Here is a 72,089-nt window from a genome sequence, read left to right as displayed (position 1 = left end):
TAAGTATTCACACCCCTGAGTCAATACATGTTAGAATCACCTTTGGCAGCAATTACAGCTGTGAGTCTTTGAGGGTAAGTAAGAGCTTTGCACACCTGGATTGTACAATATTTGCACATTATTCTTTTAAAAAATCTTCAACTTCTGTCAAGTTGCTTGACAGCCATTTTCAAGTCTTGCCATAGATTTTCAAGACAATTTCATTCAAAACTGTAACTAGGCCACTCAAGAACATTCAATGTTGTCTTGGTAAGCAACTCCGGTGTATATTTGGCCTTGTGTTTTAGGTTATTGTCTTCTATCTTTACTTGTATTTGTATTCTTTACAGGATTCCTTCTTTTCACTCTGAATATTAGGGACACATTACCGGCATTTTTCTTCCTGAAATTCTGTTATCATTCGACAATATACTACTTAAGACTACCCCGACTACGAATCGGATTTCAAACCGAGGCTATGGGACTGTGCGACAGAGACACAGTGGGAGGCAAGCCAGGACTCCAGTGCGTTTCAGAAGGCGAGGGCTCCATGCCCATCTGCCCGGCCTTTTCCTCTCCAATGTGCGTTCACTCGCCAACAAAACCAACGAGCTACAACTTCTGATAAGGACAAAAAAGTATTTCTCTCTCACCTCTACTTTCCGTTTTATGGAGTCATGGTTACATGTTTCTATACCCGATGCCGCTGTGATCTAGCCGGCTTCCAGCTGTACCGGGCTGATCGCGCCCTGGAACAGTGGAATAAATCCAAATGAGGTGGTGTGTGAACCAAGGCCGGTGCAATGATGTCACTATTCTGTCTAAATCATGCTCTCCAGATCTGGAATCTACATTATATATACACAAAAGTATGTGGACACCCCTTCAAATTAATGGATTTGGCTATTTCAGCCACACCTGTTGCTGACAGATGTATAAAATCGAGCACACAACCATGTAATCTGCATAGACAAACATTGGCAGTAGAATGGCCTTATTGAAGAGCTCAGTGACTTTCAAAGTGGCACCGTCATAGGATGCCACCTTTCCAACAAGTCAGTTTGTCACATTTCTGCCCTGCTAGAGATTCCCCGGTAAACTGTAAGTGCTGTTATTGTGAAGTGGAAATGTATAGGAGCAACAACGGCTCAGCTGTGAAGTGGTAGGCCACACAAGCTCACAGAATGGGACTGCCTAGTGCTGAAGCGCGTAAAAATTGTCTGTCCTTGGTTGCAACACTCACTACTGAGTTCCAAACTGCCTCTGGAATCAACGACAGCACAAGAAGTTTGTCAGCAGCTTCATGAAATGGGTTTCCATGGCCAAGCAGCCCCACACAAGCCTAAGATCATCATGCGCAATGCCAAGTGTCGGCTAGAGTGGTTTAACCTCTACGGGATTGGTGGCCCGTATACAGGACGGTTGAGCTAAAGTGCACTCATGTGAGTAGCATGACTGTTGTAAGTAACAGCAAACTTTCCAGGACATAGACATAAATTCTTGTGTAATCTAACTGCACTGTCCAATTTACAGTAGCTATTACAGTGAATAAATACCATGCTATTGTTTGACAAAAAACTTATCACAGCAACTGTTTTGATACATTTACCTCTGAAGGTAAATAATGTACTTACATTCAGTAATCTTGCTCTGAGTTGTCATCCTAAGGGTCCCAGAGATAAAATGTAGCATAGTTTTGTTTGATAAAATCCATTTTATTCAAACGTAGGAACTGGGTTCTACAGTTTGAACCCCTGCTGTCTCTGGCTCCACACACACCCTGCCCGGCCATCTAGATGTGTGAAAGTTAGTGTATAAGCTAATGATCCATCATGTATGACATTCCTGGGAGTGTGTAAATTTACATTCTGTATTACCATATCAATGCTTCACTGGATCAATCTGAAACTCTTCACACACACACACACACACACTGCTGCCATCTAGTGGCCATAATCTAAATTGCGCCAAAACTGTAATATTAGATTGTGGCCTTTCTCTTGCATTTCAAAGATGATTGGAACAAAAAAAATAATAGAAAACACATTTTTTTGTTTGTATTATCTTTTACCAGATCTAATGTGTTATATTCTCCTACATTAATTTCAAATTTCCACAAACTTCAAAGTGTTTAGTTTCAAATGTTATCATGAATATGCATATCCTTGCTTCAGGTCTGGAGCTACAGGCAGTTAGATTTGATTATGTCATTTTAGGCGAAAATTGAAAAAAAGGGTCTGATCCTTAAGAGGTTAAAGCTCGCCACCATTAGACTCTGGAGCAGTGGAAACGCGTTCTCTGGAGTGATGAATCACGCTTCACCATCTGGCAGTATGACGGACGGATCTGGGTTCGCGGATGCCAGGAGAACGCTACCTGCTCCAATGCATAGTGCCAACTGTAAAGTTTGGTGGAGGAGGAATAATGGCCTGGGGCTGTTTTTCATGGTTCGGAATAGGCCCCTTAGTTCCAGTGAAGGGAAATCCTAACGCTACACTATACAATGACATTCTAGGCGATTCTGTGCTTCCAACTTTGTGGCAACAGTTTGGGGAAGGCCATTTCCTGTTTCAGCATGACAATGCCACCGTGCACAAAGCGAGGTCCATACAGAAATGGTTTGTCGAGATCGGTGTGGAAGAACTTGACTGGCCTGCACAGAGCCCTGACCTCAACCCCATCGAACACCTTTCAAATGAATTGGAACGCCAACTGCGAGCCAGGCGTAATCGCCCAACATCAGTGCCCGACCTCACTAATGCTCTTGTGGCTGAATGGAATCAAGTCCCCTCAGCAATATTCCAACGTCTAGTGGAAAGCCTTCCCAGAAGAGTGGAGGCTGTTATAGCAGCAAAGGGGGGAATGACTCCATATGAATACCCATGATTTTGGAATAAAATGTTTGATGAGCAGGTGTCCACATACATTTGGTCATGTAGTGTATTTTCATCCACTGCAAACCTTTTTATTTACCCACGTGAATTTGCCTCAGTCATTTTGGTCGGAGTCTACATCGCGCCGAGTGCCTATGCACACACAGCGCAACAGCTACTGGCTGATCAGATCACAGAGGTGGAAAGGAAATACCCAGATTCTACTTTGACCATCATGGGGGATTTTAACCACACCATCCTACAACAGGAACTTCCCAGATAAAAACAATTGGTGAAATGTTCAACAAGGCAACAAAAAACATCTGGACCATGATTAGAGCACTATTAAAGGGGCATACCATACCACGCTGTCCCCCACGCTCCCCTGGGGAACTCAGACCATGTGATGCTACACCTCATCCCCACATACAGACAGAAACTAAAAACCGCCAAGCCTGTCAAACATACGATGTGGAAATGGACTGATGAGGCCATTGAGGAGTTAAAGGACTGCCTAGAAACCACGGACTGGAACATATTCAATGACAACATACACAACTACACAGGCAGGGTCACATCCTACATCAGTGTACGTGAGGAGAACTGCATACCATCAGATATTCTATCATACAGCAATGAGAAGCCATGGTTCACTGGGGAGCTTAGGGCTCTCCACAGTGCCAAAGAGGAAGACCACAGGGGCAAGACCAGGATCCTCTATAGAAAGGCAAAGAAAAAGCTACATTCAGGAATTAAGGCAGCCAAGCAGCAGTACAAAGACAGGCTAGAGCAACAGTTCTCCAGCAACGACTGCTCGTCTGTCTGGAAAGGACTGAAACAAATTACCAACCTCAAACCTAAAGCTCCTCCGACAGCAGACAACCCCTCACTGCAGAATAAACTAAACCAGTTCTACTGCAGATTTGACTCACAAACGCCCCTCAATCCCCAGGGCAATACCCCCCTCCACCTTCCCCTCCTTGCCACTACTACTGAAATTCACTGCTCGACTGAGGAACCTTACAGATAATTGTATATGTGGGGTACAGAGTTTAGGTGGTCATTCAAAAATCATGTTAAACACTATTATTGCACACAGAGTGAGTCCATGCAACTTATTATGTGACTTGTTAAGCAAATATTTACTCCTGAACTTATTTAGGCTTGCCATAACAAAGCGGTTGAATACTTATTAATTTAAAACATTTCAGCTTTTCATATTTTTATTCATTTGTAAAAATAAAAACAAATTAAAAAAACACAATTCCACTTTGACATTATGGGGTGTTTTGTGTAGGCCAGTGACACAAAATCTCAGGCTGTAACACAGCAAAATGTGGAAAAAAATCAAGGGGTCTGAATACTGTCTGAATGCATTCATTTTGATTACAGTACCAGTTAAAAGTTTGGACACACCTACTCATTCAAGGCTTTTTCTTTATTTTTACTATTTTCTACATTGTAGAATAATAGTTAAGACATCAAAACTATGAAATAACACATGGAATAATGTAGTAACCAAAAAAGTGTTAAACAAATCAAAATATATTTTGTATTTGAGATTCTTCAAAGTAGCCACCCTTTGCTTTGATGACAGCTTTGAACACTCTTGGTATTCTCTCAACCACCTTCATGAGGTAGTCACCTTGAATGCATTTCAATGAACAGGTGTGCCTTGTTAAAAGTTAATTTGTGGAATTTCTTTCCTTCTTAATGCGTTTGAGCCAATCAGTTGTGTTGTGACAAGGTAGGGGTGGTATACAGAAGATAGCCCTATTTGGTAAAAGACCAAGTCCATATTATAGCAAGAACAGCTCAAATAAGCAAAGAGAAACGACAGTCCATCATTACTTTAAGACATGAAGGTCAGTCAATCTGGAAAATTTGTGCAGTGGCAAAAACCATCAAGCACTATGATGAAACTGGAAATTGACGAAAAAAGATTTTGAAAGCCGATAGAAGTCCTCCATCCCGTTTAATCTTTCAGTAAGCCCCGTAAATATGTATTTTTGTTCATCCACGTTTTTCTGGAGCTTTTCTCGTGCGATTTCTACCAGGGTTAACCCGGTTTTGGCGATCTCCACACATTTGCCCAGTTCAGTCATATCAGTTTATATTTTTTTGACATCATCTGATATTTTCTTCATCTGCTTAGACAGTTTCTCATTGCCAGGGCGAATTTCTGTTAGTAGTGTCTCTAAACTCACTTTAGTCGAGTCGTCAGCTACTTGGTCAATGGTCAAGTTATTTCGCTGTGTTTGTTTGTCTCTATTTCTAGATCTAGTATTTGCCATAACATGCAGTTGCCAAAATTTAATTTCCGTTATTTCTTGACTTTAGAATCAAGTTATTTTCTATTTAAGAGGCATATTTTTTGTAAAGAAAGGGAATGCCAAACGGATCCCCTTCACCTGACTACCTCACGGTCGCCATACCGGTATTGCTTACTTTTAGAATTGGAAAAATACATTTTAAATGCTGTCAGGGGGCTGATTAACATATTTCCCAGCATGCTGTTTTGCTGGGCCATTTTTCAAATTCTTTGTTTCCATGTCTGTGGTTTTGGATTGATTGTTATTTATATTATGCAGCACAAAGATAAATATACTTTTTTTTAAATCTACTCTAATCTGTTAGAGGTTGGATTTATTGCACCCATTATTGAGAAGGTGGTGCCAGTTCAAATGGGTTAGGTTGTCTTATCAACTGTATTCTCTCTACCTTGCAATCAATCTGAATGCAAAAGGTGGGTGATTAACTTTTCCAAATGTTGCCAATTTGGCTGGATTTCAATGAGAATTAAAGACCACCCTGAAGAGGAAAATGGCGGACTGAAGATGGCGGTGCAGAATGCCTCATGATAAAAACGTAATATTCAATCTTTAAAACAGACTAAATATTAGCACTTCACTCTGATTCAGTTATTCATACACAATAACCTTCAATCTGGATAACAACACCAAACAAATGATAAGGCTAGAGAACTTTATCAACAAATATTACCAACACAGTCAACGCCAAAACATGTCGGAGAATAACCAGGGTAAGTATGGAGAAACAATCCCCCCCAAAAAACAAGACTCCTCGACAAACGCAGACGATTCATGGTTTTCACCACCCGGTACGGTAAGAATGGAAACCAACCTGCTAAAGTCGATAAATTATAAATTAAATCTTGAATTAGTCAGTGAAGACATAAAGGAGTTGAATGCGAGCCTCAAGATGAGTGACGAGAAAGCCGTGACACTGGAGAAAGAAACTAAAAAGCTAAAAGGTACTGTCAATATTATTGAAATGGACCATAAGGAAATTAAAAAAGAGAGCAAGTTTCTAAGAGAAGCCTTACTTGATATACAGACTAGGTCTATGCAAGAAAATCTGGTGCTTATCCGGATTAAAGGGGATGAGGGTGAAGATCCAGAGAGCGTTGTGAAATAATTCCTGGTTAAAGCGCAACAAATCCCAGGCGATACAGTCGACAAAATCAAACGTGTACACCGTTTCAGACAGAGAGGACAGCGATACGAGCGCCTAATCATTGCCAAATTTGCATTCTTTAAAGATAAAATAATGGTTAAAAGCCTGGGCAAAACACTCGCCGGCATGAAAATAGGCTTGAACAATCAGTTCCTAAAGGAAATTGCAGGATGGCACAACTTCTGTAACCACTCTTCAAAGAGAATAGACTAAAAGGGAAACGCGTAACTCTCGTAGTCGATACGCTAGCTGTACATAGATAACCAACTGTTCCGAGACACCAATACTACTCCATGGCTATTCTAAATAATAGACAGTTCTCATAGAAGGGGAGAATAATGGAACACCCAACACTATCCATGGTAGGGATTGTAATAAATAAATAAATCGGTATTTAATCAAATAAAACAATTATTAAAGAAATCAACTATGAATAAACTATACTGTTCAAGTTAGGGAATGTTGAAAAATAATTCATATTAGATTTTCTATTTATAGTATTTATAACTAGATACAAGACAGCATTAGAAAAAAGTACAATTAATGAAATATTCAATCTTCAAATACAAGCAACTGGATCACAAAAGTACTCAAAAGACCGAAATTAAGCAGGAATCAACATGGTAGAGATAAAAACACTGCAAATAGAGGAGAAAGAAGGCAGAGTATGTGGGTATGAATGGGTGGATATGTGGGGGGAGTGTGGGTCTGTTGGAAGATGGGGTGCCTGTATTTTTGTGTGCTAGGAAAAGTGTGATGAGTTAAGTGAGTGAAAAAGTAAAATGGTTAAATGCCAGAGTGTGTGTCTGCAAGCAGGAGTTGTGACAGAGTGAGAGTCTTCAATTTGGCGTAGATATGGGATATACATTTTAAAAATAAATTACAAATATATAGTTTTTTTTTTTTTTCCTATCATGATGGAACGGTCCCCAACCCTATATTCCTGACACCCACCTGAGCGACCCACCCATTAAGGTGAAGTCTTAATCTGTTGTCTAGGCCTACTGCAAGTAGCCTACAGCCAAGACAGAAAGATAAACACGATCAGAGACCCAGTAAAGCAGCAACGCCCCCTCAAGAGTCTGAGCCTGCTTGGCAGGGTTGGTCCAACAAATATAATATAATAGGAATTTAGTATAATATACAAGGAATTTCTCAAAGCTGCTAATAACCTCGTACCTAGCCGGTGGGAATTCCGGTGGAGTACCCCCATGCAGGTAGTGGCAGTGCTGGCAACACTGGCTGCAGTAACTCATGAGGAGGGGGTTACACTCAGACAATTAGCACAAAATAATAAAATGGTCTGACTGCAGAGGTTCTTGGGAAGAATGATCACAACAGGGGACCAGCGTGTTTGTGTGTGTCAGGGGGAAGGGGGGTATCAGAGCTCCATCAGCTAGGACTAGACATGGGTTAATCAAATCTCCCCATTCCTGCTCAATTTGGCATGCCTTCTCAAACAGCTACAACTGTATACGCATTCACACATCAAGTCTTCTCTTGAGTTGGGCTCAGGGATGGAACAACTGTTGAACATCTGAGCTTGTGGTTGTGTGTGTGTGAGGGAGTGAGTGAGTATGTGTGTGTGGGGGGTTGGGGGGGTGTAGGTTGGTCTAATGGTGAAAGGGGAGAGATATGTTTGTGGGGAAGGGGTGGGGGTGGGGAGAGTACGTGTATGCATCCCACATCTGCTGCTATGGGATAATGATGAATGAATCACAATAATTGCTTCCCTAAATAATAATTGCATGCCAAATTGTAGATTTTGTACTGCCAGTCCTGGTTATAGGTAACAATCCTTTGTAATAAGTGCCTACATTATCATGCATATTGTTCGTCAATTGTGGAAATAATGTCAACGGGTGCTGAAGGTGGGTGTGGTGTATGAATCAGGCGCAGGACGCAGAGGCTCAGTCCAAAGGCTTTAGTGCAATATTCACAAAAGACATAAGCACAATAAGCCCGAAGGCGAATACACGGCGCACACAGGCGACAAAACAAACGGCGCACTAACATGTGCAAAAGAACCTCTCCAAAACACTGGAGGGAAAATAGTAGTTCCAACACGAAACAGTAGAGCAATCACACACAACGACAAGCACACACAACGAGAACTAAATAGGACACTAACGAGGACTAACAAGACACAGGTGTACAACATCCAGACAAAACCAAAACGAACATGAAACATAGATCGGTGGCAGCTAGTACTCGGGGGCAGCGACCGCCGAAGCCTGCCCGAACCAGGAGGAGGAGCAGCCTCGGCCGAAACGTGACAGTACCCCCCCTTGACGCGCGGCTCCAGCCGTGCGCCGACCCCGGCCTCGGGGACGACCAGGAGGACGCGGAGCAGGGCGCGCGGGATGGTCTCCGTGGAACTCCGACAGGAGAGATGGGTCTAGGATGTCCCTCCGCGGCACCCAGCACCGCTCCTCCGGGCCGTACCCCCTCCCACTCCACGAGATACTGGAGACCCCCATCCGGCGTCTAGAGTCCAAGATGGACCGAACGGTGTACGCCGGAGCCCTCGATGTCCAGTGGGGGCGGAGGAGTCTCCCCTATCTCATTGTCCTGGAGTGGACCAGCTACCACCGGCCTCGAGAAGAGACACATGGAACGAGGGGTTAATATTCTTATACTCAACAGGTAGATGTAACCTATAACACACCTCGTTCAATCTTCTCAGGACTTTAAAGGGGCACAAACCGCCGACCCAGCTTCCGGCAGGGCAGGCGGAGGGGTAGGTTTCTGTAGAGAGCCAGACTCGATCTCCCGGGTGCGTACACCGGCCCCTCACTGCGGTGGAGATCGGCGCTCGCCTTGTGACGAAGGGACGGCCCGCTGCAGGTGGACGTGGGCAGCGTTCCACGTCTCTTCCGAGCGCCTCATCCAGTCATCCACCGCAGGGGCCTCGATCTGGCTCTGCTGCCAAGGTGCCAGAACCGGCTGGTAACCTAACACACATTGGAAGGGGGTTAGGTTGGTAGAGGAGTGGCGGAGAGAGTTCTGGGCCATCTCGGCCCAGGGAATGACCGTGCCCACTCCTCCCGGCCGGTCCTGGCAATACGACCTCAGAAACCTACCCACATCCTGGTTGACACGTTCTACCTGCCTTACTCTCCGGGTGGTACCCTGAGGTAAGGCTAACCGAGACCCCAAACGCTCCATGAACGCTCTCCAAACACGGGAGGTAAACTGGGGGCCTCGATCAGACACTATATCCTCGGGTACCCCGTAATGCCGGAAGACGTGGGTAAATAGGGCCTCAGCGGTCTGTAGGGCAGTAGGAAGACCCGACATAGGAGAAGACGACAGGCCTTAGAGAACCGGTCTACAACGACCAGGATGGTGGTATTCCCCTGAGAGGGGAAGGTCTGTCACTAAAATCCACCGAGAGGTGGGACCATGGTCGTTGTGGGACGGGCAGGGGTTGTAACTTACCCCTGGGCAGATGTCGAGGCGCCTTACACTGGGCGCACACCGAGCAGGAGGAGACATAAACCCTCACATCCCTAGCCAAAGTGGGCCACCAGTATTTAGTGCTAAGGCAATGCACTGTCCGGCCGATACCCGGATGTCCAGAGGAGGGTGACGTGTGAGCCCAGTAAATGAGTCGATCCCGAATCTCGGCGGAACGTACTTCCGACCTCAGGACACTGTGGAGGGCTGGGGTCGGATCGCAACGCTCGCTCGATTTCGGCATCGACCTCCCACACCACCGGTGCCACAAGGCAAGACTCCGGTAGTATGGGAGTGGGCTCAACGGACCTCTCCTCCGTGTCATACCGTCGGGACAGCGCATCCGCCTTACCATTCTGGGACCCAGGGATGTACGTGATTTTAAATACGAACCTGGTGAGAAACATACTCCATCGAGCCTGGCGAGGGTTCAGTCTCCTCGCTGCCCGGATGTACCCAGGTTCCGATGGTCAGTCAAAATGAGGAAAGGGTGTTGGAGCCCCCTCAAGCCAATGCCTCCACACCTTAAGGGCTTGAACTACAGCTAACAGCTCCTGTCCCCAACGTCATAGTTACGCTCTGGGCTGAGCTTCTTTGAGTGAAAAGCACAGGGCGGAGTTTAGGTGGCGTGCGGACCGCTGAGAGAGAACGGCCCCTATACCAGCCTCAGACGCGTCTACCTCAACCTGAAAGGGTAATCGGATCCGGATGCCAGCACCGAGCCGACGTAAACAGGTCCTTCAGTCTCCCTAAAGGCCCTGTCCGCATCAGCCGACCACTGCAGGCGCACCGGACCCCCTTTCAGAAGGGGACGTGATGGGAGCTGCCACCTGTCCAAAACCCTGGATAAACCTCCGGTAGTAATTACGCAAAGCCCAAAAACTGCTGCACCTCTTTTACAGTAGTTGGGGTTTAAGCCAATTACGCGCATGACACCACGATCCACACTCCATTCTCACCCCTGACGCGGACAACCGATAACCCAAAAAGGAGACCGACTCCTGGAAAAACAGACATTTCTCTGCCTTGACATATAGATCGTGCTCCAACAGCCTCCTCAATACACGACGCACCAGGGTTATATGCGCTCCTGAGATCCAGTTTTGTGAAAAACCGCGCTCCATGCAATGACTCCGTCATGGTCGCAATCAGAGGGAGTGGATAACTGTATTTCACAGTAATCTGATTGAGACCACGGTAATCAATGAACGGGCGCAACCCTCCATCTTTCTTTTTCACAAAAAAGAAGCTCGAAGAGGCGGGAGAAGTGGAGGGCCGAATGTATCCCTGTCTCAAAGATTCGGCTATGTAAGTCTCCATAGCTTTTCTCTCCTCTTGAGACAAAGGATACACATGGCTCCGTAGGGAGCGCTGCTCCTGCCTGGAGATCGATCGCACAATCCCCCTGTCCATGAGGAGGCAACTGCGTCGCCTAGTTTTGCTAAACACGAGAGCTAAATCCCCATATTCAGGCGGAATGTGCAGTGCGGGCACTTGGTTTGGACTTTCCACCGAAGTCGCCTCCATGGAAACACCCAGACATCGCCCTGCACTGAGCAGACCACCCATCGAGAGCCCTCTGTTGCCACGAAATAGCAGGGTTATGCGGTGCTTAACCAGGGAATTCCCAGCACCACTGGGGTACGCAGGAGAGTCGATCAGATACAGCTGTATAGTCTCCTCATGACCCCCCTGCGCACACATCCGGGTGGCGCTGTGATCTCCCCCTGATCAACCCGACCCCAACGGGCGGCTATCTAAGGCATGAACGGGAAAAGGTTTGTCAACAGGTAGGAGAGGGATCCCTAACTCTAAACAAAACTTCCGATCAACAAAATTCCCAGCTGCGCCTGAATCTACTAGCGCCTTAGTGCTGGGAATGAGGTCGCAACCTGTGGAAAACAAACAGGTATACAAAAGTGTCGCAACAGAAAGCTCTGGGGTAAGTGGGGCGTCTACTCACCTGGGAGGCCCCACAGTGCGTGGCCTGTTGTCTTCTCCCCCGGAGAACCCTCCCCAGCACCTGGCCGCAGTGTGCCCTCCACGACCGCACTTGGTGCAGGAGACAGGCCCCCTCGGGCTCCTCCTCCTCCGTCCTCTAGCGCTGGGCACCCCCGAGCTCCAGGGCTCGGCTCGGAGGTGCCGGAGGTCGAATGGACGGACTCCCTCGGGACGCCCACGGGTGGCCAGCAGGGTGTCCAGACGGATGGACATATCGACCAACTGGTCGGAAGGTAAGATGGTATCCTGCAGGCCAACTCACGTTGAACGTCCTCTCGTAGGCTACATTGAAAATGGTGGATGAGAGCCCGTTCATTCCACCCTGCATCCGCCGCTAGAGTCCGGTACTCTAGAGCGAACGCCTGAGCGCTCCTCCTCCCCTGTCTCAAATGGACTAGACGCTCCCCCGCCGCTTTGCCCTCAGGTGGATAGTCGAACACGGCCTTGAAGCGGCGGGAGAACTCGGCGTAGGTGATGGTGTTGGCGTCCATCTTCCTCCACTCAGCGTTAGCCCACTCCAACGCCTTGCCCGTGAGACAGGAGATGAGAGTGGAAACGCTCTCGTGTCCCGAGGGCACCGGGTGTACAGTGGCCAGGTAGAGCTCCACCTGCAGGAGGAACCCCTGACACCCGGCAGCTGTTCCGTCATACGCCCTCGGGAGCGAGAGCCGAATCCCCCTGGGTTCCGAACCTGGGACTGGTGGACCGGCCGATGGGGGGGGCAGGGTAGGTGGAGGTGTGGGTACCCTGCTGGCCTCCCATCGGTGCAAGGTGTTGATTACGTCCTGTAGAGCGGTCTCCAGTTGTCTTATCTGGCCATCTTGCCCACGGATATGCTCCTCGAGCGACACTGCCGATCCTGCTGATTCCATTAAGGTGTGTGATTCTGTCAACGGGTGCTGAAGGTGGGTGTGGTGTATGAATCAGGCGCAGGACGCAGAGGCTCAGTCCAAAGGCTTTAGTGCAATATTCACAAAAGACATAAGCACAATAAGCCCGAAGGCGAATACACGGCGCACACAGGCGACAAAACAAACGGCGCACTAACATGTGCAAAAGAACCTCTCCAAAACACTGGAGGGAAAATAGTAGCTCCAACACGAAACAGTAGAGCAATCACACACAACGACAAGCACACACAACGAGAACTAAATAGGACACTAACGAGGACTAACAAGACACAGGTGTACAACATCCAGACAAAACCAAACGAACATGAAACATAGATCGGTGGCAGCTAGTACTCCGGGGACAACGACCGCCGAAGCCTGCCCGAACAAGGAGGAGGAGCAGCCTCGGCCGAAACCGTGACAAATAAATTAAGATATGCACGATTCTTTAAGATATACACTGTATATTTACAGCTGTGGAAAAAATTAAGAGACCACTGCACATTTTTCTTAAATCAGCATCTCTACATGCATGACAGCCATTCCATTCCAGTGTCTGTTGAATTCCAACACAGGCACACCTCATTCTACTGATTAGGTGATCACATGAACCAAATCTTATTTAACGAGGAAAAGTATAAAAACCACTGCTGTGGTCATCACTATCCTCTTGCAATATGACCAGCTGGATGGCAAAAACAGTGCTAATAGTACCTCAAAAGTAATATTAATCAAAAAATAACTATTGACCATACCAAAAGAGTTGAAAAGAAAAGTTCTGAGTGAGGAAAAGAAGGGGTCAATTCTGGCTTTACTGGCAGAGGGATACTGTGAGCGTCAGGTTGCTTCCATCCTTAAAATTTCAAAGACGGCGGTTCATAAGAACAAGGTCAAGCAGCAGACATTGGGGACAACAAAGCTACAGACCGGCAGAGGGCGAAAACGACTCTACTGACCGGGATGACCGCCAACTCATTCGAATGTAGGATGACATCAACAACCGTAGGATGACATCAAGTGACCTACAAAAACAATGGCAAACGGCAGCTGGAGTGAAGTGCATGGCGAGGACGGTTCGAAACAGGCTCCTAGGGGCAGAATGAAGTCGTGCAAAGCTAGAAAAAAGCCCTTCATCAATGAGAAGCAAAGAAGAGCCAGGCTGAGGTTTGCAAAAGACCATAAGGATTGGACCGTAGAGGACTGGAGTAAGGTCATCTTCTCTGATGAGTCCAATTTTCAGCTTTGCCCAACACCTGGTCGTCTAATGGTTAGACGGAGACCTGGAGAGGCCTACAAGCCACATTGTCTCGCACCCACTGTGAAATTTGGTGGAGGATCGGTGATGATCTGGGGGTGCTTCAGCAAGGCTGGAATCAAGCCACGTACAAGGTTGTCCTGGAAGAAAACTTGCTTCCTTTTGCTCTGACATTGTTCCCCAACTCTGAGGATTGGTTTTTCCAGCAGGACAATGCGCCATGCCACACAGCCAGGTCAATCAAGGTGTGGATGGAGGACCACCAGATCAAGACCCTTTCATGGCCATTCCAATCTCCAGACCTGAACCCCATTGAAACCTTCTGGAATGTGATCAAGAGGAAGATGCATGGTCACAAGCCATCAAACAAAGCCGAGCTGCTTGAATTTTTGCGCCAGGAGTGGCATAAAGTCACCCAACATCAATGTGAAAGACTGGTGGAGAGTATGCCAAGAAGCATGAAAGCTGTGATTGAAAATCAGGGTTACCCACCTATTGTGCATGTTCTCCCACTTAAAAAGATGAGAGAGGCCTGTAATTTTCATCATAGGTACACGTCAACTATGACAGACAAAATGAGGAAAAAAAATCCAGAAAATCACATTGTAGGATTTTTAATGAATTTATTTGCAAATTATGGTGGAAAATAAGTATTTGGTCAATAACAAAGAAGCAAGATTTATGGCTCTCACAGACCTGTAACTTCTTCTTTAAGAGGCTCCTCTGTCCTCCACTCGTTACCTGTATTAATGGCACCTGTTTGAACTTGTTATCAGTATAAAAGACACCTGTCCACAACCTCAAACAGTCACACTCCAAACTCCACTATGGCCAAGACCAAAGAGCTGTCAAAGGACACCAGAAACACAATTGTAGACCTGCACCAGGCTGGGAAGATTGAATCTGCAAAGGTAAGCAGCTTGGTTTGAAGAAATCAACTGTGGGAGCAATTATTAGGAAATGGAAGACATACAAAACCACTGATAATCTCCCTCGATCTGGGGCTCCACGCAGAAGATCTCACCCCGTTAGGGGTCAAAATGATCACAAGAACGGTGAACAAAAATCCCAGAACCCTACACGGGGGGACCTAGTGAATGACCTGCAGAGAGCTGGGACCAAAGCTCTAACAAAGCCTACCATCAGTAACACTACGCACGCTTAGGGACTCAAATCCTCAGTGCCAGACGTGTCCCCCTGCTTAAGCCAGTACATGTCCAGGCCCGTCTGACGTTTGCTAGAGTGCAGAAGAGGATTGGGAGAATGTCATATGGTCAGATGAAACCAAAATAGAACTTTTTGGTAAAAACTCAACTCACATGTTTGGAGGACAAAGAATGCACAGAGTTGCATCCAAAGAACACCATACACCTACTGTGAAGCATGAAGGGGGTGGGAAACATCATGCTTTGGGGCTGTTTTCCCATGCAAAGGGACCAGGACGACTGATCCGTGTAAAGGAAAGAATGAATGGGGCCATGTATCGTTAGATTTTGAGTGAAAAACTCCTTCCATCAGCAAGGGCATTGAAGATGAAACGTGGCTGGGTCTTTCAGCATGACAATGATCCCAAACAGACCGCCGGGCAACGAAGGAGTGGCTTCGTAAGAAGCATTTCCAAGGTCCTGGAGTGGCCTAGCCAGTCTCCAGATCTCCAACCCCATAGAAAATCTTTGGAGGGGAGTTGAAAGTCCGTGTTGCCCAGCGACAGCCCCAAAACATCACTGCTCTAGAGAGATCTGCATGGGAGGAATGGGCCAAAAATACCAGCAACAGTGTGTGAAAACCTTGTGAAGACTTACAGAAAACGTTTGACCTGTGTCATTTCCAACAAAGGGTATATAACAAAGTATTGAGAAACTTTTTTCTCATTTTGTCTGTCATAGTTGACGTGTACCTATGATTAAAATTACAGGCCTCTCATCTTTTTAAGTGGGAGTACTTGCACAATTGGTGGCTGACTAAATACTTTTTTTCCCCACTGTATTCCACCAAATATTGATTTCTGAACTCTTCCTAAGTTAAAACATTACTATTGTGTTGTTTAAAAATGAACATGAACTTATTTTCTTTGCATTATTCGAGGTCTGACAACACTGCAACTTTTTTGTTATTTTGACCAGTTGTCATGTTGCCAGTAGATTATAGAATAAAACAAAAATGTAATTTTTACCCAAACACATACCTATAAATAGTAAAACCAGAGAAACTCATAAGTTTGCAGTGGTCTCAATTTTTTCTGCAGCTGTATATATATATATATATATATATATTAATAACTATATACAATACAACCGAGGCGAAGGTGTTTGAAATGCCTTTGGCTTTTAATCTGCTTCTGTTCTGTAGGTGGCACTATGTGCTCTTTTCAAAGGATGGATCCCAACCTCTCAAAGGCCCTAGGAGCCAGGTGAACTGGAGTGGTCTGCCAGTCACTGGGACGACAACCCAACTTGGGATGTGGGGAGGTTTTAGCAGGTGGACTGTTGGAGAACAATTGAAGGTTTAACTCAGTCCCAGTGCAAATATCATGGTACAGCTATATGGACACTCAATCATCATGGTATTTTTTAATGGTAAGTTTACAAAACATATTATGATACATAGAATTGAAACTTGTATCTAATTATGGTAAGTGGTGAAATATGTATAAGCAGTTATAATTATAATGCTCCCATGGGCAAATAAATTTAAAAAAGGTATTGATATTAATTAACAATAATTTTGACAGAAAGCAGAAAGATGGATCCTTTTAAATATGTTATTGGACCATAAACAGATTTGGCTCATTAATCTATACAGTCCAAATAATGATGATCCACGCTTAAATATAATAATTTATCAAGCAATACACAACTCGAATATTATGGTGGGAGATTATAATACAGTTTTAAATACCTCAATGGACCGTAAAGGAAATCACACTACCAACTATTACCGTCATGCACTTCCACAAGGGCGAGGATATTGGACATTTTCTCAAAGCCTATTGGATGACAACTTGTTTTTAATGAAGACAGAATAATTTATAACTGACGTTTTCCTACACAACAAAAACTGTACCATAGAGGCACAGAATAAGTTAGAGGAAAAACAAAAAGAACTGGAGGAACTTAAAAATAACACGAACTGGATAGAATATGGGGAGAAATTCACCAAAATCTTCAACATAGAAATACTACCAAAAATAATTTACTGAAACTTGTTACAATTGACGGAGTAACCCATGATTTACCAAACAATATTTTGAAAGAGGAAGAAAAGTACTTTAAGCATATGTTTTCGTTTCAGTCTCCTAAATCTCCACTAAACAAAGTTAATTGTAAGGGGGAAAAATCCATTAGTAATGTCAAATTAACATCTGTACAGCAAAACTAATGTGAAGGCCAAATTACAGATGAGGAGGTTCTTGATGCAATTAAAGCCTTTAAGTCCGGGAAAACTCCAGGGCTGGATGGCATACCAGTTGACGTATATCAAACCTTTTTTTGTACTCAGAGGTCCGTTAATAGCAGGGTTTAACCACTCCTATAAAAATGGTAGACTATCAGATACTAAGCAAAAAGGTCTGATTTCACTATTACTGAAGAAGGACCCAGGTGGTAAATATAAAGATCCAGTCCATTTATAAATCTGGAGACCCCTTAAACTTCAGTGTTGTGATGCAGAAATTCTAGCAAAATGCATAGCATATATAATTAAAAAGGATGGATGATACATTGGAGATAATATAAGACAAGTACTGGAAACAATAGAGCACTATGAAAAATCTGGGAAACCAGGCCTGGTACAGTGGAAAGTATTCACCCCCCTTGGCATTTTTCCTATTTTGTTGCCTTACAACCTGGAATTAAAATGGATTTTTTTGGGGGTTGTATCATTTGATTTACACAACATGCCTACCACTTTGAAGATGCAAAATATTTTATTTTGTGAAAAAAACAAGAAATAAGACCAAAAAAAAACGGAAAACTTGAGCGTGCATAACTATTCACCCCCCCAAAGTCAATACTTTGTAGAGCCACCTTTTACAGCAATTACAGCTGTCCTTTGGTCTGGAGTTCCAACCGCAGTGTCTTTGTGAGACGCTGTGTGAGTGAACGGATGATCTCTGCATGTGTGGTTCCCACCGTGAAGCATGGAGTAGGAGGTGTGATGGTGTGGGAGGTGCTTTGCTGGTGACACTATATGTGGTTTATTTAGAATTCATGGCACACAACCAGTATGGCTACAATAGCATTCTGCAGCGATACGCCATCCCATCTGGTTTGCGCTTAGTGAGACTATCATTTGTTTTTCAACAGGACAATGACCCAACATACCTCCAGGCTGTGTAAGGGCTATTTGACCAAGGAGAGTGATGGAGTGCTGCATCAGATGACCTGGCCTCCACAATCACCCGACCTCAACCCAATTGAGAGGGTTTGGGATGAGTTGGACTGTAGAGTGAAGGAAAAGCAGCCAACAAGTACTCAGCATATGTGGGAACTCCAAGACTGTTGGAAAAGCATTCCAGATTAAGCTGGTTGAGAGAATGCCAAGAGTGTGCAAAGCTGTAATCAAGGCAAAGGTGGCTACTTTGAAGAATCTGAAATCTAAAAGATATTTTGATTTGTTTAATTCTTATTTGGTTAATACATTTACATTTTAGTAATTTAGCAGACGATCTTATCCAGAGCGACTTACAGTTAGTGAGTGCATACATTTTTTTCATACTGGACCCCAGTGGGAATCGAACCCACAACCCTGGCGTTGCAAGTGCCAAGCTCTACCAACTGAGCTACACGGGGCTACTACATGATTCCATATGTGTTATTTCATAGTATTGATGTCTTCACTATTATTCTACAATGTAGAAAAACCCTTTAATGAGTAGGTGTCCAAACTTTTGACGGGTGCTGTACATTTGCACACATTTCTATAAACCAGTTTTTGCTTTGTCATTATGCGGTATTGTGTGTAGATTGATGAGTTAAACAAACAATTTCATCCATTTTAGAATAACAAAATGTGGAAAAAGTCAAGGGGTCTGAATTCTTGCTAACATTTTACATTTACGTCACTTAGCTGATGCTCTTATCCAGAGCAACTTACAGGAGCAATTAGGGTTAAATGCCTTGCTTAAGGGCACATTGACAGATTTTTCACCTAGTCAGCTCGGGATTCAAACCAGCGACCTTTCGGTTACTGGCCCAACGCTCTTAACCACTAGGCTATCTGCTGCCAGCTTGCTGACTAACTTATGGCAATGCACTGATTGGACCTCGTCATACTGGAACGACATATGTACTGTACATACAGTAGAATAGACTCACAGAACTGTTCTGTGGCCTTCGTTAGGGTAGTTAACCTGTAATAACTTTTGCAATGCATATCATAGATAACAATATGCAAGATATGAAAGCTATGTAAACTGATAAGGTTTGTTAGCCGTTTAAACGTACAGTACTAGATAAGGAAAAACATACTTAGAATAGTAAACATTTGCACTGTGTTTTGTGTTTGAAGTTGAGATATCAGAAGCGATCATCATCTTAGTGTATGTGTGTGTGTGCATGTCTTACGGGTATTAAGGTTAGTAGTTGACCATCAGTGTGGGATGGAATGCTACACGGTCGATGACCTCACATCACCACCGGTTCACGCTGGTCCACATCCGCACTTTGACCTTTTTGTCCTCTAACTACACTGGACATTTGACTCAAATCAGGGGGAAAAAGTAGTCTGGAACAGACAAAGTTCCTGTTGTTCCTTGCCTAGGCTTACCTACCATTTTCTATCCTTGAAATCCTAAGCTCAGACATTACAAAATGGCACGGTGGTGTATAATCTCTTTTAAAGGGATTTTTCAGATACTTTAATACTTCGAAAGTTGAGTGGAGTCCATATTCCAAGACTTCTGTTTCACGACTAGTTTAATCTCTTGTGAAAGCCGTTATTTAGTTCTTGGTGCCGAGTTTCCAACTTTTTACATGTTTCTGGCAATGGTGTAGGTCTGTATGTACCTCATTTCTGTGGGTCAGACAGCCTTGATGACGGTGGCTATTATGTGACCTGTAGTCTGACCTCTACTGGCCTTGTCTGACCTGTACTGATGAGAGAATGCATTACAGTAGGTTACTCCCTTTCTGTCTGACCATGGTTGGTGTGTTGCCATGTCTGTATTTCTGACCCGGATGGCTGTGTTGTGTCTGGCTGGTATAGCCGCGCCAATGCTTGGCGCCAACTGATGGTTAAAAGTTAAGTGTTACTGTTTGGCTCTCTGTTGGTCTGGCCATGGGTGTTGATATTTGTGTAGTCAGTTTGTAGTGTTTGTCTTTGTATACCAGGCCCTGTGTTATGTGTATGGTTGGTTATGAGTGTGTAGTAAGCCAGAGACTGGACATTTGTAACGGAGTACATTTTACATTTTAGTCATTTAGCAGACGCTCTTATCCAGAGCGACTTACAGGAGCAATTAGAGTTAAGTGCCTTGCTCAAGGGCACATCGACAGATTTTCACCTAGTCGGCTCGGGGATTAGAACCAGCGACCTTTCGGCTACCGGCACAACGCTCTTAACCACTAAGCTACCTGCCGCCCAGTAATGTGGCTAAAGACTAGATTACCTTTAGTACTTCACTAGTCTTGTCCCCAGACCAGAACAGATCAACAAAAATCACTCACCGTGGAGAGTAGACAAACCATGTAAACATTTGGACCTAAAAATCGGAGACAAAATAATTAGTTGGGTAGAGGGAAAATAAAATAATTGAAAATATGAATCGCATGAAAAGTGATTGAATTGCTTAAGACCTCACACTGGCTCTGACCTGATTCAATAGCTTTTTGTTTGCTACTCTACAGCTTTGTTTGTCCTCCGTGGAAAGAGTTCACAGGCCTAGTCTGCCAAAAGTAATCTGCCTTCCTGGATGTTGGTCTGTGGGAGTGAAGAGAAAAAGCAGTAAACTGAATTGCGGTGTGTGTACAGGTGGTGTTTGAGACCCACGACATCTTCACTAAACCCTGTCCCTGTTGCTGAGCACTACCACAGCTGTCGTGATAAACGCACACGAGTGACACACAACACGAGTGACACATACACAGTGAATCAGTGGGTAGCATATACCTAAAGCCTACAAGTACTGTATAATGTAACTTGTTATATGCATGTATTAGCCTGTATTATGTCTATGGATTACATTTGTGTATGACTATGTATGATTCAGTGTCCTACTGACAAAAATGTCACCATAGAAAGCAGTGGAGAGAGATGAAGAAAAAAGACAAAGAAAAGACATGAGGTTTCAGAGGTGTTTTCCAGAACATGGCAATGAAGGTGTTTTATTCATCTTTTGTTGAAAAAAAAAACAACAAAATGTTTTACAAAGTCCAACAGTTCAACTCTAGTATACTCTTTTACTGGCTGTTATACCTAAGATTGCGGAAGATTGACAAGATCCCTAACCGTTCGGCTTCACCATGTAAAAAGTTGTCAGCGTTGTCTGAGGGAGGGGGGGGGGACTCTAGCACATGCGTATAGCCAATGAAATTGCTGAACAAGACGCAAGACTGCGCAAGTGGCGCTTGAGTAGGCGCTACATCGAATTAAGGTTGTTTTGGCCCAATCAACAACGTGTTTAAAGTTTATATTTTTACAAATGCATCTTCCGAAAAATCAAAGAAATACAAACATATAAAGTTGAATGAATATGCCTGATATTGAATGAGCAAATGTATAATTTGTATACCAGATTTGACACTTCATTCCCATAGATTTCCATTCAAAAGTCACTACTTCCTCTGCGTCATCCTGCACTTCCTGGCGGATGGTCGTAATGCGAGAGTCTGCGCTCTGGCTCCAGCTATGACTCTTTGTTCAGACAGAGCAGAGTATAGTGAGGAGACCGGAGAGCTGAGGGTCCAAGAGGATTGTACATGTCATGGTCCAAGCAGCCAGAGTAGAACAGGCCTCTGAATGGACAGCAGGATACATTTGATATGGCCAATCATTGATACACCAGACAGACAGACACTTGAGTAGGATTCCTTTTGAAATCCTAAACAGCCTGTTGTCATGGAAATGTTTTGTGCCAGAGCTCCCTTCTAGTTGGAAAATAAAAAAGCAAATACACTAACTTCAGTTTAAAAACAATCCAAACCTTTACTGTATCTTTCAACCAAGAATCCAAAGTGAAAACAGTTTGAAAAAAATAATAATAAAGATTTCTAAAAATAACTCAAGGCACAAATATGAATACTGCAAAAATGTAATACTCTACATTACAAATTGTGTAATGGTGAATAGTCATTTGAAAAATGTATCTATCTATTTTTGGATATTCGTACAACCAACACAGAGGCAGTAGGAGGGGTGAGTAGAGGGGGGTCCCTGTCCCCCTCCAATATGGCTGGGGGTGTAAACCAAACCACTAGCGACCGGGTGTAGCCAGCACACTGCCCAGCCGCCCCCTAAACTACCCTTCCTTCCATACCTCACCCCCTACTCCCCTCAGAGGCAATAACAATATGTACAACTCTGAGGCTTAGTCCCAAATGGCACCCTATTCTCTATATAGTGTACTACTTCTGACCAGAGCCAGTAGTGCACTATATAGGGAATAGGGTGCCATTTGGGACACAGTAAGAATACTGATCCTAGATAATCTCCAGTGATGGGTGCTTTCTCTAATTCATCTTTTTAATACTCTTCACACTGTTTCCTGAACAGAGTGAAAGTCAGACACTATGACAGGAAGAGAGAATATAAAGAAGTGGATCCCTTCCAGCGAGTGAGATGACGGGATCCAGAAAAATAAGCTACTGACTCAGAGTGCATCTCTCTGCTACAGTAACTCATATAGTGCCCTCAAGTGGGGGGACAGCTAGGCTGCCCATAACTTCTACAATGTATATAAAAACGAGAACATTTATCCTCTTAGCAAAAATCTGTTACTGAGCAAAAGGCATAGCAAAAGAGAAGCCCCCAACCCAGTCCCTAACACTGACCTATACCCAATACCCAGAGACATATACAGAGATATACAGGTAACTTTCAAAATAAAAGAAACACTTGAGTAAATGAGGGCTACAAAGTATTGAAAGCAGATGCTTCCATACAGGCGTGGTTCCTGAGTTAATTAAGCAATTAACATCCCATCATGCTTCGGGTCATGTATAAAAATGCCCAGTTGCCCATTATCAGACACTTGTAGAATATATGCCAAGACGCACGGAAGCTGTTCTGGCGCCTCGTGGTGGCCCAACGCCCTATTAAGACACTATGTTGGTGTTTCCTTTATTTTGGCAGTTACCTGTATGATATATATATATATATATGTCAAAGATATATGGCTCTTTTAAATACTTAAACCCTGATGCCTATTATCAACACTAGTCTATCTGGTTCCTTTCAACACTGAGGAGATGCTGAGACACCATAGAGGAGCTCATGGGAGGATAATTAATTTAAAAGGGAAGGAAGGAAAGACGAGTAGAGATAAGTGTAGAAGAAGAGAGGCAGGTGGAAGAATTATGATGGGTAGGTATCAGAAGTGGAACTTTGGCACAGTTGACCACCTCCAATAGAATGTCTTATTACTATGCCTTCTTTGATTCTGTCTCGCCTCACCCGATTGGTCAGAAATACACCGTTGAGGTCTTATGTATCCGTAGCTAATGTCTGTTTGGGCCAAACCAAACAGACTTTAGCCTGGCACTTTGTTAGCCACTTTAGCTTTGGAGCGGAAATGACTCTGTAAACATCTTCAGGCCGCTCCTCCACAGCACTACAAGAGTGACGGGACAGAGAGTGCTAGGCTACATCCCAAATTACCCTACTCCCTGTATAGTGTACTACTTTGACCAGGACGCATAGCACTCCAGTCAAAAGTAGTGCACTATATAGGACACAGGGTGCCACTTTGGACAAACCCCATGTTTGGAGCAAGACAGGAGGGTCCCAGTACTGCAATACTGTGATGGAGAAAACCTGGGTTGTTTGAATAGAGCAGTTCTACTTCAGACATACATTTGATAAATCAACTCAACATCACTAGCAAAAACCCAGAAAAATCTAGGTTTAAATATGAAACGTATGGGCAAAACTATATGTACAAGAGAAAAACCGCTAACAGGCCAAAATAAATAAACTGCCTAGATTTTTTCCTTTGTAGTGCTCAAAACTTTAACTATTTAAAGTCTTCATGGCCCAAGTTTCAGACTGTGCCATTCAAGAACAGGGGTAAGTGTTAGCGTTAGCTGCTGTTCTTTCATTCTGGCCCATAAATACCTCGCAAGCCTATTCGAACCACACCACAGTTCAGACAAGCCTATTCGGACCACACCACAGTTCAGACACACACCAGCCCAAACCACAAGCTCATGGTCCAGTTACCTAACACATGTGACGTACATGATCCACACAGACACACGTCTGAAACAGAATCGTGTAGCAACACACACTATTCGCACTGTATACACTCCTCCTCCATAATAGCAAACTACACACACCAGAGGAAGATAGAATGACGTCTCAGCTTACCATTTAGCAGCAACAGTCCCTTAGCTCTGGTCTAAGGCGTTACGTGTGGCTTGCTGTTGAAGGCTCAGCATCAGCAAACCACACGTAACACCCTGGACCAGAGTTACTACAGTCCTTTGAACCCTGACCTCCATCTGTCTTTCTGTACAGGAGCACAATCCATAACGTCAGTTAGTCTTTTTCACACAGTGCACCTCCAGAGAGAGAAACCCCCCCCCCACAAAAGCCCAAACTGAAAAAAGTAAACATCTTGAAATAATACAATAAATTATGCTTAAAAAAACATCTATTAACAAAATAAATTAAGGCATGCAAAAGATAAAGTCAACCTAAGAGATGTGAATCTTTTTTTTTTTTTTGCCAAATGTCCATCTATTGTTACAACATCTTCCCATTCAAATGGAAGAACCACTCACTCTTAAGTCCTCAGGAAGAAGGTAGCTGCCAAAACAAAATTCAAATCCACTGGAATAATAACTAACAGGCTCTGAGCGTTTAAAAGGCCAAATATGTACATACGTGTTCTGTGCTCAAGCTTTTAAGTGGCCAGTATTTACATGTGTTCTGTGCATCATGCGTGTGGGCAGTGCAGCAAAGAAAGCAAAACGCTCATGTGACACACAGAGAAATAGGATCGAGTGATCTAAAACATCCGTTAAAAAATGAAAAAATAAATACTAAGAAAATAGATCATATCAGAAAATGTACATCACAATAAACAAATAAGTCGGCAATTTTCTCCTCTTTAAAGAATATGTTTCATCTTTAAAAAATGAACGATATGTGTAAAAAATTATATAACATGGAGACAAAAAATGTCTGTTGGCTTATAAAGGTGATAATACGGAGACGTTAGAAGTGAAAGCTGTGCTGAGCTGCTGAGCGGAGCTGTGAGATAAAGGCTGAGTCCCAAATGGCACCCTATTCCCTATATACTACCCTACTTTTGACCAGAGCCCTAAGAAAGTAGTGCACTATATAGGGAATTAGTGACTGGGGGAAAAACAAAAATCGAGTTTCATATCGCAATATTATTTTTGGACGATATCATGACTCTACGTATCGATTTGTAAAATAAAAAAATATATATAACTTTGTTTATTTTTTGTTTGTTACTGTAGGTAGCGTTAGCTAGCGCTAGTTGGCTGTACCTGTGCCAAAACTACGGTATTTTTCATCCTATAGCTTGTTCTCCATCTTTTTAAATAGTGATCCAAAATGTTTTTAGCACTTATTTCCCTGATTGATCAAAACTCATCTTCTCATGCTCTCTCGTCTCCGCAGCAGACATAGACAGTGTACAAAACATTAGGAACACCTGCTCTTTCCATGACAGAATGACCAGGTGAATACAGGTGAAAGATATGATCCCTTATTGATGTCACTTGTTAAATCCCCTCCAATCAGTATAGCTGAAGAGAGGAGACATATTAAAGAAGGATTTTTTAAGCCTTAAGACAACTGAGACATGGATTGTGTATGTGTGCCATTCAGAGGGTGCATGGGCAAGACAAAATATTTAAGTGCCTTTGAACGGGGTATAGTAGTAGGTGCCAGGCACCCTGGTTTGAGTGTGTCACTGCAATGATACTGTGTTTTTCACGCTCAACAGTTCCCCATGTGTATCAAGAATGGTCCACCACCCAAAGGACATCCAGCCAACTTGATTGTGGGCAGCATTGGCGTCAACATGGGCCAGCATCCCTGTGGAACGCTTTCGACACCTTTTAGAGTCCATGCCCCGATGAATTGAGGCCGTTCTGAGGGTAAAAGGGGGTCCAATTCAATATTATGAAGGTGGTCCTAATGTTTTGTACACTCAGTATATAGTGAGCAATATGTTTGGAACGTCAAATGGCAATAAAATCGCAGTATCAAATAGCAATACATATCGTATCGGCACCTAAGTATCGGGACAATATCATATCGTGAGGTCCTTGGCAATTCCCAGTCCTATAGGGAATAGGGTACCATGTGGGAGGCAGCCAGAGAGCCGTGGTTCTGAGGCTGAGCCTGACACTTTAAGGCTTTGCAGTAAACATCAGATGTGAAAACGAATGCTGCCCCTCCCTCCTCATACTGTATTATGAAGTGTTGATGTGAAGTAGCTTAGTAGCTAAAGCCAGCATGAACACATTGACATGCAGTGACACACACACACAAACATGTCAGACACACACATCCTTGCAAGCACACACACAACATTCACAGAAACATACACAATCAATTGTTCGATTAAACAGACCCTATATGCCCCTTCCTCTTTCATATTTTTGTGTGCCTCTGACCCCCCCCCTTTGGCCAGCTTTGGGGTCCCGTTTGATGCGTGAGGGGGTGTGAAGGGTTTAAGGGGTCAGGTGGGGCCGTAGGGAGGGGGTCAGAGTTCAGTAGTCTGCGATGGGGGCCTGATCGGGGTGCAGGTCCACGGTGATGTTCTTATACAGGGAGCTCAGGGAGATCTCAGGGGTGTAGTTGAGGTTGTTCAGACCATCCAGGTGCTGCCTCTCTTTGGAATACCTCAGCAGCTTGTACCTGCAGAGAGAGGAAAGGAAGGGGAAGGAGGATTAGCTAGCAGTTAGCATTTATACCGGCAGTCACAGCTCGAAATGGCCCCCTATTCACTACGTATAAATATTTATTCCCTAGGGGCCCTGATCAAAAGTAGGTAACTGTGTAGGAAACAGGGTGCCATTTCAGGTGCAGTCACAGGGAGAGGAGGATAAGCTAGCAGTTAGCTATTATACCTGGAGTCACAGTGAGAGGAGAGGAAAGGGGATTAGCCTAGTTAGCAGTTAGCATTGACAGTAATGAATCCAATTCTACACACCACCACAGGGATCCTTAGTTAGCATTAATGCTAATGACATTAGGGAGATCCATAGTTAGCTTTTGCATAATGAAACCAGGGGGATCCTTTAGTTAGTGTAAGCTGATTCATTAGCATTAAAGCTATCTGGAGGAGCTTGTACTCTAGTTGCAGAAGGAAAACCCTAACCCAAAGAGAGAAACTCTCTTCTGCCCTCTCTCCTCCTCTGTCCCTCTTTCCCTGCATCTGAACTCTCTACCATGCTGAAGGTTTCCCTCATAGCCCTCTAGTGCAGAGTTACTCTGGGGACTGTATGAGGATGAGACCTGGGTGACTGTTATGTTAAAAAGGGACTTATGACTGTCAACAGGGCGAAAGGGACTTGGCCAACGAATAGGGAGTTAACTCAATGCTTGCACAGCAAACACAAACACAAAACAACTGACACTAGGCCTGGAAGGTAAGCAACTCTTATTCTAACAATCATAGCTCTGTGGTTGCACCAAGCCTACAGTGAACACAAAATTGTGTTGAGATAAATAAATAAAATTAATACAAATTAAACAGATGAATATTTCAGTACCTGGGGTACATTCAATTCCCTATATAGTGCACTACTTTTAGTACATAAAATGTGAAGTAAAACATCAGAAAGTCTGGATGGCTGGATACAGGGAAAGGTTGATAGTACTGAAATAAAATATAAATGCAGTTACTTACTCCTGCCAGCAAAGGGCGATAGAGATGAGGAACAGCTGCACTCAAGTAGTAGGATTAACAGCGATCACTCCCTTGAGATTTTTAAAGCAAGGGACTGTTTTAGGTACACCATATATACAAAGGTATGTGGACACCCCTTAAAATGTGTGGATTTGGCTATTTCAGCCACACCCGTTGCTTACAGGGGTATAAAATCGAGCACACAGCCATGCAATCTCCATTGACAAACATTGGCAGTAGAATGGCCTTACTCAAGAGTTCAGTGACTTTCAACATGGCACAGTCATAGGATGCCACCTTTCCAACAAGTAATTTCCAATTTTTGCCCTGCTAGAACTTCCCCGGTCAATTGCAAGTGCTGTTATTGTAAAGTGGAAATGTCTAGGAGCAACAACGGCTCAGCCGCGAAGTTGTAGGCCACACAAGCTCACAGAACGGGACCGCCGAGTGCTGAAGCGTGTAAAATTAATCTGTCCTCGGTTGCAACACTCACTACCAAGTTCCTAGCTGCCTCGGGAAGCAATGTCAGCACAATAACTGTTTGTAGGGAGCTTCATGAAATGGGTTTCCATGGCAGAGCAGCCGCACACAAGCCTAAGATCACCATGCGCAATGCCAAGCGTCGGCTGGAGTGGTGTAAAGCTGGCCGCCATTGGACTCTGGAGCAGTGGAAACGCGTTCTCTGGAGTGATGAATCACTCTTCACCATCTGGCAGTCCGACGGACTAATCTGGGTTTGGCGGATGTCAGGAGAACGCTACCTGCCCGAATGCATAGTGCCAACTGTAAAGTTTGGTGGAGGAGGAATAATGGTCTGGGGCTGTTTTTCATGGTTTGGGCTAGGCCCTTTAGTTCCAGTGAAGGGAAATCTTAACCCTACAGCATACAATGACATTCTAAACGATTCTGTGATTCCAACTTTGTGGCAACAGTTTGGGGAAGGCCCTTTCCTGTTCCAGCATGACAATGCCCCCGTGCACAAAGTGAGGTCCATACAGAAATGGTTTGTCGAGATCGGTGTGGAAGAACTTGACTGGCCTGCACAGAGCACTGACCTCAACCCCATCGAACACCTTTGGAATGAATTGGAACGCCGACTGCGAGCCAGGCCTAATCACCCAACATCAGTGCCCAAACTCACTAATGCTCTTGTGGCTGAATGGAAGCAAGTCCCTGCAGCAATGTTCCAACATCTAGTGGAAAGCCTTCCTAGAAGAGTGGAGGCTGTTATAGCAGCAAACGGGGGACCAACTCCATATTAATGCCCGTGATTTTGGAATGAGATGTTCGACTAGCAGGTGTCCACATACTTTTGGTCATGTAGTGTATTCTCATGAATACCACATATAACAAGGACTTCCTGGAGCAACGCTGCATTGACAGAGTTAAGCTAATGTGATGTTTGAGTTAACGTTAGGTAAACATTCTTTGACATGGTGACGGTGCCTGCTATGCACTGCTAGCATGCATGTACTAACCTGCCCAGGAACTGCACCTCTCCCCGGTGGTGGTGTGGGATGGACTTGTATTTACCCATTTCTCCCTCCGGCCTTGTGATGTTCAGACCAGCATAGTGCACTCTATGAGAGAGAGGGACAAACAAAGCCTTTCATTAAGTTACCCAATCAGATAACAGATTTGTCTCTCTCAAACACACACAGGCGCACGCACGCAGACACACACTAACAGACCTGTTCCAAAGGTCATCGTCCTCTCCTCCCCAGCCCCAGAATGCATTGGGAAAGCCGTTAATCTTGCGGAACTGTTCCACTGTGAGTCCACTCACGCCCCCAAAGAACTCACTATAGGGTAGTCTGTGGACAACACACACAGCGTTACACACACACGGGACACACACTTGTAACACGCGCACCACACATTCAACACGGACAGAGAACAGACAACATAGCCTAGCTTGGCCTGGGGAAAGATTGAGTTTTGAACGAAACGACAGAAAGGAAAAAGAAAGAGAGAGACCTTACCAGTCAGTATCACAGGAAAGCAACCAGGTAACAAAGAACAAGTCTGTCTGTGATACAACACACAGACACACAGACCCACAATTATGTTTTCAGACAATTTACCATACAGTCTGCAAATTTAGAAGAGACACACATAACCAGAGGGGAAAATCTGTTCATAACTTAAGCCTTACTCCAGGACCACAGTGTTTCCCCTGTATTCATTTAGCAGCAGCGCACCGCCGCTGCTGAATTGTTGCCGCCACACCAAAAAATGAATAATAATGATTATTATTATAATTTTTAGAAATACATTTTCTGGATTGGAAAAACACTAAGTGTAAACTTAAATGACTAAAGTATGACTAAAGTATGTAGAAAAAATAATTGACATATATATTTTTTAAATAATCGTTGAGAACTAGAAATCACCAAAATAAAAGCAAGACATTCAGGGAGAATGAAAACTTCTAAAAACAATGAATTTAGGAGTATGTTTGGCATGGCTGGATTACTGATGGTGCACTCGCCATCAGGGTCCCATTTATTTTATTTTTTATAATGTTTGAGCATTAGAATACAAAATTAGCCATGACAAAATGCTCAGAATTGCAGGAAATCTGCTTTCACGCTGCAAAATGTTCTCTAAGCTACATGGAGAAATATATAGAATTGTAGGATATTTGCTGAAAAATAGCATTTTGCAATTTTTCGCCAATTCCGGACTGATTTAAGCCATGACTTACAGGTACATGTACTTGTCCAGTTTGGCTGCGAAGTGGCGAGGCATCTGACCACAGCCGTAGTAGTTACGGTCGTTCTCTGGGATGTGGTCGACATCGTGGAACACCAGACAGTCCCAGTCCAGATCCTTCATGGCTTCCAGGAAACCCACGTTAAACAACATTGCTCTGTTGAACGGCTGGGTACCAGACTGATGGAGGGAGAGAGAAGAGTTAGACTAACCCTAAACCATGTTAAACAACATGGCCCTATTGAAGGGCTGGTCCAGTGTCACATTTTGTCAACAAAAATAGTAACGGAAATATTTGTCAAACACCTATTTTTCAGTGGCAATTGACAAGCCCATAACTGACTAAATAGACCCAGAAAAAACTATAACTAAACAAAACTGATTTTTCACTTCGGTTGACGAAAATGAGACTCTCTCTGTGACTAAAATCTGACTAGTAAGTGGACTGTACAAGAGTTTTTGGAGAGATTGAGAGCTTTTCAGTGTTCTTCGTTTGGTCCAATCAAAAGCATGCATGACATTAGCAGAATTGTAAGGATTTCTGATCGCAATGTTGCAATGCGGTAGAAAATAAATATCATGCCCAGGTCATTCACGAGTCACCTCTCTACCCGGCAACCGTTCTCCAATCTGGCTGCAAACAAATCATTGATGCAAATAAGGCACATGCCATGGCTACTCTCCTTATGGTACAAGCTCCCGGTAGAAAAGGGGTCGATGTTTGGAGCCACTTTACTTATCATGTCGATTCAAACAAGACCGAATGCAACGTTTCCATGGGAGAAGAGAGTGTTTGCACCTACAATCTGACGGGGAAAAATACTACCAACTTCAAGAGACATCAGAAAGCGCATCATTCCAATATATACGCTCAGGTAATAAGAGATAAATAATGCTAGCTAATTAGTTTGCTGCAACCTATCAGACCACTACCGATGAGAGAACTTTGATTAGAATATAGCTATATCATGTCAAGGGGCAGGGCTCCAGACTGCAACCATTCAGTCACATTTTGCGACCATTTGACTTGGCTGTGAGAGTTACATTTTTTATTGATCGCATCAGTGCGAGCTGAACATTCATTACAAGGTCACCTCACTACTAAGTTTCAAAACTTCACATTTTTGGCTGCTAAAATCATGATTTGTTCAAACAGTAAAAGTGCATTATCCTCATGATTCCTTTAATGACAGTGTATGCCCAGCCCCTGGGCCTGTTTCGTTAGGGTCTGTTTCGCTGTGATGAGCGAGCCACTTGATGTGCACTCCGGGAAAGATAAAAAGAAGTCTTCATAACATCTCAAAATCCAATTGCTGGAAATACATAGCTTTGGAAGCAACTACTGTTGTTCTCAGCTTTCTGTGGGTATAATTTTTTATTTGTCATCTCTTAATATTGAGCTCAATAGCAACTATTTTACAATCCATATATTTGATATGGCTTTAAGATACGAAGCATGCATTGCTATTGCGAGTGCATAGGGTAGCTGGCTACAGCAGAATTTTTTTTAGGATATTAAATGTACTGTTAGATGAATAGGTCATTCTCTCTACTATTATTCTGACATTTCACATTCTTAAAATAAAGTGGTGATCTTAACTGACCTAAGATAGGGAATTGTTACTAGGATTAAATGTCAGGAATTGTGAAAAACTGAGTTTAAATATATTTGGCTAAGGTGTATGTAAACTCCCGACTCGTTGCCTTTGACAGCTTTGTACACTCTTGGCATCCTCTCAACCAGCTTCACGAGGTAGTCACCTGGAATGCATTTCAATTAACAGGTGCCTTGTTAAAAGTTCATTTGCATTTGAGCCAATCAGTTGTGTTGTGACAAGGTAGGGGTGGTATACAGAAGATAACCCTATTTGGTAAAAGACCAAGTCCATATTATGGCAAGAACAGCTCAAATAAGCAAAGAGAAATTACAGTCCATCATTACTTTAAGATATGAAGGTCAGTCAATACGGAACATTTTAATAACTTTTAAAGTTTCTTCAAGTGCAGTCACAAAAACCATCAAGCGCTATGATGAAACTGGCTCCACAGGAATGGAAGTCCCAGAGTTACCTCTGCTGCAGAGGATAAGTTCATTAGAGTTACCAGCCTCAGAATATGATTTGTTTTTCAACAGGACAATGACCCAACACACCTCCAGGCTGTGTAAGGGCTATTTTACCAAGAAGGAGAGTGATGGAGTGCTGCATCAGACGACCTGGTCCACAATCAACCAAAGTCAACCCAATTACATTTACATTTTACATTTACATTTTAGTCATTTAGCAGACGCTCTTATCCAGAGCGACTTACAGTTAGTGAGTGCATACATTTTTTGGGGGGGGGTTTATTTATTTTTCATACTGGCCCCACCGTGGGAATCGAACCCACAACCCTGGCGTTGCAAACGCCATGCTCTACCAACTGAGCTACATCCCTGCCGGCCATTCCCTCCCCTACCCTGGACGACGCTGGGCCAATTGTGCGCCGCCCCATGGGTCTCCCGGTCACGGCCGGCTACGACAGAGCCTGGATTCGAACCAGGATCTCTAGTGGCACAGCTAGCACTGTGATGCAGTGCCTTAGACCACTGCGCCACTCGGGAGACATGAGTTGAGATGGTTTGGGATGAGTTGGAATGCAGAGTGAAGGAAAAGCAGCCAACAAGTGCTCAGCATATGTGGGAACTCCTTCAAAACTGTTGGCAAAGCATTCGAGGTGAAGCTGGTTGAGAGAATGCCAAGAGTGTGCAAAGCTGTCATCAAGGCAAGGGTGGCTACTTTGAAGAATCTAAAATATATTTTCATTTGTTTAACACTTTTTTGGTTACTACATGTTTCCATATGTGTTATTAATAGTTTTACAATTATTCTAAAATGTAGAAAAGAGTCAAAATAAAGAAAAACCCTTGAATGAGTAGGTGTGTCCAAACTTTTGACTGGTACTGTGTGTATATACATATATACACACACACACAAACTACCGTTCAAAAGTTTGGGGTCACTTAGAAGTGTCCTTGTTTTCCATGAAAACATACATGAAATGAGTTTGAATACGAAATATAGCAAAATGCATAGGAAATGTAGTCATTGACAAGGTTAGAAATAATGATTTTTAATTGAAATAACAATTGTGTCCTTCAAACTTTGCTTTCATCAAAGAATCCTCCATTTGCAGCAATTACAGCCTTGCAGACCTTTGGCATTCTAGTTGTCAATTTGTTGAGGTAATCTGAAGAGATTTCACCCCATGCTTCCTGAAGCACCTCCCACAAGTTGGATTGGGTTGATGGGCACTTCTTACGTACCATACGGTCAAGCTGCTCCCACAACAGCTCAATAGGGTTGAGATCCGGTGACTGTGCTGGCCACTCCATTATAGACAGAATACCAGCTGACTGCTTCTTCCCTAAATAGTTCTTGCATAGTTTGGAGCTGTGCTTTGGGTCATTATCCTGTTGTAGGAGGAAACTGGCTCCAATCAAGCGCTGTCCACAGGGTATGGCATGGCGTTGCAAAATGGAGTGATGGCCTTCCTTCTTCAAGATATCTTTTACCCTGTACAAATCTCCCACTTTACCACCACCAAAGCACCCCCAGACCATCACATTGCCTCCACCATGCTTGACAGATGGCATCAAGCACTCCTCCAGCATCTTTTTATTTGGTCTGCATCTCACAAATGTTGTTCTTTGTGATCCGAACACCTCAAACGTTGATTCGTCTGGCCATAACACTTTTCCAATCTTCCTCTGTCCAGTGTCTATGTTCTTTTGCCCATCTTAATCTTTTATTTTTATTGGCCAGTCTGAGATATGACTTTTTCTTTGCAACTCTGCCTAGAAGATCAGCATCCTGGAGTCGCCTCTTCACTGTTGACGTTGAGACTGGTGATTTGCGGGTACTATTTAATGAAGCTGCCAGTTGAGGACCTGTGAGGCGTCTGTTTCTCAAACTAGACACTAATGTATTTGTCCTCTTGCGCAGTTGTGCACCGGGGCCTCCCACTTCTCTTTCTATTCTGGTTAGAGACAGTTTGCGCTGTCCTGTGAAGGGAGTAGTACACAGCGTTGTACGAGATCTTCAGTTTCTTGGCAATTTCTGGCATGGAATAGCCTTCATATCGCAGAACAACAATAGACTGACGAGTTTCATAAGAAAGTTAATTGTTTCTGGCCATTTTGTGCCTGTAATTGAACCCAAAATTGCTGATGCTCCAGATACTCAACTAGTCTCAAGAAGGCCAGTTTTATTGCTTCTTTAAAAATCAGCAAAACAGTTTTCAGCTGTGCTAACATAATTGCAAAAGGGTTTTCTAACGATCAATTACCCTTTTAAAATTATAAACTTGGATTAGCAAACACAACGTGCCATTGGAACACAGGACTGATGGTTGCTGATAATGGGCCTCTGTATGCCTATGTAGATACTCCATTAAAAATCTGCCGTTTCCAGCTACAATAGCCATTTACAACATTAACAATGTCTACACTGTATTTCTGATCAGTTTGATGTTATTTTAATGGACAACAAATGTGCTTTTCTTTCGAAAACAAGGACATTTCTAAGTGACCCCAAACTTTTGAACGGTAGTGTGTGTATATACAGTGGGGAGAACAAGTATTTGATACACTGCCGATTTTCCTACTTACAAAGCATGTAGAGGTCTGTAATTTTTATCATAGGTACACTTCAACTGTGAGAGACGGAATCTAAAACAAAAATCCAGAAAATCACATTGTATGATTTAAGTAATTCATTTGCATTTTATTGCATGACATAAGTATTTGATCACCTACCAACCAGTAAGAATTCCGGCTCTCACAGACCTGTTAGTTTTTCTTTAAGAAGCCCTCCTGTTCTCCACTCATTACCTGTATTAACTGCACCTGTTTGAACTCGTTACCTGTATAAAAGACACCTGTCCACGCACTCAATCAAACAGACTCCAACCTCTCCACAATGGCCAAGACCAGAGAGCTGTGTAAGGACATCAGGGATAAAATTGTAGACCTGCACAAGGCTGGGATGGGCTACAGGACAATAGGCAAGCAGCTTGGTGAGAAGGCAACAACTGTTGGCGCAATTATTAGAAAATGGAAGAAGTTCAAGATGACGGTCAATCACCCTCGGTCTGGAGCTCCATGCAAGATCTCACCTCGTGGGGCATCAATGATCATGAGGAAGGTGAGGGATCAGCCCAGAACTACACGGCAGGACCTGGTCAATGACCTGAAGAGAGCTGGGACCACAGTCTCAAAGAAAACCATTAGTAACACACTACGCAGTCATGGATTAAAATCCTGCAGCGCACGCAAGGTCCCCCTGCTCAAGCCAGCGCATGTCCAGGCCCGTCTGAAGTTTGCCAATGACCATCTGGATGATCCTGAGGAGGAATGGGAGAAGGTCATGTGGTCTGATGAGACAAAAATAGAGCTTTTTGGTCTAAACTCCACTCGCCGTGTTTGGAGGAAGAAGAAGGATGAGTAGGATTGAGGGGAGGATGGATGAGGCCATGTATCGCGAGATCTTGGCCAACAACCTCCTTCCCTCAGTAAGAGCATTGAAGATGGGTCGTGGCTGGGTCTTCCAACGACCCGAAACACACAGCCAGGGCAACTAAGGAGTGGCTCCGTAAGAAGCATCTCAAGGTCCTGGAGTGGCCTAGCCAGTCTCCAGACCTGAACCCAATAGAAAATCTTTGGAGGGAGCTGAAAGTCCGTATTGCCCAGCGACAGCCCCGAAACCTGAAGGATCTGGAGAAGGTCTGTATGGAAGAGTGGGCCAAAATCCCTGCTGCAGTGTGTGCAAACCTGGTCAAGACCTACAGGAAACGTATGATCTCTGTAATTGCAAACAAAGGTTTCTGTACCAAATATTAAGTTCTGCTTTTCTGATGTATCAAATACTTATGTCATGCAATAAAATGCAAATTAATTACTTAAAAAATCATACAATGTGATTTTCTGGATTTTTGTTTTAGATTCCGTTTCTCACAGTTGAAGTGTACCTATGATAAAAATTACAGACCTCTACATGCTTTGTAAGTAGGAAAACCTGCAAAATCAGCAGTGTATCAAATACTTGTTCTCCCCACTGTGTATATATATATACATATATACACACTGCTCGAAAAAATTAAGGGAACACTTAAACAACACATTGTAACTCCAAGTCAATCACACTTCTGTGAAATCAAACTGTCCACTTAGGAAGCAACACTGATTGACAATAAATTTCACATGCTGTTGTGCAAATGGAATAGACAACAGATGGAAATTATAGGCAATTTGCAAGACACCCCCAATAAAGAAGTGGTTCTGCAGATGCTTCCTGGTTGATGTTTTGGTCACTTTTGAATGCTGGCGGTGCTTTCACTCTAGTGGTAGCATGAGACGGAGTCTACAACCCACACAAGTGGCTCAGGTAGTGCAGCTCATCCAGGATGGCACATCAATGCGAGCTGTGGCAAGAAGGTTTGCTGTGTCTGTCAGCGTAGTGTCCAGAGCATGGAGGCGCTACCAGGAGACAGGGCAGTACATCAGGAGACGTAGGAGGGCAACAACCCAGCAGCAGGACCGCTACCTCCGCCTTTGTGCAAGGAGGAGCAGGAGGAGTACTGCCAGAGCCCTGCAAAATGACCTCCAGCAGGCCACAAATGTGCATGTGTCTGCTCAAACGGTCAGAAACAGACTCCATGAGGGTGGTATGAGGGCCCGACGTCCACAGGTGGGGGTTGTGCTTACAGCCCAACACCGTGCAAGACGTTTGGCATTTGCCAGAGAACACCAAGATTGGCAAATTCGCCACTGGCGCCCTGTGCTCTTCACAGATGAATGCAGGTTCACACTGAGCACATGTGACAGATGTGACACAGTCTGGAGACGCCGTGGAGAACGTTCTGCTGCCTGCAACATCCTCCAGCATGACCGGTTTGGCGGTGGGTCAGTCATGGTGTGGGGTGGCATTTCTTTGGGGGGCCGCACAGCCCTCCATGTGCTCGCCAGAGGTAGCCTGACTGCCATTAGGTACCGAGATGAGATCCTCAGACCCCTTGTGAGACCATATACTGGTGCAGTTGGCCCTGGGTTCCTCCTAATGCAAGACAATGCTAGACCTCATGTGGCTGGAGTGTGTCAGCAGTTCCTGCAAGAGGAAGTCATTGATGCTATGGACTGGCCTGCCTGTTCCCCAGACCTGAATCCAATTGAGCACATCTGGGACATCATGTCTCGCTCCATCCACCAACGCCACGTTGCACCACAGACTGTCCAGGAGTTGGCGGATGCTTTAGTTCAGGTCTGGGAGGAGATCCCTCAGGAGACCATCCGCCACCTCATCATGAGCATGCCCAGGCGTTGTAGGGAGGTCGTACAGGCACGTGGAGGCCACACACACTACTGAGCCTCATTTTGACTTGTTTTAAGGACATTACATCAAAGTTGGATCAGCCTGTAGTGTGGTTTTCCACTTTAATTTTGAGCGTGACTCCAAATCCAGACCTCCATGGGTTGATACATTTGATTTCCATTGATAATTTTTGTGTGATTTTGTTGTCAGCACATTCAACTATGTAAATAAAAAAGTAATTCATAAGATTAATTCATTCATTCAGATCTAGGATGTGTTGTTTAAGTGTTCCCTTTATTTTTTTGAGCAGTATATATACAGTGGGGAAAAAAAGTATTTAGTCAGCCACCAATTGTGCAAGTTCTCCCACTTAAAAAGATGAGAGAGGCCTGTAATTTTCATCATAGGTACACGTCAACTATGACAGACAAAATGAGAAAAAAAAAATCCAGAAAATCACATTGTAGGATTTTTAATGAATTTATTTGCAAATTATGGTGGAAAATAAGTATTTGGTCAATAACAAAAGTTTCTCAATACTTTGTTATATACCCTTTGTTGGCAATGACACAGGTCAAACATTTTCTGTAAGTCTTCACAAGGTTTTCACACACGGTTGCTGGTATTTTGGCCCATTCCTCCATGCAGATCTCCTCTAGAGCAGTGATGTTTTGGGGCTGTCGCTGGGCAACACGGACTTTCAACTCCCTCCAAAGATTTTCTATGGGGTTGAGATCTGGACACGGGCTAGGGCACTCCAGGACCTTGAAATGCTTCTTACGAAGCCACTCCTTCGTTGCCCGGGCGGTGTGTTTGGGATCATTGTCATGCTGAAAGACCCAGCCACGTTTCATCTTCAATGCCCTTGCTGATGGAAGGAGGTTTTCACTCAAATTCTCACGATACATGGCCCCATTCATTCTTTCCTTCCTTTACACGGATCAGTCGTCCTGGTCCCTTTGCAGAAAAACAGCCCCAAAGCATGATGTTTCCACCCCCATGCTTCACAGTAGTTATGGTGTTCTTTGGATGCAACTCAGCATTCTTTGTCCTCCAAACACGACGAGTTGAGTTTTTACCAAAAAGTTCTATTTTGGTTTCATCTGACCATATGACATTCTCCCAATCCTCTTCTGGATCATCCAAATGCACTCTAGCAAACTTCAGACGGGCCTGGACATGTACTGGCTTAAGCAGGGGGACACGTCTGGCACTGCAGGATTTGAGTCCCTGGCGGCGTAGTGTGTTACTGATGGTAGGCTTTACTTTGGTTACTTTGGTCCCAGCTCTCTGCAGGTCATTCACTAGGTCCCCCCGTGTGGTTCTGAGATTTTTGCCCACCTTTCTTGTGATCATTTTGACCCCACGGGGTGAGATCTTGCGTGGAGCGCCAGATCGAGGGAGATTATCAGTGGTCTTGTATGTCTTCCATTTCCTAATAATTGCTCCCACAGTTGATTTCTTCAAACCAAGCTGCTTACCTATTGCAGATTCAGTCTTCCCAGCCTGGTGCAGGTCTACAATTTTGTTTCTGGTGTCCTTTGACAGCTCTTTGGTCTTGGCCATAGTGGAGTTTGGAGTGTGACTGTTTGAGGTTGTGGACAGGTGTCTTTTATACTGATAACAAGTTCAAACAGGTCCCATTAATACAGGTAACGAGTGGAGGACAGAGGAGCAAATAAATTCATTAAAAATCCTACAATATGATTTTCTGGATTTTTTTTCCTCAATTTGTCTGTCATAGTTGACGTGTACCTATGATGAAAATTACAGGCCTCTCTCATCTTTTTAAGTGGGAGAACTTGCACAATTGGTGGCTGACTAAATACTTTTTTTCCCAACTGTATGTATGTATGTATGTATGTATGTATGTATGTATGTATGTATATATATATATATAGTGTGACGCCGTGGGAAAAACATTTGTGCGACCAAATCATGGGCTGGTGCCACCAACTTAAAAAGTTAGTGGAACCAGTGTCTGGAGAAGTCTGGAGAATTGTCAAGGGGTGTAATTTTAAATCTGCTGCAGAGCAATGTGTTCTTCTGCCAATTTGGATTTTGGGAAGAGAATCATGCGATAGGATGTTATGCCGAAAAATATGTTGGTAGGACATCAAAGTCAGTGATTTATGGTTACTATTGGTTAATGAGGCAATAAAGAAATTGATGACTAAAATGTGACTAAAATAAAAGGCCATTTAGTTGATGACAATGGCCCACTGTTTTCATCATTTTGACAATAACTAGACTAAATCATTATTCAAATAACAAAAATGTGACTAAGACTAAACTAAATAAAAAAAAATTTTAAAAGAGTGCCAAAATTAACACTGACTGGGTCACAAACTGAGAAGGGAGAGAGAAAGAGAGTGATGGATGGAGGGAGGCAGAAAGAAAGAAGGAGAAGGGGAGAGAGAGGGGAGGTCGAAGAGAGAGCAACGTTGTGAGCTAAACTATCTACATCATAGATTCTACATTTCTCACCAGTGGGTGGCAGAGTTGACAAAGTAGAGGCTGAATAGAAAGAAGGGAGACTAAATCTGTGCAATAATAACAGAACTTGTTTACAGACGTGTTTAAAAGCTGTGTTACCTGCTCGACGACGTAATATGCAAACTGCAGTCGCTGTCTCTGCAGCATTGGGGTGAGGTGCTGGAACAGGATGGGAAGGTGCTCGTGGCGGTTACGGAAGGGGATCAGGATAGCCACCTACACAGGGAGCAGGACAGAGGAGAGGAGAGTCAGACACACCCACAGCATGTATACGCTCATGTGCATCTAATACAGAGGGAGCAGGGCAGACAGAACCAGAATAAAGTAGAACATCATATGCTTCTAATAGAAGACACAGGTGTATACAAATATGGCTACAGTTCAATTTCATTATCTAACAGTAGTAAAATAACTGAAACACACAAGCACACACATTTCGTCAGTCATCCATGTCAACAGTCATACCTTCCAGCGTGGTTTACAGTCCTTGGGTTTCCAGTGTCCTCCAAAGTGAACATCCAGATACTTAGAGAACTTCAGATCAATCTCCTCCATAGGGATCTCAGTCATATTGACATCCATCGGACCCTCTGAGAACATACACATAAACCTTCAGTAAACAAACACACACACACTGTGGGATCTTAATCAGTCCCTCCAGGATTTCACTACGTTTTTTCTCTTTTATTTTTGTTGCGGGCAAAAATGTTGGATTTTTCTGTGGCAATTCTGACATTTGGCCTATGTGCTGACGCAGAAAAAGGTTTGTTGACATGTGGCTTGATTGAACCATTTTATGTGGTAATATTGCTTTGATTTAACTGTTTTATGCTGAAACAGTGCAGTGATATGTCCAATTTGTGTAATATGGGGGGGAATTGTTGTTTTGCCAAAGAAAGTTGAGCGTAGAATTGCAAAATCCTGGAGGGACTGCTTAGTCATATTCACATCCATAGGACCCTCTGAGAACCCACAATACACACACACCTGTTTTACAAACGTCAGTTATGGGGAATAGAAGGACATAGCCTACAGAGAAGGCACTAAATGTCACATTTGCAACTATAAATTAGCCTTATGTCATACTGTCAGTAATCATGGGTTTTCAATCCATGCGGGTAGAAAAAAGATATCACGCATTGATGAATTGTCATGATGAACACAGTCGTAGTGCTAGAGCTGAAATAGACCCGACCATGTCGTTGTAAACCAAATTTGATTAAAGTCAAATTCAACTAAAAGCAAATTACGAGGCCTAAGCACTGGACAGAGGGGGGGTGTATATAGAATGCATTCGGAAAGTATTCACACCCCTTCCCTTTTTCCACAGTTTGTTACGTTACAGCCTTAAATAACAATTTTTCCTCATCAATCTACACACAATACCCCATAATGACAAAGAGAAAACAGGTTTTTAGACATTTTTGCAAATGTATAAAAAAAAAAAAAAAGAACAGATCCCTTATTTAAATAAGCATTCAGACCCTTTGCTATGAGACTCAAAATTGAGCTCAGGTGAATCCTGTTTCCATTGATCATCCTTGAGATATTTCTCCACTTGGTCACTACAATGGTCACTCTGGCAGAGCTCCAGAGTTCCTCTGTGGAGATGGGAGAACCTTCCAGAAGGACAACCATCTCTGCAGCAGTCCACCAATCAGGCCTTAATGATAGAGTGGCCAGACGAAAGCCACTTCTCAGTAAAATGGCACGACAGCCCACTTGGAGTTTGCCAAAAGGCACCTAAAGGACTCTCAGACCATGAAAAACAAGATTCTCTGGTCTGATGAGTCCAAGATTGAACTCTTTAACCTGAATGCCAAGCGTCACGTCTGGAGGAAACCTGGCACCATCCCTACGGTGAAGCATGGGTGGTAGCATCATGCTGTGGGGATGTTTTTCAGCAGCAGGGACTGGGAGACTAGTCAGGATCGAGGGAATGATGAACGGAGCAAAGTACAGAGAGATCCTTGAGGAAAACCTGTTCCAGAGCGTTCAGGACCTCAGACTGGGGCGAAGGTTCACCTTCCAACAGGACAATGACCCTAAGCACATAGCCAAGACAATGCAGGAGTGGCTTCGGGACAAGTCTCTGAATGTCCTTGAATGGCCCAGCCAGAGCCCAGACGTGAACCCAATGAAACATCTCTGGAGAGACCTGAAAATACCTGTGCAGCGACGATCCCCATCCAACCTGACAGAGCTTGAGAGGATCTGCAAAGAAGAATGGGAGAAACTCCCCAAATACAGGTGTGCCAAGCTTGTAGCATCATACCAAAGAAGACTTGAGGCTGTAATCACATAAGCTCTAGGAAGAGATATTTCAGTGTTTTTATTTATAATACATTTGCAAACATTTCTAAAAACCTGTTTTTGCTTCATCATATGGATTATTGTATGTAGATTGGGAGTCAAGGGATCTGAATACTTTCTGAATGTACTGGATGTGTCATGGAACTCTCCTACCATTTGTCTTCAGATTTCATTGATAGCACAGAGGCGACAATTGGTAATGCAATACGTTTAACTGTAACCAAAGTGCATATGTAGATCTAACCGGCATGATAAGCCACACACATCCTAGAGGGAGAGGCAGTGTGACAGAATGAGGAGCGAGAGATTGAGAAATAGTAAGAGAAAGAGGAAGCACAAAGAGACAGCCAAGAGTAGCTTATCTCATGAGAGTTACATGACCTGATCATAGTACAGTATGAAGATAAGCAGAAACTGATTCTCCAATAGAAATCTCTGATCACGATGTTAGCTAGCACAGCTCAGGCGCAGAAACATGTCATCGGGACTAATGGTCGTGTCGAGCAGAACTGCGCATGTGCAGGCCGTTAAATCAGAAGGCACTCCTTAGATATAAAGTTGTTTTTGACAAAAATTCATGTCCGTTTGTCACTTTCACAAGGTTGTAGTAATGACAGATTCAGCTACTTAAGACATTGGCTTGAATCTATGTTGTCTTTAGATTTGGAGAAAAGGACACATTTTTCACTCCTCCCAGCGACTTGCCAAACCCCGGTCTGGTCTGTCGAGTTCCCGTATCATGATGTTGTGCCTCTGTGTTTGAAAACCCAGTGGTAAAATACTCTCTCAGTAGGCAAATTGATGGTTTGAAGGCAAGCGTTCTGGTTACTTACTCATAGAAGGCAAGTGTTCTGGTTACTTACTCATAGAAGGCAAGCGTTCTGGTTACTTACTCATAGAAGGCAAGCGTTCTGGTTACTTACTCATAGAAGGTAAGCGTTCTGGGCAGGGGAGGTTCTGGGCATATGTGAAGTTCTCAGGGAGGTATGAGGTTGGCTGGGCCATGTATTCACTGGAGTTAATGCCATCTGGGTAATCTACAGGAACAAACAAGACATTTATTTTTTGATTGATTGTATAAATTACCTTTCTATATTCTCCCTTTTAGGTAACTTAGAGATGGATAATGCTGATTATAGGTAGTGGAGGGGAGTAGACTATTTCAACCAACATGAGCTCTATTGGAGCTAGAGTGAGGGTCGTTCTTGTGATTTTTGGCTGCCCCTCGTCTCATATTGGTTGAAGCACTGCCTACTCCCCTACACTACATATTAATCAGCAAGATCCCTCTCTCTCTTAACTACCTAAAAGGGGGAAGATTGAGAGGTCATTTATACACTCTCCTACATATTTATTTGGACAGTGAAGCGACAACTTTTAATTTGGCTATACAAATGTTTTATAAGGCGACAGTACATAATGCCACATTTTGATACATCTGTTTTAAAGTTTTTAAATGAAAGCGCTTTATGTATCTAGTCCCCCCATTTGAAGGTGTCATACAGTGCCCTACTGAATTATTTGCACCCTAGGTAAATATGAACAAAAAAGGCTGTGAAAAAATGTCATGAATCTAACCTTTAATTTTGTTAAAATTGTTCAAAGATAGTCATCAAGAAACACATTTTATATTCGAAAACATGCATGGTTCCGTGTGGCTCAGTTGTTGGAGCATGGCGCTTGCAACACTTTTTAAAATGTAAAATATCACAATTATTGGCACCCCTGCATTTAGTACTTTGTGCACCCTCCCTTTGCCAACAGCTCTGAGTCATCTCCTATAATGTTTGATGAGGTGGGAGAACACATAGGAAGAGATTTGAGACCATTCCTCCATACAGAAACTCTCCAGATCCTTCAGAGTCCTTGGTCCTCACTTGTGGACTCTCCTCTTCAGCTCACCCCACAGGTTTTCAATGGGGTTTAGGTCAGGGGACTGGGATGGCCATTGCAAAAGTTTGATTCTATGGTCAGTGAACCATTTGTGTGGATTTGGAGGTATGCTTTGGATCGTTGTCCTCCTGGAAGATCCAACGACGACCCAGTTTTAGCCTCCTGGCAGAAGCAGACAGGTTTTGGCCTAAAATCTCATGGTAATTGATGGAGTCCATGATCAAATCAAATTGTATTTGTCACATGCGCCGAATACAACAGGTGTAGACCTTACAGGGAAATGCTTACTTACAAACCCTTAACCAACAATGGAGTTTTAAGAAAGAATACAATTTTTTTTTTGAAAAAATAAATACAAAAAGACACAAAAAATACAAAATAAAATAATACGAAATAAAAGTACCAAATAATTAAAAGAGCAGCAGTAAAACCAACAATAGCGAGGCTATATACAGGGGGGCACCGGGTCAATGTGCGGAGGCACCGGTTAGTCGAGGTAATATGTACATGTAGGTACAGTTAATAAAGTGACTATGCATAGATAATAAACAGAGTAGCAGCAGCATAAAAGAGGGGAGGCAATGCAAATAGTCTGGGTAGCCATTTGATTAGATGTACAGGAGTCTTATGGCTTGGGGGTAGAAGCTGTTTAGAAGCCTCTTGGACCTAGACATGGCGCTCCGGTACCGCTTGCCATGCAGTAGCAGAGAGAACAGTCTATGACTAGGGCGGCTGGAGTCTGACCATTTTTAGGGCCTTCCTCTGACACCGCCTGGTATAGAAGTCCTGGATGGAAGGAACCTTAGCCCCAGTGATGTACTGGGCCATAAGCACTACCCTCTGTAGTGCCTTGCAGTCGGAGGTCGAGCAGTTCCCATACCAGGCAGTGATGCAACCAGTCAGGATGCTCTTGATGGTGCAGCTGTAGAACCTTTTGAGGATCTGAGGACCCATGCCAAATATTTTCAGTCTCCTTAGGGGGAATAGGTTTTGTCATGCCCTCTTCACGACGGTCTTGGTGTGCTTGGACCATGTTAGTTTGTTGGTGATGTGGACACCAAGCTCTCAAGCTGCTCCACTACAGCCCCATCAATGAGAATGGGGGTGTGCTCAGTCCTCTTCTTTTTCCTGTAGTCCACAATCATCTCCTTTGTCTTGATCACGTTGAGGGAGAGGTTGTTGTCCTGGCTCCACACGGCCAGGTCTCTGACCTCCTCCCAACAGGCTGTCTCGTCGTTGTCGGTGATCAGGCCTACCACTGTTCTGTCATCAGCAAACTTAATGATGGTGTTGGAGTCGTGCCTAGACATGCAGTCATGAGTGAACAGGGAGTACAGGAGGGGACTGAGATAGCACCCCTAAGGGGGCCCCGTGTTGAGGATCAGCGTGGCAGATGTGTTGTTCCCTACCATTACCACCTGGGGGCGGCCCGTCAGGAAGTCCAGGATACAGTTGCAGAGGGAGGTGTTTAGTCCCAGGGTCCTTAGCTTAGTGAGGAGCTTTGAGGGCATTATGGTGTTGAACGCTGAGCTGTAGTCAATAAATAGCATTCTCACATAGGTGTTCCTTTTGTCCAGGTGTGAAAGGGCAGTGTGGAGCGCAATAGAGATTGCATCATCTGTGGATCTGTTGGGGCGGTATGCAAATGTAGTGTGTCTAGGGTTTCTGGGATAATGGCGTTAATGTGAGCCAAGACCAGCCTTTCAAAAGGACTTCATGGCTACAGACGTGAGTGCTATGGGTCGGTAGTCATTTAGGCAGGTTACCATAGTGTTCTTGGGCACAGGGACTATGGTCGTCTGCTTGAAACATGTTGGTACTACAGACTCAAACAGTGAGAGGTTGGAAATGTCAGTGAAGACACTTGCCAGTTGGTCAGCGCATGCTTGGAGTACACACAGTCGTCCGGAACAGCTGATGCTCTCATGCATGTTTCAGTGTTACTTGCCTCGAAGCGAGCATAGAAGTAATTTAGCTCGTCTGGTAGGCTTGTGTCACTGGGCAGCTCGCGGCTGTGCTTCCTTTTGTAGTCTGTAATAGTTTGCAAGCCCTGCCACATCCGACGAGCTTCGGAGCCGGTGTAGTACGATTCGATCTTAGTCCTGTATTGACGCTTTGCCTGTTTGATGGTTCAGAGGGCATAGCGGGATTTCTTATAAGCTTCCGGGTTAGAGTCCCACTCCTTGAAAGCGGCAGCTCTACCCTTTAGCTCAGTGCGGATGTTGCCTGCAATCCATGGCTTCTGGTTGGGGTATGTACGTACAGTCACTGTGGGGACGACGTCATCGATGCACTTATTGATGAAGCCAGTGACTGATGTGGTGTACTCCTAACAAGGTTCCCAGGGCCTTTGGAAATAAAACAGCCCCACAACATCACAAATCCAGAACCATTCTTCACAGTGGGGATTAGGTTATTTTCTGCATGACCATGGCTCTTTTTTACGCCAAACCCACCTCTGGTGTTTGTTGCCAAAAATATATATTTTAGTCTCAGACAATAGAACCTGATTCCAATCAAAGTTCCAATGACATTTAGCAAACTCCAGGTACTTACATTTGTGGTTTGGTGACAGCAGAGGCTTTCTTCTGGCATCCAAATAACTTGTTGGCATGGAGGTGAGGTCTAATTGTAGTTTTGGAGACCCCAAGATGTAACTAACTTCTGCAATTCTCCAACTGTAATTCTTGGAGATTTTTTTGCTACTTGAACCATCCTTCTCACTGTGTGTGGAGGCAAAATACACTTGCGTCCTCTTCCAGGCAAGTTCATCACAGCTCCATTTGTTTTACATTTCTTAATTATTGCCCTAATAGTGGAGATGGGTATTTTCAGGCACGTAGCTATCTTTTTATAGCCATTGCCTGACTTGTGAAGGTCAACAACATTGTCTCATTTCATGTGTGTGTTCTCTGGCCTTTCCCATGTTGATGGATGACTAAGGGAGTTTAGCCTGTGTGTCACCTCATATTTATACCCCAGTGAAACAGGAAGTAATGGATGACCACTTAAGAGTTCCCAAAAACTCAGATGAACTTTAACAGGTAAAATCATAAATCGGAATATACAGATTTTTTTCAGTAGAATTTCTAGGGGTGCCAGCAAATGTGAGACGCATGTTCTTGATTTTTTTAATTTCTTGATGACTATTATTTTTGAACAATTTTTACTCAAAAGTTAGAATCATAACATATTTGAGTGTAAGATCAAGCTGATAATCAATAAAATAAAAAATCACAGCCTTTTTTGTTCATATTTACCTAGGGTGCCAATAATTCAGGAGGGCCCTAAGTATTTGGACGAATTAACTTATAGAGTGCCTTCGGAAAGTATTCAGACTCATTGACTTTTTCCACATTTTGTTACGTTACAGCCTTATTCTAAAATGTATTAAATTCTTGTTTTTTTCTCTCATCAATCTGCGCACAATACCCCATATTGATAAAGCAAAAACAGGTTAATAAAACAAATATATATAAAACATTTACATAAGTATTCAGACCCTTTACTCAGTACTTTGTTGAAGCACCTTTGGCAGCAATTACAGGCTCGAGTCTTCTTGGGTATGACGCTACAAGCTTGGCACACCTGTATTTGGGGAGTTTCTCCCATTCTTCTCTGCAGATCCTCTCGCTCTGTCAGGTTCGATGGGGAGCGTTGCTGCACAGCTATTTTCAGGTCTCTCCAGAGATGTTAGATCGGGTTCAAGTCCGGGCTCTGGATGGGCTACTCAAGGACATTCAGCTATGTGCTTAGGGTCGTTGTCCTGTAGGAAGATGAACCTTTGCCCCAGTCTGAGGTCCTGAGCGCTCTAGAGCAGGTTTTCCTCAAGGATCTCTCTGTACTTTGCTCTGTTAATCTTTGCCTCGATCCTGACTAGTCTCCCAGTCCCTGCCACTGAAAAACACCCCCACAGCATGATTCTGCCACCACCATGCTTCACCGTAGGGATGGTGCCAGGTTTCCTCCAGACTTGACACTTGGCATTCAGGCCAAAGAGTTGAATCTTGGTTTCATCAGACAAGGTCTCACGGTCTGAAAGTCTTTAGGTGACTTTTGGCAAACTCCAAGCGGGCTGTCATGTGCCATTTTACTGAGGAATGACTTCCGTCTGGCCACTCTACCGTAAAGGCTTGATTGGTGGAGTGCTGCAAAGATGGTTGTCCTTCTGGAAGGTTCTCCCATCTCCACAGAGGAACTCTGGAGCTCTGCCAGAGTGACCATTGGGTTCTTGGTCACCTACCTGACCAAGGCCCTTCTCCCCCGATTGCTCAGATTGGCCAGGCGGCCAGCTCTAGTAAGAGTCTTGGTAGTTCCAAACTTCTTCCATTTAAGAATGATGGAGGCCACTGTGTTCTTGGGACCTTCAATGCTGTAGACATTTTTTGGTACCCTTCCCCAGATCTGTGCCTCAACACAATCCTGTCTCGGAGCTCTACGGACAATTCCTTCGACCTCATGGCTTTGTTTTTGCTCTGACATGCACTGTCAACTGTGGGACCTTATATAGACAGGTGTGTGCCTTTCCAAATCATGTTCAATCAATTGAATTTACCACAGGTGGACTCCAATTAAGTTGTAGAAACTCAATTTCGAGTCTCATAGCAAAGGGTCTGAATACTTATGTAAATAAGGTATTTGTTTTTTAAGTTTAATACATTTGCAAACATTTCTAAAAACCTGTTTTCGCTTTGTCATTATGGGGTATTGTGTGTAGATTGCTGAGGATTCTTTTTTATTTAATCCATTTTAGAATAAGGCTGTAACGTAACAAAATGTGGAAAAAGTCAAGGGGTCTGAATACTTTCCGAAGGCACTGTAAGCGTGTTCAAGTAGTCAAAAGTTTAGTATTTGGTCCCAAATACCTAGCACACAATGACTACATCAAGCTTGTGACTCTACAATCTTGTTGGATGCATTTACAGATTGTTTTGGTTGTGTTTCAGATTATGTTGTGGCCAATATATTTTTTTAACATTTTAGTCATTTAGCAGACACTCTTATCCAGAGCGACTTACAGTTAGTGAGTGCATACATTTTTCATACTGTTTTTCATACTGGCCCCCCGTGGGAATCGAACCCACAACCCTGCTGTTGCTAGCGCCATGCTCTACCAACTGAGCTACAGGAGACCTGAATGGTAAATAATGTTTTTTATTGTAAATAAGAATAGAATGTTTCTGAACACTTCTACATTAATGTGGATGCTACCATGATTACATATAATAATGAATGATGTATGAGAAAGTTAGAGGCACAAAGATCATACCCCCAAGACCTCTTAACCTCTCACCATTACCAATAACAGGGGAGGGAGTATTTTTTTGGAATATTTAGGTCTCTGACTTTCTCACTCCTCATTATTCACGATTCATTCCTGATTATCCATTATCATGGTAGCGTCCACATTAATGTAGAATGAGACATATTCTATTCTTATTTAAAATAACAGTGTCTCCATAATGTCAATATATTATTTACCATTCATTTATATTGGGCACAAAATAAATCGGAAACAACCTAAACAAAATGCCTCCAACAAGTTTGTAGTCACAAGCTTGATGTAGCCTACTGAGGATTATTTCTGTCTGTAATAAAGCTCTTTTGTGGGGAAAAACTAATTCTGATTGTTTGGGCCTGGCTTTCCAGTAGGTGGGCCTATGTCCTCCAAGGCCCACCCATGGCTGCACCCCTACCCAGTCATGTGAAATCCATAGATTAGGGACTAATTCATTTCTTTCAATTGACTGATTTCCTTATATGAACTGTAACTCAGTAAAATCTTTGAAATTGTCACAAGTTGCATTTATATTTTTGCTCAGTATACTTATGACATCTTAAAATTGGGGGGACTAGATACATAAAGTGTCAATTCTGTACTGTCACCTCATATGAAACATTTGATCTCAAATCCAAAATGCTGGAGTATAGAGCCAAATTAAATGTTTTAGTGTCACAGTCCAAATAGATTAGTAGGGAAGTGTATAATTGATATCTCGATTTTACTTTTTAAGGGAGGAATGCTGCTTAAGATAGGAGGTGGATGAGAGTAGACAGCAGTTAGACAAAAGTGACGAAGTGCAGCCCAAAATTACAAGAACCTCCGAAGAAAAATAGCAGCAACTGCAGTCCCTTTAGCAAGGGCCATTATTTTGATATTTGGCTGCCCATCGTGTCATGTTGGTGGGACGGGTGTCTCCAATCAAACTCACCAGTGCCGTTGAGGGTACTGTTCTTATTGGCGTAGAGTCTGATCATCTGACCAATGGTCCTCACATTATCCCTCAACATGATGCCCTGGGCCTGCACCATGAAGAAGTATGTGTTGGCTGGAGAGAGGGATTGAGAGAGGGAAGGGTGAGGAAAAGGAGGGAGAGAGAAAGGGGAGAGAGAGGGGGAAATACAGGTGCAGGGAGGGGGAAAGAAAGAGAGAGGGACAGAAGGAAAGAGAGTGCAATCACTTTAGTCTGTTTGACTGGTTCAATTACACCCCCCTCACATACCAGTCCACGACAGTAAATTTGCTGACTTTTCATGTCGTCAGCGTAAAAGCTTGCCCTCCCTCAGTCTCTTGGCCATAAAGGAACAGGGCGGCGAGATAAGAGGCAGGAAATCCCTGTCTCTGGCTACGTCCTAAATAGCACCCTATTCCCTATACAGTGGGGGAAAAAAGTATTTAGTCAGCCACCAATTGTGCAGGTTCTCCCACTTAAAAAGATGAGAGAGGCCTGTAATTTTCATCATAGGTACACGTCAACTATGACAGACAAAATGAGGAAAAAATTTCCAGAAAATCACATTGTAGGATTTTTTATGATTTTATTTGCAAATGATGGTGGAAAATAAGTATTTGGTCAATAACAAAAGTTTCTCAATACTTTGTTATATACCCTTTGTTGGCAATGACACAGGTCAAACGTTTCTGTAAGTCTTCACAAGGTTTTCACACACTGTTGCAGGTATTTTGGCCCATTCCTCCATGCAGATCTCCTCTAGAGCAGTGATGTTTTGGGGCTGTCGCTGGGCAACACGGACTTTCAACTCCCTCCAAAGATTTTCTATGGGGTTGAGATCTGGAGACTGGCTAGGCGACTCCAGGACCTTGAAATGCTTCTTACGGCCACTCCTTCGTTGCCCGGGCGGTGTGCTTGGGATCATTGTCATGCTGAAAGACCCAGCCACGTTTCATCTTCAATGCCCTTGCTGATGGAAGGAGGTTTTCACTCAAAATCTCACGATACATGGCCCCATTCATTCTTTCCTTTACACGGATCAGTCGTCATGGTCCCTTTGCAGAAAAACAGCCCCAAAGCATGATGTTTCCACCCCCATGCTTCACAGTAGGCATGGTGTTATTTGGATGCAACTCAGCATTCTTTGTCCTCCAAACACGACGAGTTGAGTTTTTACCAAAAAGTTCTATTTTGGTTTCATCTGACCATATGACATTCTCCCAATCCTCTTCTGGATCATCCAAATGCACTCTAGCAAACTTCAGACGGGCCTGGACATGTACTGGCTTAAGCAGGGGGGACACGTCTGGCACTGCAGGATTTGAGTCCCTGGCGGCGTAGTGTGTTACTGATGGTAGGCTTTGTTACTTTGGTCCCAGCTCTCTGCAGGTCATTCACTAGGTCCCCCCGTGTGGTTCTGGGATTTTTGCTCACTGTTCTTGTGATCATTTTGACCCCACGGGGTGAGATCTTGCGTGGAGCCCCAGATCGAGGGGAGATTATCAGTGGTCTTGTATGTCTTCCATTTCCTAATAATTGCTCCCACAGTTGGTTTCTTCAAACCAAGCTGCTTACCTATTGCAGATTCAGTCTTCCCAGCCTGGTGCAGGTCTACAATTTTGTTTCTGGTGTCCTTTGACAGCTCTTTGGTCTTGGCCATAGTGGAGTTTGGAGTGTGACTGTTTGAGGTTGTGGACAGGTGTCTTTTATACTGATAACAAGTTCAAACAGGTGCCATTAATACAGGTAACGAGTGGAGGACAGAGGAGCCTCTTAAAGAAGAAGTTACAGGTCTGTGAGAGACAGAAATCTTGCTTGTTTGTAGGTGACCAAATACTTATTTTCCACCATAATTTGCAAATAAATTCATTAAAAATCCTACAATGTGATTTTCTGGAGAAAAAAAATCTCAATTTGTCTGTCATAGTTGAGGTGTACCTATGATGAAAATTACAGGCCGCTCTCATCTTTTTAAGTGGGAGAACTTGCACAATTGGTGGCTGACTAAATAGTTTTTTTCCCCACTGTATAGTGCACCTCACCCTATAGGCCCTGGTCAAAAGTATTGCGTCTATTTGGGACGCAGTCTCAGTCCCACGACCGACTACAGACAGCAGGGCCAGCCTAGAGGCTGCTAGGGGCTCTGAATAATTAAACATGTACCACTACTGCAGCAAAACAGCCAGGGTGCACACACACTTCATCAGCTAAGGTTACACACACATCTCATCAGTTTACACACTCACGCATCTCATCAACTTACACACCCATCTCATCAATTACAAACACGGGCACCAAATCAGTTACACAAAAACCCACACACTCCCAGCCACGCACTCAAGCACACTATCTGCATGCCTTGTTCTATCACCCATTACAGAGAACCTTAAGTTGATCTCTTGAGTGACAGCTCTTTGGTCTGAGGCTGAACAGGGATAGCAGTCTGCCACGCCACACAACGACAGTGTTGAATGATGGATTCCAGAGTTTACTCCCTCCCTTCGTGTATGTGTACCCTGTGTGTGTACAGTGCGCAAGCATTTGCTTGTGTGTATGTGAGAGTGTATCCACTTCGGTAAAAAGGAGAGAGTGCTCAGAGGCAATAAGTCTTGTCAGAAGCAGCCAGACTATCTTGGACCGGAGGAGGAGGAGGAGGGGGGGTGAGAGGACAGATCAAGCACTAAGAGCCCATTACACTGACACACAAACTAATAGGGCTGGGCGGTATATCGTATTTTACTATACCCCGGTACTGATGCGCAGACCGGTATGAATTTCTACCTTCTATAATGGTATTTCAATGTTTGCCTTGTTAAATGTGATGCGCAACTCTGGCGTGTATAATGTCCATTTTTTATAGTTCACTCCATTTGCTACATGAGTCATCTCTCTCCCTCTCCTCCTGCTGCTGCATGATGCTAAACCAAACCAAGCCCTGACACTCAAGGAGATAGTAGTTGCTCGACCACTTGCCGTTCACTCAATGGTCAGATGGATGCAACAATGTTGGTGACATGCTGCTTCCACAAGCCTTATATAATTACACCATTCGTTTGTGTAACTAATGTCTGCTAGTTTGTAGTTTCTTAGCAAGGTGTTGCTAAAATAATTTATGTTAGCCGCTAATGCCAAACGCTAGTTAGCTGGCTAGTTAGCTTGCTAAATGCACTAAGAGTCAGAGCACAGTTAGAAAGATATGGCATATAGAAGCATACCAGATGGACATCATGAAAATGATCGGAGGAAGTTCAGGAGAAAAAACAAACAAAATATAATGATTGACTGTGTCCATAAAATGTATATAGTATGTATAAGCATGAAGTAGAGGCCTAAGCATCGTTGTTCACTACTTTACTCCAATTAGGGAAGGGATGGTGGGGTTGGAAAGTAATAAAGGGAAATATATATATATATTTAAAGGATATGTAAGATTTCTGGCTCCCAGGTGTCTTTTATACAGGTAACGAACTGAGATTAGGAGCACACTCTTAAAGGGAGTGCTCCTAATCTCAGTTTGTTACCTGTATAAAAGACACCTGTCCACAGAAGCAATCAATCAAATCAGATTCCAAACTCTCCACCATGGCCAAGACCAAAGAGCTCTCCAAGGATGTCAGGGACAAGATTGTAGACCTACACAAGGCTGGAATCGGCTACAAGACCATCGCCAAGCAGCTGGTACAGTTGGTGCGATTATTCGCAAATGGAAGAAACACAAAATAACTGTCAATCTCCCTCGACCTGGGGCTCCATGCAAGATTACATTTTACATTTTAGTCATTTAGCAGACGCTCTTATCCAGAGCGACTTACATGAGCAATTAGGGTTAAGTGCCTTGCTCAAGGGCACATCGACAGATTTTTCACCTAGTTGGCTCGGGGATTAGAACCAGCGACCTTTCGGTTACTGGCACAACGTTCTTAACCACTAAGCTACCTGCCGCCCCAAGATCTCACCTCGTGGAGTTGCAATGATCATGAGAACGGTGAGGAATCAGCCCAGAACTACACGGGAGGATTTGTCAATGATCTCAAGGCAGCTGGGACCATAGTCACCAAGAAAACAATTGGTAACACACTACGCCGTGAAGAACTGAAATCCTGCAGGGCCCGCAAGGTCCCCCTGCTCAAGAAAGCACATATACAGGCCCGTCTGAAGTTTGCCAATGAACATCTGAATGATTCATGGGAATTGCAGCATGACAATGACCCAAAACACACGGCCAAGGCAACAAAGGAGTGGCTCAAGAAGAAGCACATTAAGGTCCTGGAGTGGTCTAGCCAGTCTCCAGACCTTAATCCCATAGCAAATATGTGGAGGGAGCTGAAGGTTCGAGTTGCCAAACGTCTGCCTCGAAACCTTAATGACTTGGAGAAGATCTGCAAAGAGGAGTGGAACAAAATCCCTCCTGAGATGTGTGCAAACCTGGTGGCCAACTACAAGAAACGTCTGACCTCTGTGATTGCCAACAAGGGTTTTGCCACCAAGTACTAAGTCATGTTTTGCAGAGGGGTCAAATACTTATTTCCCTCATTAAAATTGCAAATCAATTGATAACATTTTTTACATGCGTTTTTCTGGATTCTTGTTATTCTGTCTCTCACTGTTCAAATAAACCTACCATTAAAATTATAGACTGATCATGTCTTTGTCAATGGGCAACCGTACAAAATCAGCAGGGGATCAAATGCTTTTTTCTCTCACTGTATGTATGCATGTGTGTGTGTGTGTGTATATATATATATATATATATATATATATATATATATATATATATATATATATATATATATATATATATATATGCGAGAAAAAAAGAAAAAAAACATATGGGGGATTGGAAGTTTACATTGATGGAAGTTATAATCTATCTGCAATATTAAAGCTGACCTACCCCCTAAAAAAAAAAAAAGAAGAAAAAAAACTAGAGTCAGAGCATAATACTGCCTGGTACCATTGCCTAAATAAGCATGTTTGTGCAACGGTATCTTATCAGAGAGGAATAGGTGAAGCATGATTATGTTGGCTGGCTAGCTAGCAAGCTACATGTAGTAAGAAAACATGTAATGTAATATCTAATTAGGGTCACCTGGAAACACTGACCAACACTTTGGTCCCTACCCTGTCAATAATTCCTCCCTGGCTTATTAATGAATTGTCATGTCAAACAACAATGTATTCTAGGTCCTGCCCACTCTATTCCAACAATAGAATTAGAATAATTATATTTCCAAGATTCCAACAGTTCACCAATTAACTAAGACTAGATATTGTCCATATCATGCTGCTTGGCACAGTGCGCAAATTATAATAAAAGTGCAGGAAATACAGAAATTGATGCTGAAAATAATTTTTGTTGAGAGTATAAATGTAGAAAGCCCCCAATGAAATCACATAATGTGTTGCCACCCTAGGGTCATGAACTACTAATAAAGCATATTTAGAAATTGTATTATTTAACAACATAAAATACCGTCACTGTCAAAAATGTGAAGAAAATTGTGATATATTTTATCCATATTGCCCAGCTCTACCAACTAATACATTCACAGAAGCCTAGTTTTGAGAAGCCTTTTGAGGCTAAATAACAAGATTTCAACTAGCATTACAGCATATCCGACTAGCCTATAGCCCAGCCACAGCATAAAGCAAATCTCCCGTTACTGTTATTAGAGACTGACTCAGGTTTAACAAGCGAGTAATACAATAATATAATTCAATCATTAGATTGGACACAATACACCCATTTGAGTTCATGGTATCCAATGTCATAGGTAGGCCAATCTCAAGAGTCTGAACCACCAATTATTTGCATATCAGGGTCAGTGCTGTGCCCCATCACCACAACTTGGGTGTTATCACACTTTTTATGCAAAGCAATCCAAAAGCACTGTCACACACTATAGAGAAGGTGTGTATGTCAGTCATCATACACCATGCTCTCTGTGCTGGCCACATCTGACTGTAATAATGACTGTGACCAACTGACCATATAATCCAGCATTATCCAATCTTGTTAGCCTACATACTGACACTGTCTCAGATACTTTACACACAGCAATCATTGACTGGACATAGCTACACATCTGATATTAAAGAACGGATCTTCAGGAATCATTTGCTATTTTAAACACAGAACATAGAGGATAACCTATGGGACTTCTATAGGCTATGAAAAAGAAAGCTGGTGTTCGATGGCTCAGAGGATGAAAACACATTCTCCAGACCTACTGACCTTTTCAGATATTACTAGGCCTATATTAATGGTATTTTCCAATGTCTGTCTACTATACTGCACATACAGCTGGCAGTGGTTTACCTTTTTGATGCTATTCAAATCAAAACAATTTAGGCCTAATATCTCCAGTAATGGTTGAAGGACATACGTTTGAAATTTGTTTTGGTTCTCATCCAGACAGTTGCGTCACATAGCTACGCTATGGAGAAGACGTGGCCGGCGAGATGCCTTGAGCTACAGGTAACTGCCAAAATAATGGAAACACAAGTAAATTAGGAATACAAAGTATATTGAAAGCAGGTGCTTCCACACAGGTGTGGTTCCTGAGTTAATTAAGCAATTACCATCCCATCATGCTTAGGGTCATGTATAAAATGCATGGCAGGCCATTATTTTGGCTACAATGGCTATGCCCCCATCCACAGGGCACGAGTGGTCAACGAATGGTTTGATGAGCATGAAAACGATGTAAACCATATGCCATGGCCGTCTCAGTCACCAGATCTCAACTCAATTTAACACTTATGGGAGATTCTGGAGCGGTGCCTGAGACAGCATTTTCCACCACCATCAACAAAACACCAAATGTTGGAATTTCTTGTGGAAGAATGGTGTCGCATCCCTCCAATAGAGTTCCAGACACTTGTAGAATCTATGCCAAGGTGCATTGAAGCTGTTCTGGCACGTGGTGGCGCAATGCCCTATTAAGACATTATGTTGGTGTTTCCTTTATTTTGGTAGTTACCTGTACCTGCCTGCGCCCAGAAGACCTGCTCTGGCTGCTCAGCTCCCCCTGTTGACCACCTGAACCTCCCTCTGCTCAAGCCTTGTGCTTGACTGTCGCGCCATCTGTTGGAGGGTTGAAGTACTCAAAACTTTTTAAGTCCAAACCTACACTCATGTCATTCATACTTTAATTGAGGTTTGTTTTGCTTTTCAAGCACTTTGAGATTTGTTTATTTGTACAGTGGGTATCATAAGTATTCACCCCCTTGGATTCTTTTAACGTTTTGTTGTATTACAAAGTCGGATTGAAATAAACTAGATTTAATTTAGATTTGTTTGTCATTGATCTACACAAAATACTCCATAATGTCAAAGTGAATTGAGAATCCTACAAATGTTTACTAATTAATAAACATTTTATAACTAAAATAGTCGTTGCATAAGGGCAATTCCACGCTAACAGAACTGCGCTTTGACTCAGATTTTTCACTTTAAAATGTAGGCTATGCCAAACAAAAACCATTGATTTCAAAGTTTAACAAACCATACAACTCCACAAGGACTACTTTGAACAATTTGCACAGAAAATGTCACAAAAACCTTTACTGGAAGAACTGTGCCGATGCAAAGTCTGGTAACAGAATTACGGCAAAGTTTTTTATGCAACCACATTTTCCAAAAACGCTTAAATATCTGCTCCGAATTAAGATTCAAAGATGTCTGCAGAAATGTGGTGTCAGCTATGACATGACACCTCGAGTTAAAAAAATATATATTTTGGTTATTGAACTACAGTATGTGAAGTGGATTTACATCCGGTAACGGAATTATGGTTACGGAATTACATCATGGGTCCCTGATCTGTACTATACAGAAATGCATAATTGTTGATATGAATTTCATTTTCTTCATTGTGATGTATCCTGAATAGGTACACAAAGTTAGAAATATACAAACAAGACAACATTTGGTTGGTCCGGACCAGACCAAATCTGAAACCAATCATAGACATCTATGTCTCACAACTTCGGACATCACAGTACGGCACAGCACAGTTCAGTACATTATACTGTACTCTAGTGTGCTTTACTGTACTGTTCTATACTCTACTGTATTGTACTGTTCAAATTTGCAAAACAGACGTCTATGATTGGTTCAGATTTGGTCCGGCCAGGGCGGACTGACCAAATTTCAACATCCATGGACGTCGATGTTGGTCGGTGCTCAGTGTGTGAGGATGCTTGTTACAGTAAATGGAAAGAGAATAGGTGGTAGGCCTCATGGTAGGTGTCAGTAGGAGCCAGGAGAGGTGACAGAGAGAGAGCATCAAGAGAGAGCGAGAGCGTGAGGGATTGTCCAGACGGTTTTCACAGTCTTGCTTTGACGACCAGACGACAGAAAGAGAAAGAAAACAGTTATGAGCTGAACATAACATTTACATTTTACATTTACGTCATTTAGCAGACGCTCTTATCCAGAGCGACTTACAAACTTACAAATAACAATATGCCAGTGGAAGGGAGGACAGTAGCAGGTGACCCAACTGTGTTTGGTGACTACTAGGATTTCCCATTGTAGCCAACTTAATTGCAGTAATTACATTACTAATTGTTCCATAATTCTGTTACAGTAACAGAATTACGGGTTTTAATCACTTAATAAACAAACTTGATATCAGTAAAAACACTAATTGGTAGGTCTACCTTTACTTGTTACTTCTGTGAAATTGCATTATCCTCCCTCCTCATGACGGAGAGAAATTAGAAAATAGATACATGGGTTTTTGGTAAAGGAATTACAAGGCACAAGGCAATGTTTCTTAAACTTACAGAAGGCAACTAAACGTCAGTTAGAGTACTCAAAACTCGATTTTTAACCAGAGATCTTTTTTTTTCTTCAAATACTGTACAACTATTTGGTGGAATGTGCTTTGTGGCTTGTCCCGAAAAAAGAAAAAAATATGTCTAGTGTTCCATTTGTACATGTGCTTTTGCGGGGCACAACAAAAAAAGAAACCAAGCAAAGCATCACAGTTATTTTCCCTAAATTCCCTTTCCCCACCATGTCACACTCACTCAATTGTGTTCTGACCGCTCCCTCTACACACCAGTGCTGAGTGCGCACACAAGCTCCTGTTAGGCCTACAGAAATAAATTACTACAAAAACGGTGGGAGAGGGGGCATTAAAAAAAAAATTCTAACTGATGGGATACAAAATTTACATTCCTTGCAAAATGACGACAGTTTTATCACAAATTCAAAATGGACTGGTTAATTGAAGTAGGAAAATGTGTGTTCCAACGAGCTGCAGTTTTGGAATAATTGTGTCCTGTCTATTTTTCGCTTAGGCTACTTTGCGAACTGCTAGTGCCATTTAGAATTGGTTAGCCTAGGCTATTACACCCCCTGAATTTACCACAGGTGTGTCTAAGTTGTAGAAACATCTCAAGGATGATCAATGGAAACAGGATACACTTGAGCTCAATTTCGAGTGTCATAGCAAAGGGTCTGAATACTTATGTAAATAAGGTTTTTCTGTTATTTATTTTTAATAAATTAGCAAAAAATAATAAAAACCTGTTTTCGCTTCGTCATTATGGGGTATTGGGTGTAGATGGCTGAGGAACTTTTTTTATTTAATCAATTTTAGAATAAGGCTGTAACGCAACAAAATGTGGAAAAGGTCAAGGGGGCTGAATACTTTCCGACTACTGAATACACACACAAACATACACAAGTGTAATTAAAAGTCTCATTAAAATGTGGATTTTCAGGCACCTTCTTCATCTCAGCATTGGCTATCACCTATACTTTATTTATGTACATTCACATATACTTATGTTTTTCTTAACAGAACAACGTCTGCTTTTTTGTTCGTTTTCAAATAAATGTAAATGGCCTATTTTGGTAAATGGACTTAGTGCCCTAGCATATGGCCTTGGTGCTCTGGCAGATTGGTCACCTCTTGAAGGCCAAATCACGAAATTTCAGGCCTGGCCGCGACAGAGGTCACTGTTACTTTATAGTGCAAGTTTTCAAGGTGTTTGTGGGGGGCTGCGTGTTGCGTTAATTCAGCCATGGATCCATTCGCAGATCTGGGGACATTACGGAGAAGCCCCACAGCCATGCTGTCTTTGGAGGGGTGGATTGTGGATTTTGCTCAATTGGAAAGTTCATTCTGTGATCTTAGGATCAATGTTGTCACAGTTGCTACTTGTTGATGATGCAGCTACTAACGTTAGCTTGCTATATAGCTAGCTATCCTCTTTCTCTGTTTCTGAATTAATTTGTGGCTATTTATTTCTAGCTGGCAAAATAAGTAAGCTAGATTGATTTTGTTTGTTTGTGTATGTCGACAGCTTACAGTGCCTTCAAAAAGTATTCACATTTGACTTTTCCATATTTTGTTGTGTTACATCTTGAATTTTAAATGGATTAAATAGAGATTTTGTGGCCTACACACAATGCCCCACAACGTCAAAGTGGAATTATGTTTAGAATTTTTTACAAATTACTTCAAAATTAAAAGCTGAAATGTCTTGAGTCAGAAAGTCACTGAGCTCTTCAGTAAGGCCATTCTACTGCCAAAGTTTGTCTATGGAGATTGCATGACTGTGTGCTCGATTGTATACACCTGTCAGCAACGGGTGTGGCTGAAATAGCCGAATTCACAAATTTAAAGGGGTGTCCACATACTTTTGTATCTACAGTAGGGCTGAACACATTTAGTCAACTGGTCAATTGTTTGATTGATTGGCTGTTGGCCGACCAAGATTTTTTTAGTCGAGCAGTGGCAAATATATAAAAATAATTTATGGCACACGAGAACCTTGTCTGATTCACGCCTGTCTGAGTGGACTAATCCATTGCGGAGGCCGCGGGGATGGCACACCAGTATCACCAGTAGTATATTTACCGTTAATTATATAATTTCTCATCTACAATGTTTGTTTGGTTAAGGTAATTTCTGTTAATGCATTCAATATGTTATTATTACAGTCTTACCGTTGTCATTGTAGGAGTGGACACGTTGTTTGCAGAGCGCACAACCTAGGCTACTCTTATGAGAAAATAGTTTTGGTTCATTCATTCCAATTACGAATTGTCAATATATTCATTGTCTTTCGTTTGGAGCGCTCCTGTCAATCTTGAGTAAGGACACGCACCTGATTACACATAGAAGTAGGCCTAGGCTACCTGGCCTGCGCGCAAATGTAGGCCTAGAAAAATGTGCCCATTTGGGGATCTGATACTATTTCTGATTGTCTTAACTCCCCCATCACTGTGGAGCTTCTCAAAATAATGTTTTCTTCACCTCACACAGCAAATAAACAAAGTCTGTTTTAACATCCATTGAGAATGACAATAGTGCCTCAACTTGGCCTATTTGAAAAATCTGGTGGAAACGTCATAAAAATAAGCCTACCTGATTACTTCTTATCCCTTGCGCAAATAGCCTACAGCTGTGTCTGTCTGTCAGGACCTCACTGGCCCGGAAACTCTGAGGGCCCAGAATCTTTTATACAATGTTGCAAGTTTGCTAGCACTAGCTTCAGGCAGGACCAAGTTATTAGTGATACAATGTTTCAAGTTCCTTGCAGACAGGCCATGCGTAGCCAATGTGATTCATAGGATATTTTCTACCTGCGGGCTGCAATGTTTTTATTTGTTGGCTTTATTTACATATTGGCAATAGAAGTTACTTTTAGATTTGTGTCATTTTCATTTAGATCGAAATTTGATTAACCACATGACATTGATTTTGAGATATGAAGACTATTATAAATAAAATGACCCTTTCCACGAAAATGTGCATATGAAAATCATAACTGGTACGGAGATTAGTAGAAATGGTACGATTAATTGGCACTCCAAATGGAAAAGGTTGCCGACCACTGGTGTAGCCTATTACCGCAACTGCAGGAGGGTGACGTCTGCGAAGGCCAGCAGCAGCGGGAGGAGGGGGGTCGGGAACAGGTTTTTTTCTTCTGGTTAGGCTATATTGATCTCTGGCGCCAGCTTTAGTAATTTGTGTGTCTTCGTTTTAAATCGCAGTGCTTAAAGCATCAGACAAGCTCAGTAGCCTACATATAGTTCATTTTATTCAAACATAGGGTGTCTCTCTATATGGAAAAATACACATTTAAAATGTTCAATCAATCAATTGGTTGAAAGAACAGACTACTCTCGGTCAACAAAGTTTTTTTTAGTCGGGGAAAGCCCTAATATATAGTGTATCTGTTATGGTCCATTATCTGCTATCTGGGCTTGAATGGTCTATCCTTGTAGGCTATGCAGCAATGTCACATACAGTGAGGAGAACAAGTATTTTATACACTGCTGATTTTGCAGGTTTTCCTACTTACAAAGCATGTAGAGGTCTAATTTTTATCATAGATACACTTCAACTGTGAGAGACGGAATCTAAAACAAAAATCCAGAAAATCACATTGTATGATTTTTAAGTAATTAATTTGCATTTTATTGCATGACATAAGTATTTGATACATCAGAAAAGCAGAACTTAATATTTGGTACAGAAACCTTTGTTTGCAATTACAGAGATCATACATTTCCTGTAGGTCTTGACCAGGTTTGCACACACTGCAGCAGGAATTTTGGCCCACTCCTCCATACAGACCTTCTCCAGATCCTTCAGGTTTCGGGGCTGTCGCTGGGCAATACGGACTTTCAGCTCCCTCCAAAGATTTTCAATTGGGTTCAGGTCTGGAGACTGGCTAGGCCACTCCAGGACCTTGAGATGCTTCTTACGGAGCCACTCCTTAGTTGCCCTGGCTGTGTGTTTCGGGTCGTTGTCATGCTGGAAGACCCAGCCACGACCCATCTTCAATGCTCTTACTGATGGAAGGAGGTTGTTGGCCAAGATCTCGCGATACATGGCCCCATCCATCCTCCCCTCAATACGGTGCAGTCGTCCTGTCCCCTTTGCAGAAAAGCATCCCCAAAGAATGATGTTTCCACCTCCATGCTTCACGGTTGGGATGGTGTTCTTGGGGTTGTACTCATCCTTCTTCTTCCTCCAAACACCAGCTCTCTTCAGGTCATTGACCAGGTCCTGCCGTGTAGTTCTGGGCTGATCCCTCATCTTCCTCATGATCATTGATGCCCCACGAGGTGAGATCTTGCATGGAGCCCCAGACCGAGGGTGATTGACCGTCATCTTGAACTTCTTCCATTTTCTAATAATTGCGCCAACAGTTGTTGCCTTCTCACCAAGCTGCTTGCCTATTGTCCTGTAGCCCATCCCAGCCTTGTGCAGGTCTACAATTTTTTCCCTGATGTCCTTACACAGCTCTCTGGTCTTGGCCATTGTGGAGAGGTTGGAGTCTGTTTGATTGAGTGTGTGGACAGGTGTATTTTATACAGGTAACAAGTTCAAACAGGTGCAGTTAATACAGGTAATGAGTGGAGAACAGGAGGGCTTTTTTAGATTCCGTCTCGCACAGTTGAAGTGTACCTATGATAAAAATTACAGACCTCTACATGCTTTGTAAGTAGGAAAACCTGCAAAAAATCGGCAGTGTATCAAATACTTGTTCTCCCCACTGTAGGTAACTAATTAATTTTAGACAAAGCCTTTTCAAAAAAAAAGTGAATACTCTCCCAAGTAATCGAATACTAATGTTTGTTCGGATATTTGAATAACCGTGCCCATCCCTATGCCAAACAATGATGTATTGTTTGGCATGACAACGACCATAGGAGTTGGCTTCACAGCACAAACAAGTCTGTGACCAGGATAGTCGCCTGGCTGTCTGTGTTGTCCTGTTCAAAACAGTGCTGCAGAACATTGGATATTATATCAGCACCAGTGGCGGCTGGTGGGAGGAGCTATAGGAGGACAGGCTCATTATAATGGCTGGACTAAAATCAATGGAATGAGTCAAACATGTGGTTTACATATTTTTGATGCGTTTGATACTGTTCCATTGATACCATTCCAGCCATTACAATGAGCCTGTCCTCAAATACCTCCTCCAACCAGCCACCTCTGATCAGCACTATGTCCATAACGTGATCCTTATGGCCTAGCAGTAGCCAAAACACTGTACTATTCGTAGTGACAGTGTTTAACTATGGATATAAGCCTAACAGCTGGTTAACGAAGTGTAAATAAAAGCCAACACCCTTTTCCTGTGTTGCTTCAGACAAAGGCACAAGTCATTTTAGCTACTGATATGCTGTAGGGATTTTGCCCCTGGGACCACTAATTTGCTGAGCAAAGAAACAAACTGTTTCAAGACATGAGTTACTTGGAAAAAGCTAGCCTATTTGCCATCATGGCTGATTGGCTGACATTGGCTGATTGATGGCATAAACATGGATCCTATTCTAGGTTACCTTGCTCACTCTGTTCATGTGAAATACATACAGGCCTATCAGATGTAGCCTACACTACCTAGCTACTAAACCACACGACTAGGTAGCTAGCAGTGTTGGTCAAGTGGCTCTACTTGCTGGCTCTGTCAGTGGGCGACTTCGTTTTGCATGCCTCATTTTCGACCATTCCATTGGTCCCACTCACCCGGGGCACCGGGACATGCAAAACGAACTCGACCAATACAATGGTTAGTGAATGTGGTCAACTCCATTTCCCTTCCCACCATGGCATGGTTCAAACGCATGGCAGATATTTATACGAGATTGCTGCTATGTGTAACGTTAGCTAAATTAGGCCAAGTCAATAATCAGTTAAATGTTACTTTCTGAAATCCCAGTAAGAAAATGTGTCGCTCAATTAGTTAGTCTGAGCAAGCATAAACATTGCAGAAGAGAGAGCGCATGATTGTTCAATGTTGGCTAACGTTACATTAACCAGCTAACCGTTATAAGTTAGCTACCCTGCTAACGTTATATTGAGCTGCCTAGTTAACTTACATATCATGCAAATGATTATCTAGCTATATCGAGAAGATAAATGATCGGTTCACTAGTTAACCCTAATAGGTTGTAAACTGATCCGTGGATGGCTCGGAAAACATAACTACCTCAACCCTGGGATGAGAAATACGTTGTACTCCAAATTGTCCCATTATCACAAATGTTACAGCGAGAAGACTGAACGACTGCTAGTTCAATCAGAGTGGTGTAACAGTTGGGATAATGGGACAATTCGAAATACAATGCATTTCTCATCCCTGGATTGAGTTACGTTTTCCGAGCCATTTCTCGCGCCGGTTCCACAGTGTCTTAATATACACAGCAATACTGCAACTGTAGGCAAGCGGATCGGATCTGATGGCTAGCTATCCAGCTAACTAACGTTAAGTTAGCCATCTAGCTAGTTAACTAACTAGGCTAGCAGCAAGCTACAGTAGTCTTAACTGGCAGAAAGCATCCCTACAGTTTCACACTGTACTGTCTATGGCATCCCTGTTGAGGTCAATGTAGCTTGCTTGGAACAGATAAACCAAAGATGGATAATAACGCAACATTAGTTGTTCATGTTAAGCTAATGAACTCACCTATTCCAGGAGCCACATATATGAAGTAGAGACCAGTTGTAGACATGGAGAAGAAAAAAATGAAGGCCAAAACGGAGCGGTTCGACATCCGCAGCAGCCGCTTCCAATTCACCATATTTGCTTCGAATTGACCGATAATCCCATAAAATATACCGTTTGGATAAAAAAAAAGTCCTTAAATGTATATGCTAAAATCAATGCAACGACACAACACGCATCATTTGAGTCGGGGATGCAGCGAAAAAGGCTAATGCTAGGAAGTCATGAAAACCCGTATGGCTTTCCCAGGTCAAGAAATTTCCAGATCGAAAAAAGCAGGCCTGCATCAGGCACTGTCAAGCTTCAACGAAACCATCGATCGGGCATACTGAAACCGTTAACTACTGTAGCTACTGACATGGGTAGACAAACAATACTGGCTAAATTCTTAGGAATACTCGTGATACTGATCCATGTTTAACTAACTAGTTAGATATGTATTTTCTCGCCCGGCGACGAAGGTTTAAAAAAGACCATAGGTAGAAGCGGATCTTGCACCGCTGCCTCCTCTCACACACAAGTCTCAAAGATGTTTCCAAAACACTCACACTTGGCAACCTACTTCACCAAATCGCTGAACGGAATCCAATAACGGCGAGCGGTTTAGCAGGAATATCGGGCGATTTTCATTGCACCAGATATACATTTGCGCGGGGATTTTAGACTGAAAAAGTGATCTTTCAATTTCATTTCTGCTGGCGCTGCAGACACGGTTTCCGGTGGGTGTACCCGCTCTCTTTCCGTCTACCCACACCCCTTGTCCACTGTCGCCATGGACACCGTGGAGCTGCAGTGAAGGCCTTTGGGTTCATGGGGTCGCTGCTTCGCTTTAAAAAAATTTACATGGAGTGTGTGTGAGAGTAGGTGGGTAAACAGAAGTGGGAGGATCAAGAGCGATAGGCGTTACACCAGTGCTCTGTAATTGGTTAGACGGTTTTGATTGAGCATGTTGTTTTTCCTTTCTTATCACGTTTTTATTGATATGTTCCCGACCGTGTGAAACAAGACTGAGAGCTAAAAGCAATCGCTCTAGACTTGATAGTGAATCATACTGTGCCATTTGAATGTTAACTAAACACACGAACACCTCACTTATAGCCTAAATATGAAAGTAAAAGTAATTTTGACTCACTTAATAGTCTATCAGATTTTTATTTATTACCAATAAATCATCATTATTAGGCCTATAACCAATGTTCCCTCTAAGCTGCGGGTGGGCGTGCAGCTCCCCCAGGACTGCTGCACAGAATAAATACCAGTGTGCAGACAAGCACAATATTGAACTTCACTCAACTATCTAGAGTTTTCCCCATTAGTTAACACTATCAATGTTTATCTTTACTGTGGGAATTGTGATCGAATCAATGCCATATTAGCCACTTCAATGCAACATACCGAAACAAAACTAACTATGCAAGAGACTTTGTTGTAGGCAGAAAGCATTGGAGTAGGATTCTATTGCATTGACAGGCACCACTCAGGCCCATACTCTACACAGACCTGTGCGCCATTACCAATCAGAGCTGCAGTAGGCCTATATGCAAATAGACCATTGCCATATATGGATCTGTACAATTCACTTTGAACTGGACTGTTTTAACAGCATGAACGGTCCTGAGTAGATGTGCTTATTTTGAGATCAAAGCGAGAGCTACACTACCAGTCAAAAGTTTGGACACACCTACTCATTCAAGGGTTTTTCTTTATTTTTACTATTTTTTACAATGTAGAATAATAGTGAAGACATCAAAAGTATGAAATAACACATATGGAATCATGTAGTAACCAAAAAAGTGTTAAACAAATCAAAATATATTTTATATTTGAGATTCTTGAAATAGCCACCCTTTGCCTTGATGACAGCTTTGCACACTCTTGGCATTCTCTCAACCAGCTTCGTGAGATAGTCACCTGGAATGCATTTCAATTAACAGGTGTGCCTTGTTAAAAGTTAATTTGTAGAATTCCTTTCCTTCTTAATGCTTTGAGCCAATCAGTTGTGGTGTGACAAGGTGGGGGGGGTATACAGAAGATAGCCCTATTTGGTAAAAAACCAAGTCCATTTTAAGGCAAGAACAGCTCAAATAAGCAAAGAGAAACAACAGTCCATAATTACAGTGGGGGAAAAAAGTATTTAGTCAGCCACCAATTGTGCAAGTTCTCCCACTTAAAAAGATGAGAGAGGCCTGTAATTTCCATCATATGTGAACGTCAACTATGACAGACAAATTGAGAATTTTTTTCTCCAGAAAATCACATTGTAGGATTTTTTATGAATTTATTTGCAAATTATGGTGGAAAATAAGTATTTGGTCACCTACAAACAAGCAAGATTTCTGGCTCTCACAGACCTGTAACTTCTTCTTTAAGAGGCTCCTCTGTCCTCCACTCGTTACCTGTATTAATGGCACCTGTTTGAACTTGTTATCAGTATAAAAGACACCTGTCCACAACCTCAAACAGTCACACTCCAAACTCCACTATGGCCAAGACCAAAGAGCTGTCAAAGGACACCAGAAACAAAATTGTAGACCTGCACCAGGCTGGGAAGACTGAATCTGCAATAGGTAAGCAGCTTGGTTTGAAGAAATCAACTGTGGGAGCAATTATTAGGAAATGGAAGACATACAAGACCACTGATAATCTCCCTCGATCTGGGGCTCCACGCAAGATCTCACCCCGTGGGGTCAAAATGATCACAAGAACAGTGAGCAAAAATCCCTGAACCACACGTGGGGACCTAGTGAATGACCTGCAGAGAGCTGGGACCAAAGTAACAAAGCCTACCATCAGTAACACACTACGCCGCCAGGGACTCAAATCCTGCAGTGCAAGATATGTACCCCTGCTTAAGCCAGTACATGTCCAGGCCCGTCTGAAGTTTGCTAGAGTGCATTTGGATGATCCAGAAGAGGATTGGGAGAATGTCATATGGTCAGATGAAACCAAAATAGAACTTTTTGGTAAAAACTAAACTCGTCGTGTTTGGAGGACAAAGAATGCTGAGTTGCATCCAAAGAACACCATACCTACTGTGAAGCATGGGGGTGGAAACATCATGCTTTGGGGCTGTTTTTCTGCAAAGAGACCAGGACGACTGATCCGTGTAAAGGAAAGAATGAATGGGGCCATGTATCGTGAGATTTTGAGTGAAAAACTCCTTCCATCAGCAAGGGCATTGAAGATGAAACGTGGCTGGGTCTTTCAGCATGACAATGATCCCAAACACACCGCCCGGGCAATGAAGGAGTGGCTTCGTAAGAAGCATTTCAAGGTCCTGGAGTGGCCTAGCCAGTCTCCAGATCTCAACCCCATAGAAAATCTTTGGAGGGAGTTGAAAGTCCGTGTTGCCCAGCGACAGCCCCAAAACATCACTGCTCTAGAGGAGATCTGCATGGAGGAATGGGCCAAAATACCAGCAACAGTGTGTGAAAACCTTGTGAAGACTTACAGAAAACGTTTGACCTGTGTCATTGCCAACAAAGGGTATATAACAAAGTATTGAGAAACTTTTGTTATTGACCAAATACTTATTTTCCACCATCATTTGCAAATAAATTCATTAAAAATCCTACAATGTGATTTTCTGGATATTTTTTTCTCATTTTGTCTGTCATAGTTGACGTGTACCTATGATGAAAATTACAGGCCTCTCTCATCTTTTTAAGTGGGAGAACTTGCACAATTGGTGGCTGGCTAAATACTTTTTTTCCCCACTGTATATATATATATACACACACACACACACACACTACCGTTCAAAAGTTTGGGGTCACTTAGAAATGTCCTTGCTTTCGAAAGAAAATCAATTTTTTGGTCCATTAAAATAACATCAAATCGATAAAAAATACAGTGTAGACATTGTTAATGTTGTAAATGGCTATTGTAGCTGGAAACGGCTGATTTTTAATGGAATATCTACATAGGCGTACAGATGCCCATTATCAGCAACCATCAGTCCTGTGTTCCAATGGCACGTTGTGTTTGCTAATCCAAGTTTATCATTTTAAAAGGCAAATTTATCATTAGAAAACCCTTTTGCAATTATGTTAGCACAGCTGAAAACTGTTGTTGTCACGCCCTGACTCAGGGGACGCTTAAATGTTGAGTCAGGGTGTGTATATTCTTTGTTGTGCGTTTTCTATGTTGTATATTCTAGTATGTGTGGATCTATGTTAGCCGGTGTGGTTCCCAATCAGAGGCAGCTGTCGCTCGTTGTCTCTGATTGGGGACCATACTTAAGCAGCCTATTGGCACAGTCTAGTTGTGGGATCTTGTTCCGGTTAAGGTATGTTGTGTGCGCGCTTCCTTGGACTTCACGGTTCCTTTCCTTTGTCGTGTGTTTAACAGTTATAATAAACATGTACGCATATCACGCTGCGCCTTGGTCTGACACGTCCTTCAACGAACGCGACAGTTGTGCTGATTAAAGAAGCAATAAAACTGGCCTTCTTGAGACTAGTTGTGTATCTGGAGCATCAACAATTGTGGGTTCAATTACAGGCTCAATATGGCCAGAAACAAATAACTTTCTTCTGAAACTCGTCAGTCTATTCTTGTTCTGAGAAATGAAGGCTATTCCATGCGAGAAATTGCCAAGAAACTGAAGATCTCGTACAACGCCGTGTACTACTCCCTTCACAGAACAGCGCAAACTGGGCCCGGTGCACAACTGAGCAAGAGGACAAATACATTACATGCACCCTAATAATGTTTAGAAACATTTGTGAACGTTTGGTATGGTGTGGCTATTATTAAGCTTTAGCTACTGCAGGCCTATGTTACACTATATTATGCCAAAACTATGTGGACACCCCTTCAAATTAGTGGATCTGGCTACCACAGCCGTTGCTGACAGGCGTATAATATCGAGCACACAGCCATGCAATCTCCATAGACAAACATTGGCCCATACTGAAGTCAGTGACTTTCAACGTGGCACCGTCATAGGATGCCACTTTTCCAACAAGTCAGTTCGTCAAATGTCTGCCCTGCTAGAGCTGCCCCGGTCAACTGGAAGTGCTGTTGTTGTGAAGTGGACACATCTAGGAGCAACAATAGCTCAGCTGCGAAGTGGTAAGCCACACAAGCTCACAGATAGGGACCGCTGAGTGCGGAAGCGTGTAGTGTGTAAAAATCGTCTGTCCTCAGTTGCAACACGCCATACCGAGTTCCAAACTGCCTCTGGAAGCAAAGTCAGCACAAAAACTGTTAGTCGGGAGCTTCATGAAATGGGTTTCCATGGCCGAGCAACCGTACACAAGCCTAAGCTCACCATGTGCATTGCCAAACGTTGGCTGGAGTGGTGTAAAGCTTACCACCATTGGACTCTGGAGCAGTGGAAACGCGTTCTCTGGAAGGATGAATCACGCTTCACCATCTGGCAGTCCGACGAACGAATCTGGGTTTGGCAGATGCCCGAATGCATAGTGCCAAATGTAAAGTTTGGTGGAGGAGGAATAATGGTGTGGGGCTGTTTGTCATGGCTCAGGCCCCTTAGTTCCAGTAAAGGGAAATGTTAACGCTACAGCATACAGCATCTAGACAATGCTGTGCTTCCAACTTTGTGGCCTTTGGGGAAGGCCCTTTCCTGTTTCAGCATGACAATGCCCCCGTGCACAAA

General features: G+C 43.1%; 1 protein-coding gene and 1 non-coding gene across 2 annotated transcripts; both read right to left on the bottom strand.

Annotated features, from left to right (window-relative positions):
- Window positions 1-26,154: 26,154 nt before the first annotated feature.
- On the bottom strand, window positions 26,155-67,252 carry LOC121540492 (beta-1,4-galactosyltransferase 6). The gene is made up of 9 exons (XM_041849408.2): window positions 66,428-67,252; window positions 50,957-51,073; window positions 43,775-43,888; window positions 41,004-41,128; window positions 40,638-40,754; window positions 30,689-30,876; window positions 29,673-29,795; window positions 29,460-29,561; window positions 26,155-26,987 (listed from the first exon to the last, which is right to left on the bottom strand). The coding sequence occupies exons 1-9, from the start codon at window positions 66,540-66,542 to the stop codon at window positions 26,840-26,842; spliced, it is 1,149 nt and encodes a 382-aa protein (XP_041705342.1). The 5' UTR covers window positions 66,543-67,252; the 3' UTR covers window positions 26,155-26,839.
- On the bottom strand, window positions 49,803-49,878 carry trnaa-agc. Its single transcript has one exon. It is a non-coding gene; the product is annotated as a tRNA-Ala (tRNA).
- Window positions 67,253-72,089: the final 4,837 nt, after the last annotated feature.

This window comes from Coregonus clupeaformis, chromosome 26 (assembly GCF_020615455.1).
Source record: "Coregonus clupeaformis isolate EN_2021a chromosome 26, ASM2061545v1, whole genome shotgun sequence".
NCBI lineage: Eukaryota > Metazoa > Chordata > Actinopteri > Salmoniformes > Salmonidae > Coregonus > Coregonus clupeaformis.
This window is presented reverse-complemented; position numbering and strand designations above follow the sequence as displayed.

Bases quoted from the DNA above. Each gene is read 5' to 3' on its own strand.
- LOC121540492 (XM_041849408.2), bottom strand. From the start codon at position 66,542: ATGGTGAATTGGAAGCGGCTGCTGCGGATGTCGAACCGCTCCGTTTTG. The intron at 29,796-30,688 runs GTAAGTCATGGC...TGTTGTCCACAG, and splicing joins CTGGACAAGTACATGTACCT to ACTACCCTATAGTGAGTTCT. The intron at 26,988-29,459 runs GTTAGTACATGC...CTCTCTCTGCAG, and splicing joins GAGGTGCAGTTCCTGGGCAG to GTACAAGCTGCTGAGGTATT.